Source organism: Hippopotamus amphibius, chromosome 10 (genome assembly GCF_030028045.1).
Source record: "Hippopotamus amphibius kiboko isolate mHipAmp2 chromosome 10, mHipAmp2.hap2, whole genome shotgun sequence".
Lineage (NCBI taxonomy): Eukaryota > Metazoa > Chordata > Mammalia > Artiodactyla > Hippopotamidae > Hippopotamus > Hippopotamus amphibius.
The window spans coordinates 114330351-114401714 of NC_080195.1; the positions used below are offsets into that span (position 1 = coordinate 114330351).

Genomic DNA, 71364 nt, shown 5'->3' on the forward strand with positions numbered 1-71364 from the left:
GTAGAACACAAAAATCAGCGGGCTTAGCAGTGCAGTAATTAAAATAGTGTAGTGTGGACACAAAAATGACCAAATCAAACAAGAAAATAGAGTCAGAAACAGACTAATACATATTCAGTTAAATGACTTATAATAAGTCTCCTACTGCAATTCACTGGGCAAAGGGTGGTCTTTCCAATGAATAGAGATATAGAGATGTCAATGAACTTTTACCCCATCTCCCACCATATACAGAATTAATCAAGTGGACCACAGAGCTAAGTAGGAACCATAAACATGGTAAAGCTCCAAGAAGAAAACATAGCAGACTATCTTCACCAATGCTGGATATATGGAATCTAGAAAAATGGTACTGATGAACCTAGCACAGGGCAGGAATAGAGATGCAGACGTAGAGAACTGACCTGAGGACACAGGGGTGGCGGGGCGGGGGGGGAGGGTGCGATGTAGTGAGAGAGTAGAATTGACATATACACACGACCAAATGTAAAACAGAGAGCTAGTGGGAAGCTGCTGCAGAGCACAGGGAGGTCAACTCCATGCTTGGTGATGACCTAGAGGGGTGGGATAGGGAGGGTGGGAGGGAGGCTCAAGAGGGAGGGGATATGGGGATATATGTATATATATAGCCAATTCACTTTGTTGTACAGCAGAAACGAACACAATATTGTAAAGCAATTATACCCCAATAAAGATGAAAAAATAGTAAAATAAAATAAAAATGAAAAAAAGCAATGATTTCTTAAACAGGATGTAGAAAGTTCTAACCATAAAAGAAAAAGTTGCTAAATTAATTTTTATTCAAACTGAGAACTTTAGTTTCACCTAAAGACATTACTAAGAGACTAAAAAAAGCAAACCGCAGCCTGGAAGAAGTTATTACCTTTAAAGGCATCCAACAAAAGGCTCATCTCTGGAGTTTCCACAAATTGATAAGCCCAAAAAATCCAGTTTAAAAATGGCAGACGACTAGAAGAGGCCCATCCCCAAAGAGGAAACTCAAGTGGCCAATAGCCTGTCTTATGGTGCTCAGTGTCATTGACATTTGGGGAAATGCAAATTAGAACCACAGTGAGATACCACGACACACCCCCAGATTGGCTGAAAGACTGATAACATCAAATGTGGGTGAGGATGTAGAGCAGCAGGAACTTTCATCTGCTGCTGGTGAGGGGCGAGTTGGTACAACCGCTTTATAAAATTGCTTGGCAGTTTCTAATGAAGGATGCACGTGTGCCATGACCCCACTATCCCACCCCTAGACGGGCACCTAACAGAAATGCACGCGTCGGGCATTCAAAGGCACATCCAAGAATGTCTGCAGCAGCAAAACTGAAACCCGCCCAAGTGTACACCAACAGAGAACTGGAGAAGCAAATTACGGTGCATTTCTCGGATAGAACCCTGCACGGCAACACAGTGAACTGTGGCTATACCCAATAACGTGGGTCAATTTCACACTCATGCTTCTGGGCAAGAGGAAGCAGACGTGCAAGAGTACATGCCGTACGGTTCTATTTATGTCAAAGATGAGCAAAATTAACATACAAGCAAGCGCAGCAGCTATGTTTGGGGGGGAGAGAGGAGAAAACGAGGAGGCTGGGGGCATGCGCTGGGGCCCAGGGGGTTCCGAGGTTCTGGTAATGTTCTAGAACAGAGCTTCTCAACCTCGGTGCTGTTGACATCTGGGGCTGGACCGTTCTCTGCTGTCCTGTGTGCTGCAGCATCCCTGGTCTCAACCCACTAGGTACACGCAGCAAACACCCCTCCTCCAGCTGTGACAATTAAAAACATTTCTGGACATTGGCAATGGTCTCTGGGGATGTGGGCCAAAACTCCCCTGGTTGGGGACCTCTGTTTTATTGCTGGTCCTGGAGGATTAGGTGTGAGAGCTCACTTTATGAAAATGCATTGAGCTGTACATGTAGATTTCATTAGTGTTTCTGCATACATATTAAACTAAAAGTTTTTAAAATAAAAAAAAACAATAAATAACTAAAACAGCCAAAAATTTTAGAGCCAGCAGGGACAATAGATACAGTGTCATTTAATGTCTTGTGCAGATAAAGAAGCTAAGATCCCAGAGGCTCAGGGTCCTGCGGCCAGTGGGACCCGGTAGAGAACCCCACCCCGGCTTCTCCTTCCCCGCCCTGCCCCCTCCCCCCCAGGCAGACTCGCTCCCAAATGCAGCCCAAGTCAGAGCCAAGGCCAATCCCATGCAGGGACTCGGCTGGACCTCTGGACCCCAAATCCCATTGTGGAAGGGACTTGGTGGACCCGACACCCACACTCTGCAAAGAGAATTCTGAAAACCAATATCTCATGCAAACAGGATATTAGCTTTTGTCAGAAAGATCAAAAAGGGCTTGAGGTTTTTCTTCTCAGCCTCAGCCTCCCTGCCTCTCCCTCCCGACGTTATCTACTTGCTTCAGTCTCAGGCAGGAAGAGATGGCAGCGGGCGAGACACAGCTCTACGCCAAGGTTTTCAACAAGCTCAAGGGCCGCAGCACCCCCTCGCTCCTGGACCCCCTCCTGGGCATGGGCTTCCCGGCACACACCGCGTGAGTACCGCCCTGCCGGGCCATGTGCCCCGGACCCCAAGCTGACCCCTCTGGGGCCACAAAACTGCAGGCGACTCAGAGCACTTACTTCCTGCTGAGGGGTACACCAGGCAGGGCCAGGGACCGGCTCAAAATGAGGCCTTTTCTGCTTTTATAAATGACATGATCTTTGCCTTTTGCAAACAAACTGCTGGCCGGTGACGGAGGGACCCTGAAATTTGTGACAATTGGAAGCAGGGTTTGGAGGGGCCTGGCTGCACCGCCTCATTGGGCAGCTCGGTGAATCTGAGACGGCTTTTCTGACTCGAATTTGAAAGCCCCAAAGCCGACTGGGTCTCTGATGCTGGGGCTTGTTGAAATACACAAGAACGTATTTCTAACTGTGCAGGAAACCCCTGTCCTCAGGGAAGTCTCTTGAATGTCAGATAATGAAGTGAAATGGTTAAGGAGCTCCTCGAGCAGGGTGGACACGATCCCACTTCTCCAGGGAGAAGGGCCACACAGAGACGACTCCGCCCTGAGAGCTACCCTCCGGGAGCAGGAAGGGTCCCCCAAAACAATGAGCTTTGAGACCAACATTGGGTTGCAGCTTCCACAGTGGTCTTAGATCTGGTCCTCTTCACGTGCTTATTCACGTGGGAAATACATCAGAAGTCCCCTTAGGTAACCTTGGATTCGGGAAGGGGCAAACTTTCCTTAAACAGATAAGAAACCCCTGCCCAACTGCATGGAATGACCCAGGCTGGACCCCTTTCCTCTTCCCCAACCCAAATCAGGACTTGATTGTCGCGTCATGGTCGTAGTAAACTGGGGACTGTGAGACAGGGACAGAAACAGATGTGCACAGGGTGCCTGCCATGGGCCGGACACCGTCCTGGGCACCGTCCATCAGGTGAAGACGGGGACATCGAGGCCAGAGAGGGCAGGTAGTTGGAGGGGCAGGGCTGGGACCACACTCCCGGTGCCTATAAAGCTCACGCTTTATTATGTGACCGAAGCCGCCGTTGGAGGCACACTCAAAACTCCTTCCAATTTAAACGCTGGCCGTGTATTGGAGGAGGAGAAGTGTGTTTTAAATGTCTCCCTTAGGCAGGAGCGCCCAGGTAAAGCTCTGTTAACCCCTCCAGGCAACCTCATCCCTGCCAGGATCCTCTGAAATAGCAGCGCTAGGCACTGGCCATCTCAGGCTCCTGGTCAACTCTGGCTATTTCTGGGCTGAATTCCTGGATAAACTACCTTCACCAAACTCCATTCTGTCCAGTTTGGTCCCCTTCAGCTAAGCTCAATTCAATGTATTATACACTCATCCAAGATTCAAGGATGAGTAAGCCATGGTTAGAACCAGCGAGCTTGCAGTCTGGTCGGGCAGGCAGACAGACTCAAGTCCATTGAGATGAGGGACGTGGTGACCATGTGGGAGGTGGGGAAGCACAGGAGGGCTGCACGGCCACCCTGCTGGGGTGGTTTGGGGAGGGCGTCCTGGAGGAGGAGCTCTGGGCTGAGTCTGAAAGACCCAGTGCCATTAACCTCAGGGCACGTTAGCACCTGGCCACATCTGGGCAGGGAGGCACGTGTGCAAGCCAGGGATGTGGCCCCGCACGGCCAACTTGAAGGTCCGAGAGTGGGTCCACCTGGCTTGGGAGCGGGTGCATGGGGGAGGGATGGGCAGGCGGGATTCAGGCGTGAGTGGACCTCAGGACAGGAGCCCTCGGACTCCGTGCCAGGGACTGGGGGTAGGGGCCAGGGAAGAAAAATGATGGACTGAGATGCAAGCTGTCTGCGTTTCCGAAACCACAGTGGGGACTCCTCTGGTGGCCCAGTGGTTAAGACTCCATGCATCTAATGCAGGAGGCGCGGGTTGGATCCCTGGTCAGGAAACAAAGGTCCCATATGCCGTGCAGCATTGTCAAAAACGTGGAAAAAAAAATTAGCCAAACATTCTACCAAAATTTCTGTTACTCATCTGCTGTTTAAAAGCTCGTGAGTCAGCTTGCTGGAGCGCAGAGGACTTCCCCCAATTCTCTTCCTTCCCTACGTGTGGGTCACGTGCCAGCTTTGTGAGCCTTGATATGGAGTCTGTCTGGGCACTGACTCTGACATCAGGACCACCTGCCTAGTCCTTCTAAGTAACTTATGAAAACAAATCCTCATGACATTTTCATAGGTTTCTGCAACTGTCCATAATCTTCATAAACATATTTTCTTAATCATCGTACTCAGGACTCTTGTACCCGCTTCCTTCCTTACAATCACTTTAAATCATCTTCCTAGATGCCGGAGTCTTACATGTGTGTTTCTTAATAAATTCTATACCATAATTCACTCCAAAAAAAATTAGCTAAAACCACAGTGATGCCATGTGGAGGCCTGGGCACTGCATCCCGCTGTGAGGTCTCCCTGTCCCGCCCCTGCAGGGATCCCCGGAAGATCCCATGTGTTGCAGGGACACCCCTGTCTCTATGACCTTTTCCAAAGAACAGTAGGCAGGTTCTGAGAGCTCCTTGCGTTCTCCCTTCCCACAGGCTCAAGGCGTTGGCAGCAACTGGAAGGAAAACGGCAGAGGAGGCATCAGACTGGTGAGTGGGGCGCCTGCAGGTCTCCGCAGGGTGGGCGTGGGAGGCGCCAGGACACTCCGGGGTGCGGGCACCTCCATGCTGCCCAGCCGGCCCCCAGCGAAGCAGTAAAGAGCCCCGGTTAAAATGGAAAGCAAAAGATAGAGAACTATGAGCAACTCTTTCTTCACTTAGAGTTCTGATTTAATGCAAAAATGACTGTCAATGAGGAAACACATTCATGTGATTTGTTGAGTGAGTGAATAGGGGAGAGCCATTTCTGCTGATAGGAAGTCGAGGCTGCCACTCTCTCCACCTCTGACGGGGCAAGAACTTGCAGCTGGTGGTGAATGCCCCCCAAGGCCTCACACATTGCCAGGTGCCTGGGGGTGGGGGGGAGCCCTGGGTTCCAGACGGCTCCGCCAGCCCCCAGCTCTGCAGCTCTGCCAGCCGCCTGCTGCTATGGGCCTCAGTTTTCTGCCCTGGGAGTCAGAGAGAACACCCCGCTCTCTAAAACCTGGTCCCGCCCATGTGTACCACGATGCCGTCATTGCTGCCCGGAGGTGGGAAGTCCCCTCGTGCTCCGCCCCAGAACAGCTGCAGGGAAAATCACCCAAAAACCCCAGGTCCCACCAGGCTGGGGTCCCCACCCCCCAGAACAAGATGGCAAGCACTGGCGCCGAGTCTCTAAGTGCTCAGCGTGTCCTCGGCGGGGACTCTCTCCTCCTCCAAAAACTCTAGGCCAAGGGCAAAAATGCAACCCCCGTACAGGACAAAGGGAAACACCTGGGACCCTCTGCGCTAGATTAACTCTAAGGTCGATTGCCAAATTGGAATTAAAAACCCAGCCCACTGCCGTGAGGGTCGTGGTTGGTCCCTGCTAGTGGTGACTCAGTCAGAAAGCCCAGCAGACCCACCAAAGAACAGGGAGACAGCAGGTCCCCCGGACTCTGCAAGGCTGGGCCCACCCTCACTTCTGGTTGGGGGCGCGCAAATTAGGAAGCTGTTGACAGCAAAACGCAGCGTCCGGCATTGGTGAGGATGAGGGGAAGGTGGTCTCTTTCTAGCCGGTTGCAACTCGGGGTGAAAACGTGCGCAGCTTCCGCCCAGCAGTTCACATCCAAGTACATTCCCCTGGAGAAGCACAAAGTGCCTGAAAGGACGTGGGCAAAGGTCTTGATCACAGTGCTATGAAATTAAAAAGAAAGCAATTTAAATGTCCACCAGTGGCATGGATGGCTGAAGTATTATACATGCAGGTGGTGGACTGTTACACAGCCCTTAGAAGGTTCTCCCTGACAGACTTAACCAGATGTACATGCAGCACTGTGGAGACACTACGAAAACATAGTGTTGACTAAAATATGCAAGTTGCAGAATAATTTGAACAACTGCTTATGATTTGCATAAAACACACACAAGTGCTACCTATGGATTTGTTACTGAAATGTCGAGAAGAAACAGAGCAGAGTAAGACTTGAGGTTTCCTCTAGAAAAAGGGAAGTGAGCTACGATGAAGGGGGTATAGCTTCCTCTGTTGGTATTTTTTTATTATTAAGGAGAAGGTATTTGTGTGTATCTAATGTTTTCTCCAGTGGTTGTACCCTGATTTCTAAATTTAATATTATATCATAAGCACTTCTCTGAGTATCAAAAATTATTCAAATCCATACTTTCCAAAGACTACATGATAAAGTTATTACCACTTATCTAGTTTTTCTCCTTCTTTCCTATTATAAACAACCATACAATAAATATTTTATACACGCAGTTTTATCTGCACTTTTTGCTTTGGATAAATTTCTGGCAGTAGAATTATTAGTTCAAATGGAATGGGTGTTTTAAGGTTCTTGATACATATTGTCAAGTTGCTTTATATAAAGGTTGCAGAAATTCATCTTTAAGTCTCACCGCACCTTTGACACAATTAGGTATAACTTATCCTCTGAGAGACAGTCTGTTAATTTGACAAGTGAGAAAGGTGGTGTCTGGTGATTGCCTCAAATTTTTTTTTTATTATTATTGGTGAGAATGAACTTGAATTGGGGGCTGTAGGTCATTTTTCCTAGTATTTAAAATAACTTTCTGAGTTGAAAGAAAATATAAGAGCCACGTAAGTTCTGTCTAGTTCTTTGCAGCTTTGATTTTTACGTTTAATTTGAAGTTTGAGATAAAATTAAAATGTGTTTTTTTCCACGACATTTTCAACGCTAAGGAGACGCCTGGCCCACAAAGACCAGTAGAAGACTGGGTTTTGAGTGTTTCTGTCCTCTTTCTCTCCTCTCCTGGGTCTGTGGCCTGGGAATCCGACTGGCCGGGGTCTGAGACCTGGGTGGACTCAGACCGGCTCTGTGGCCACGCCCAGTCCCCCGGGCTCGGCGAGTCCCGCCCCGGTGTGGACACCTCTGCCCCGCCCAGCCCGCTGTTCTGAGTCCCTGTCCCTGCTGTCCTTTGTCCTCCCTGGGGAAAGACCCTTTTTTTTTTTTTTAACTTTATAGTGCTGTTTTTATTTTTTAAACTTTAAGGTTAGGAATGTTTTTCTGATTATAAAAATAATACTTGCTCACTGAAGAGAATATAGAAAAGATTGAAAGATGCAAAGAAGATAAAAACCATCTCTAAGCCCATCAGCCCTAGTGTCTTGAATGAGTCTTTACATAAACAAACTTACGTATATGTTTTACATATATATGTACCATGCTAAATATAGATTTTTTTTTATGATGGTGTGTTTCGCCAATTACAGTTAAAATAAATGTCTCATATTGATCGTTTGCCAGTATACATGTGAATGGTTCAGTGTTCACCAGTGTGCTGGGTAAAACCCCCTGGAGCAGGGCCTTACTACATGGAAGTTATATTGCTGTGACAGACCAATCCCTTCAGTTATAAATGTCTCCTGGTTCCCTTCATGATTTTCTGACCCATAAGTTGATTGGAAAACTAGAAATATGGGGGTTTACAAGCTGTCTGTTGGTTATTTATTTTTAAAAAATATTTATTTGCTATGTTGGGTCTTCGTAGCTGCACGCAGGCTTTCTCTAGTTGTGGTAAGCGGGGATTACTCTTCGTTGTGGTCCATGGGCTTCTCCTTGTGGTGGCTTCTCTAGTTGTGGAGCAGAGGCTCTGGGCAGGCAGACTTCAGTAACTGTGGCACGTGGGCTCAATGGTTTCGGCTTGCGGGCTCAGTTGCTCTGCAGCATGTGGGATCTTCCTCGACCAGGGGTCAAACCCATGTTCCCTGTATTGGGAGGCAGATTCTTAACCAGCCCACTACCAGGGAAGTCCCAGCTATGGATTTTTTTTTTTTCCTTCAGTGTTGAATTTTTTTTTTAAGAAATTTTATTGAGATACAGTTAACATACAAAAAACTGCATATATTTAGAGTGTACTATTTGGTAACCCAATCTCCCAATTCATTCCCCCCCAACCCTCCCCGCTTTCCCCACTTGGTGTCCATATGTTTGTTCTCTATATCTGTATCTCTATTTCTGCCTTGCAAACCGGTTGATTTGTACCGTTTTTCTATAGTCCACATATATGTGTTAATATATAATATTTGTTTTTCTCTTTCTGACTCACTTCACTCTGTATGACAGTCTCTAAGTCCATCCACGTCTCTAAAAATGTCCCAGTTTCATTGCTGTTTACAGCTGAGTAATATTCCATTGTATATATGTACCACATCTTCTTTATCCATTCATCTGTTGATGGACATTTAGGTTGCTGCCATGTCCTGGCTATTGTAAATAGTGCTGCAATGAACATTGGGGTGCATGTGTCTTTTTGAATTATGGTGTTCTCTGGATATATGCCCAGCAGTGGGACTGCTGGGTCATGTGGTAACTCTGTTTTTAGTTTTGCAGGGAACCTCCATACTGTTCTCCACAGTGACTGTATCAATTTACATTCCCACCAACAGTGCAAGAGCATTCCCTTTTCTCCACACCTTCTCCAGCATTTACTGTTTGTAGATTTTCTGATGATGCCCACTCTGACGGGTGTGAGGTGATACCTCCTTGTAGTTTTGATTTGCATTTCTCTAATAATTAGTGATGTTGAGCAGCTTTTCATGTGCCTCTTGGCCATCCGTATGTCGTCTTTGGAGAAATGCCTATGTAGGTCTTCTGCCCATTTTTGGATTGGGCAGAAGACCTAAATAGGCATTGTTTGTTTTTTTGATATTGAGCTGGATGAACTGTTCATATATTTTGGAGATGAATCCTTTGTCTGTTGATTCGTTTGCAAATATTTTCTCCCATTCTGAGGGTTGTCTTTTCGCCTTGCTTATAGTTTCCTTGGCTGTGCAGAACCTTTGAAGTTTCATTAGGTCCCACTTACTTATTTTTGTTTCTATTTTCATTACTCTAGGGGGTGGATCAAAAAAGATCTTGCTGTGATTTACGTTGAAGAGTGTTCTTCCTAGGTTTTCCTCTAGGAGTTTTATAGTGTCGGGACTTACATTTAGGTCTTTAATCCATTTGGAGTTTATTTTTGTGTATGGTGTTAAAGAGTGTTCTAATTTCATTCTTTTACATGTAACTGACCAATTTTCCCAGCACCACTTTTTGAAGAGGCTGCCTTTACTCCATTGTATATCCTTGCCTCCTTTGTCATAGTTCAGTTGACCGTAGTTTATCTCTGGGCTTTCTATCCTGTTGCATTGATCTATGTTTCTATTTCCGTGCCAGTACCATACTGTCTTGATCACTGTAGCCTTGTAGTATAGCCTGAAGTCAGGAAGCCTGATTCCACCAACTCCGTCTTTCCTTCTTAAGATTGCTTTGGCTATTCGGAGTCTTTTGCATTTCCATACAAATCATAAAATTTCTTGTTCTAGTTCTGTAAAAAATGCCATTGGTAATTTGATCGGGATTGAATCTGTAAATTGCTTTGGGTAGTATAGTCATTTTCACAATGTTGATTCTTCCAATCCAAGAACATGGTATGTCCCTCCATCTGTTTGTGTTGTCTTTGATTTCTTTGATTAGCGTCTTATAGTTTTTTGAGTACAGGTCTTTTACCTCCTTGGTTAGGTTTATTCCTAGGTATTTTATTCTTTTTGTTGCAATGGTGAATGGGATTGTTTCCTTAATTTCTCTTTCTGATCTTTCATTGTTAGTGTATAGAAATGCAAGAGATTTCTTTGTGTTAATTTTGTATCCTGCAACTTTACCAAATTCATTGATTAGCTCAAGTAGTTTTCTGGTGGCATCTTTAGGATTTTCTATTTATAGTATCAGGTCATCTGCAAACAGTGACAGTTTAACTTCTTCTTTTCCAAGTTGGATTCCTTTGACTTCTTTTTCTTCCCTGATTGCTGTGGCAAGGACTTCCAAAACTATGTTGAATAGTAGTGGCGAGAGTGGACATCCTTGTCTTGTTCCTGATCTTAGAGGGAATACTTCCAGTTTTTCACCATTGAGAATGATGTTTGCTGTGGGTTTTTCGTATATGGCCTTTATTATGTTGAGGTAGGTTCCCTCTATGCCCACCTTCTGGAGAGTTTTTATCATAAATGGGTGTTGAATTGTGTCAAAAGCTTTTTCTGCATCTATTGAGATGATCATGTGGTTTTTATCTTTCAGTTTGTTAATATGGTGTATCACATTGATTGATTTGTGTATATTGAAGAATCCTTGCATTCCAGGGATAAACCCCACTTCATCATGGTGTATGATCCTTTTAATGTGTTGGATTCTGTTGGCTAGTATTTTGTTGAGGATTTTTGCATCTAAATTCATCAGTGATATTGGTCTGTAATTTTCTTTTTTTGTAGTATCTTTGTCTGGTTTTGGTATCGGGGTGATGGTGGCCTCATAAAATGAGTTTGGGAGTGTTTCTTCCTCTGCAACTTTTTGGAAGAGTTTGAGAAGGGTGAGTGTTAGCTCTTCTCTAAATGTTTGATAGAATTTGCCTGTGAATCCATCTGGCCCTGGGCTTTTGTTTGTTGGGAGATTTTTAATCACTGTCTCAATTTCATTACTTGTGATTGGTCTGTTCATATTTTCTATTTCTTCCTGATTCAGTCTTTGTAGGTTATACCTTTCTAAGAATCTGTCCATTTCATCCAGGTTGTCCATTTTATTGGCATATAGTTGCTTGTAGTAGTCTCTTATGGTGCTTTTTATTTCTGTGGTGTCTGTTGTAACTTCTCCTGTTTCATTTCTAATTTTATTGATTTGAGTCCTCTCCCTCTTTTTCTTGATGAGTCTTGCTAGATGTTTATCAATTTTATTTATCTTCTCAAAGAACCAGTTTCTAGTTTTATTGATTTTTTCTATTGTTTTCTTTGTTTCTATTTCATTTATTTCTGCTCTGATCTTTATGATTTCTCTCCATCTACTAACTTGGGGTTTTGTTTGCTCTTCTTTCTCTAGTTTCTTTAGGTGTAAGGTTAAATTGTTTATTTGGGATTTTTCTTGTTTCTTGAGGTAGGATTATATTGCTATAAACTTCCCTCTTAGCACTGCATTTGCTGTTTCCCATAGGTTTTGGATCGTTGTGTTTTCATTGTCATTTGTCTCAGGTATTTTTTGATTTCCTCTTTGATTTCTTCAGTGATCTCTTGGTTATTTAGTAGTGTACTGTTTAGCCTCCATGTGTTTGTGTTTTTTACAGTTTTTTTCCTGTAATTGATTTCTAATCTCATAGCGTTGTGGTCAGAAAAGATGCTTGATATGATTTCAATTTTCTTGAATTTACCAAGGCTTGATTTATGACCCACAATGTGATCTTTCCTGGAGAATGTTCCATGTGCACTTGAGAAGAATATGTAATCTGCTGTTTTTTGATGTAATGTCTTATAGATATCTATTAAATCAAGCTGATTTATTGTGTCATTTAAAGCTTGTGTTTGCTTATTAATTTTCTGTGTGGATGCTCTGTCCATTGGTGTAAGTGGGGTGTTAAAGTCCCCCACTATGATTGTGTTACTGTCGATTTCCTCTTTCATAGTTGTTAGCATTTGCCTTATGTATTGAGGTGCTCCTATATTGGTTGCATATATATTTATAATTGTTATCTCTTCTTCTTGGATTGACCCCATGATCTTTACATAGTGTACTTTCTCATCTCTTGTAACATTTTTTATTTTAAAGTGTATTTTATCTTATATGAGTATCGCTACTCCAGCTTTCTTTTGATTTCCATTTGCATGGAATATCTTTTTCCATCCCCTCACTTTCAGTCTGTATGTGTCTCTAGGTCTGAAGTGGGTCTCTTGTAGACAGCATATATATGGGTCTTGTTTTTGTATCCATTCAGCCAGTCTGTGTCTTTTGGTTGGTGCATTTCATCCATTTACATTCAAGGTAAATGTTCCTATTACCATTTTCTTAATTGTTTTGTTTTTGTTTTTGTGTGTCCTTTTCTTCTCATATGTTTCCTGCTTAGAGAAGTTCCTTGAGCATTTGTTGTAGGGCTGGTTTGGTGGTGATAAATTCTCTTAGCTGTTGCGTGTCTGTAAAGCTTTTGATTTCTCCATCGAATCGGAATGAGATCCTTGCTGGGTGGAGTATTTTTGGTTGTAGGTTCTTACCTTTCATCACTTTAAATATATCATGCCACTCCCTTCTGGCTTGTAGAGTTTCTGCTGAGAAATCAGCTGTTAACCTTCTGGGGGTTCCCTTGTATGTTATTTGTCATTTTTCCCTTGTTGCTTATAATAACTTTTCTCTGTCTTTAATTTTTGTCAGTTTGACTACTATATGTCTTGACATTTCTCCTTGGGTTTATCCTGCCTGGGACTCTCTGCACTTCCTGGACTTGGGTGGCTATTTCCTTTCCCATGTTAGGGAAGTTTTCAACTATAATCTCTTCCAATATTTTCTCGGGTCCTTTCTCTCTCTCTTCTCCTTCTGGGAGCCCTATAATGCGAATGTTGGTGCATTTAACATTGTCCTAGAGGTCTCTTAGGTTGTCTTCAGTTCTTTTCATTCTTTTTTCTTTATTCTTTTCTGCATCCGTGATTATCACCATTCTGTCTTCCAGGTCACTTATTTGCCCTTTGCCTCAATTAATCTGCTATTGGTTCCTTCTAGTGTATTTTTTGTTTCAGTTATTGTGTTGCATATCTCTGTTTGTTTGTTCTTTAATTCTTCTAGGTCTTTGGTAAACTTTTCTTGCAAATTTTTGATCTTTTCATCAGTCTTTTTTCAAAGTCCTGGATCATCTTCACCATCATTATTCTGAATTCTTTTTCTGGGAGGGTTCCTATCTCCTCTTCATTTAGTTGTTTTTCTGGCATTTTATCTTGTCCCCCCCCAACCCTAACCCTAACCCTAACCCTAACCCTTCATCTAGTACAAAGTCTTCTGCCTTTTCATTTTCTCTATGTTTCTGTGGCTGTGGTTTTCAGTTCCACAAGACAATATACTGCTGATATTGCTTGATACTGCTGTCTGCCCTCTTGTGGAGGTAGCTATCTAGGAGTCTCGTGTGTGCTTCCTGATGGGAGGGACTGATGGTGGGTAGGGCTGAGTGGGCGGAGCTCAGTAAGACTTTAATCTGCTTGTCTGCCAATGGGTGGGGCTGTGTTCCCACCCTGTTGGTCATTTGGCCTGAGGCCACCTAGCACTGGAGTCCCCAGACTCTTTGATGGGTCTAATGGCAGACTCTGGAAGGGCTCACACCCATGAGCACTTCCCAGAGCCCCTGCCACCAGTGCCCCTGTCTCCTCAGTGAAAGCTGCCCCCCACCTCTGCAGGCAACCCTCCAACACCAGCAGGTAGGTCTGGTTTGGTCTCCTATGGAGTCACTGCTCCTTCCCCCTGGGTCCTGGTGAGCACACTTTTTTGTGTGCCCTGCAAGAGTGGAGTCTCCATTTCCCCCAGTTCTGTGGAGGTCCTGCAATCACATCCCACTGGCTTTCAAAGTCTGATTCCCTGGGGGTTCCTCCTCCCATTGCTGGACCCCCAGGTTTGGAAGCCTGATGTGGGGCTCAGAACACTCACTTTAGTAGGTGAACTTCTGTGGTATAACTGTTCTCCAGTTTGTGAGTCACCCACCCAGCATTTATGGGATTTGATTTTAACACGATTGCGCCCCTCCTAACATCTCATTATGGCTTCTCCTTTGTCTCTGGATATGTGGTGGGGTTTTTTTGGTGAGTTCCAGTGTCTTTCTGTTGATGATTGTTCAGCAGTTAGTTGTAATTCCAGTGCTCTTGCAAGAGGGAGTGAGCACCTGTCCTCCTACTCCACCATCTTGATTCCTCCTCAAGACTCTTTTTTTTTTTTTTAATTCTCTTTTTTTAGTCTTTATTGGAGTATAATTGCTTTACAGTATTGTGTCAGTTTCTGCTGTACTATGAAGTGAAAGAGCCATATGCATACATATATTCCCATATCCCCTCCCTCTTGAGCCTCCCTCCTAACCTCCCTATCCCACCCCTTTAAGTCTCCACAAAGCATCAAGCTGGTCTCCCTATGCTCTGTAGCAGCTTCCCACTAGCCATCTATTTTACACTCGGTAGTGTGTATTTGTCAGTGCTGCTCTCTCACTTTGTCCCAGCTTCCCCTCCCCTCGGTGTCCTCAAGTCCATTCTCTACGTCTGCATCTCTATTCCTACCCTGCCACTAGGTTCACCAGTACCATGTTTCTAGATTCCATATGTATGAGTTAGCATGTGGTATTTGCTTTTCTTTTTCTGGCTTACTTCACTCTGTATGACAGACTCTAGGTCTATCCACCTCATTACATATAGCTCCATTTCATTCCTTTTTATGGCTGAGTAATATTCCATTGTATATATGTGCCACGTCTTTATCCATTCATCTGTCAATGGACTTTTAGTTTGCTTCCATGTCCTGCTTATTGTAAATAGTGCTGCAGTGAACATTGTGGTACATGTATCTTTTTGAACTATGGTGTTCTCTGGGTATATGCCCAGTAGTGGGATTACTGGATCATATGGTAACTCTATTTTTAGTTTTTTAAGGAACCTCCATACTGTTCTCCACAGTGGCTGTATCAATTTACATTCCCACCAACAGTGCAGGAAGGTTCCCTTTTCTCCACACCTTCTCCAGCATTTACTGTTTCTAGATTTTTTGATGATGGCTATTCTGACTGGTGTGAAGACTCTTTTGGCCATAACGCCAGGTGAAAGTGTCCTGTCCTCTGTTGCAGGCTGCACTGCCATTGCAATGACCCTTCTCTCGATGACCCCATCCCCCAGGAGTATGCCCTTTTCCTCTGTCCCACGGGGCCCCTGCTGGACAAACTTCAAGAGTTCTGGAGAGAGAGCAGGCGTCAGTGTGCGAAGAACAGAGCCCACGAGGTCTTCCCTCACATAACACTCTGTGACTTCTTCACGGTGAGTCGGCCCAATGTGCATTTAATGCTTGTTAACATGGCGGTGAAATCATTTTCTGCAGTAACTAGGCCGTGATGGGGCAAAACTGAGGGGTTTATTTTCATAGGGTGGTCCTCTATGGTGGTACTGGCTGGAATCTTTGTGTGAGATATCCTTTACATTCCTCCTCATCTTAGTCTGTTCAACTCTTATTCTTCCTTCAGAACCCAACTCATTTAACCCCTCCCCTTTTTAAGTCTTCCCCAGCTCCCCAGGCAGAAGGGGTTGCTGTCCTTTGTGCTCCCACCATCCTCTTCTTTCTACGTCTAGTGACACTTTCCCTGATGCATGGCCATGTGTCTGGTGCAGCTCTGCATCCTTAACTGGATTGAACCCCTCAAGGGAAGGAGGATGCTTCACTCACCATTGCCCCCCAGAGACTAGCACAGTGCCTCAAGCAGAGTGGGTGTTTCACAAGTGTGTGATGAATCAATTGAAGAAAAGCTTGGCCAGTCACAGATGCACGACTTCTCCCTGCGTGGGGGACCAGCCCTCTGAGTCAGAAGATGTTCAGAGACTGAGCTCTATAGTGGTCCTGGGAAAGTGAGAAGGACCTGGGCTGCTCAAAAGACAAGAGGGAGGAGTGAGATTGAGGAAAGGAGAGGCAGACACCACTGTGATCAATCAGAGAAATGCAGAGAGGGCACACCCTGGCCCCACTCTGGCTCTGCAGTCAGCACACTCTAAGGGTGCCATCAGGACCCAAGGAGCCCCTCTGTTCCAGGCTCCTCTGTGCTGCACAGAAAGGGGGATGCACACCTGTGCAGGAAGTTTTCCAGAAGATGCCCGTGAGAAGCAGTACCTTCAGAGCCATTGAGAATCACCCCCATTTGCCAGGGCTGGTGGGGAAGGATTCCCAGGCAAACCAGGGTGAGTTGGTCACCCTACTTGGACATCAGTGGCATTTGTGACAGTCAGGCTCCTTCCTGGCTTGTCCTGGGAGCTCATCAGGGAAAGGAGAGGCAGCAAAGCCAGCAATGAACGTGACCTTAGAAACGGGCATGCCTGGTCATGACGGCCAGGAAGCTGACCCAGCCCTCCGGCTCTTTCTTTCTCCCAGCCTGTTGAGGTATGTGCACCTGTCCATGCATACACACATCTAACTCAGACAGAGACACAGGGACACACACAGCAACTCACACAGACACACCATACACACACCATGTTGCCGCACACACAGATATACACACAGATACACCGAGACAGACACAGCATGACCCTGACACACACACACACACACACACACACACACGCACTTCCCCTCTCTTGAGGTGGCCGCCCCCCCCCTCCACGTCTCGCCCTGCCCTGATGGCTCCGTCCCCCTTCCTGGCAGAAGAGTGTGATGGAGATTCGCTCCTTGCCTTTGATTCTGTAAAATAAGGATGTTCAGCCACCAGAGGGTGGCATCAACTACAGCTCTGGGTGTCACGTGGCTCCATGCTCCCAGATCTCACGAGGTGAGTGCCCTCCAGGCTCCACGTGCTCTCCAAGCCCTGCGAGGCTGCAAGGACACAGCACACAGGGGGGATTTAGTGGCTCCTGGTTAGCAGGGGAGCTGAGAGGGCACGTGAACAACAATGGGACGATTCATAGCTCAGAGACCAAGGAGGGCATGGGACAGCCAGAGGGAGACAGCTGCCGGGAGGGGAGGGAGTGGCCGGCCCCCTGCAGTGGGTCGTTGGGTCAGGGTTCCACGGGGGTCCCATGTGGCCAGGTGGAGTCTTCCTCGCTGAGCAAGGCGCCCGGACCCACGTGGCCAGAGGGCAGGTGTGTGGGTGACAGTGGGGTTGATGGGGACCTGTGAGCCAAGGCCACGTCAGCGGAGACTCTGTCAGGGGCGAGGACAACTTGGTCGGTGGCCGGGTGTGTGGTCTGCCGCCAGGTCTGGAGGTCGGCACGGAGGGGCAGGCTACGGAGCTCCTCTGGAGGGCAGGTCTGAGCCGTGCGCCCCAGGCTGCCTCAGGGGAGCCTGCAGGAAACCTCCAGAAGCCAATGATGCAGCACTGAGAACAGCCATGGCCACGGGAGTGGAGGGGGGGCTCAGGATGTGACGCAGGGTTGGGTCAACGGCGTGGACCGAAGCACGTAGTTAGAGGGACACAGGATTCCTGACCTGGGCACTCAAAGCCTATTCCATTCCAAAAAGAACTTGAGCTGAGCTCTCTAAGAAACTGGGGACCCGCTGCAGAATGCACCCCCTCACCCCAAACACCGGGAACTGGTAAGTTATGTGACAGCGTCATGAACAGAAAAGGGGCTCCGTGGCTGCCTGACTTGTATTAGTTACGGTAACAGGTGACCGTCCTGTCTCTGTCCCTCAGTGCGAGGACCAGAAGGTGGAGTGTCTGTATGAAGCGCTGAAGAGAGCTGGGGACAGGACCCTGGGCGTCTTCCCCTCGCCTGTGCCTCTGGTTCTCCATTCTTCCATCAGCTACCTGGGCTTTTTCGTGAACGACAGCCCCGCAGACATCATCCGGGAATTTGCTGTGATGTTTGCCACAGAAGCCTCCGTCTTAGCAGGTAGGCAGCCCCGGGCAGAAGATGGTTAATAGAAAGGGGTCCCTTTGCCCCTGAAGCTGAGCTCGCCGCACTCGGATGAGATGGGCTGACCCCAGGGCAGCAAGAGTGAGGCTGTTTCCTCCATACAGTGACGGTCAGCCTGCAGGCTGGTCTGGCCGGCCTGGCTGGCCGGGCGCAGGGGGTGCCTGCCCCCTCACTGCACCGGGCCCTTTACAGCCAGCAACTGTGACACAGCCTTAACCTGAGGCTGAACAATTAGCTAGAACCTCTGTAACGGGCCAGGATGTCCTTCAAAAATGTGAGTGAAGTCAGACAGAGAAAGACAAATATCATATGATATCGCTTATATGTGGAATCAAAAAAATGGTAAAATGAACCTATTTACCAAATGAAATAGAATCACAGATGTGGAAAATAAACTTCTAGTTATCAAAGGGGAAAGGCAGGGCAGGGATAAATTGGGAGACTGGGATTGACATATACACATGACTATATATAAAATAGATAACTAACAAGGACCTACTGTACAGCACAGGGAACTTACTCAATACTCTGTAATGACCTATATGGGAAAAGAATCTAAAAAAGACTGGATATATATATATGTTTAACTGAATCACTTTTCTGTACACCGGAAACTAATACAATATTGTAAATCAGCTATACTCCAATAAAAGTTAATTTAAAAGAACAAAAACAAAAAAAGTGAGTGACTAGGAAGACTGAACCAGCAGAGGGCTCTTCTTTCAATGGGAATAGCCTTGTCTGCACTGATACGGTTTTTCAAAACACTCAGTCGTATTCCAGCTGCTGGGAAACTCCCAGGAGGGACGTTGTGTGGACACATGATGACAGGGGATTGTAGGCTGGGGCACCCTCATCCCCATGTCCACCCAGGGCATCCCACCTCACCGGGCCAGTGCTGTGTGTAAAACACAAGTCCTAGCTGATTTATTTTAATTTTTTAGGTATGAGTGTAGTCTCGTCTCCTTGGCCTCTTCGGGGGAAAAATTATCTAGACTCACTTTATGAACCAGCCAATTCTCTTTTCTCAAATACCAGCCCTGGTCTAGAGAGAGAGGTTCTGGCTGGGGTTTAGTGGAAAGAATTCTGGACTTGACATCAGGTGTGAATTTTCCCTCATCTTTGGTTGGTGACGTGACCTGAATCATGTCCTCTGCAAATGGCTGGGGTTTGCCCTGCAAACAGTGCATCCTGTCTGGGGAACGTCCCCACAGTCCTGGCTCACGGAGGGGCTTGGCACTGCTGTGCTTTGCTGAGTTTGAAACTCAGAGGCCACACGATCCTGGCGGGAGGACCCCTCCCTGCCCCTGCAGATGTGTATGAACGTGGATCCCGCCACGTGAATAATTTCGTTAACCCCAGATTTCCATTTGGAGGCTGGCTTGTCAAATCTGGGATCATATTTGCTAAATAATGATAAACTCATCCCGTGTCTGTGAGGAGTGGCCTCCTTTACGTAAACATGAGTTCAGAGCAGGGCTCTTACATCTTCTCTCTCAAAGGACGGCGTGGCTCTTGTCCTGATGCAGTGGGTCAGCTGCTTGTCTCCAAGCCAGCCCAGCACATCACTCACTCTCATGCCCCCAAAAAACTGGCTCTCGGTGGCCAACTCATTTTAAAAATGGAGTGACCGAGGGCTGTGGAGGGTAAAGTGCCTGCCCAAGGTCACTGCCATGGGTTGAAAAATGTCCCCTAAAATTCATGTCCACCAAAACCTCAGAATAGGACCTTATTTTGAAATGGGGTCTTTATAGATGTAGTTGAGGTCCCACTGGAGTAGGACAGGCCCTAAGTCCAGTAACTGGCATCCTTGTACAATGGGAAGACACAGAGGCACAGAGGAGAGGCCATGTGACCACGGAGGCAGGCATTGAAGTGATGCGGCCACAAGCCAGGGAATGCTGGAGCCGCAGGAGCTGGAGGAAGAAAGGAGGGACCCTCCCCGAGAGAACCTTCAGAGGGGCACGGCCCTCTTGGTTTTGGACTTCCAGCCTCTAGAACTGTGAGAACAAATTTCTGTTGTTTTAAACCCCCCAGTGTGTGGCCATTTGTGACAACAGCCCAGGAAACCAACAGAGTCCCCGAGCCAGTAGCTGGTAGAGCTGGCACTGGAGACCAGCCCTGTCCAGCTCCCACACCACCTGGGTCTTGTGCTGACCAGCCCCATGTCCTGGGAGACCAGGCTCTGACCTCAGGAGCATCGCCCAACCCTGAGCAGGCTCCGCCTTGCCTTCCAAGGCCGGTGCCCTGGGCCTGACCCTGACCCTGACCCTGACGGGTTGGGAGGGGCCCGTCACAGCTCCGCCAGCAAGTGTGTCCCTGGCCAGCCCACGGTCCCCAGGGGCATGGGCCACAGAGAGAAGAAAGACAAGCACCCCATTCAGACGTCAGGTGACTCTCCGATGACAACCCGCGGCGGGCCTTTCCCAGGCCACGCTGACTCACCCACGCAAAGCCGTCCTGCCACCGCAGCTGGAACACCCAAGAAGAGGAATTTCCCCGCCGCCCACACTCTCTCTTGCTTCAGGCTCCTCGCCCCCGCAGCCCAGAGCGCGGAGGCCTCGCCGGTTTCTCTTTTGCTCCCAGCGGCTCAGATACAGGATGGGAGACATCAATGGGGCCGCCAAGTCTGGGCTCCAGGAGGTGCATACATCGCTCTTGACGTTTTTCAGGGGAGGGCGGGTCCTGTATGTTGCTGGGTGTTGCCCATGGGAAAGGTAGCAGGTAACTGAGATTTACTGAAAGTCTCCCAGGGACCTTACCGTTGAGGCCAGTTTCCCAGGACAGCTCAGCAGGCAGTGGTCCCATCCTCAAGTTTTTGCTTTCGAAACTGAAACTGAGTCAGATCAACATGCTCCCCAAGGTCACCTGCCAAACGGGGCATATGGGTCTGAAGTCAGATCTATCAGATCCAGAGTCTGTGCAGTTCCATTCAAGGCTGCCTCCCCAGAACAGAGCTGCTTTGTGGCCCGGTTGAAATCAGATCCTGGCTGCTTCGGGGACAAAGCCGCCCACTGCCCTGAGGGCCCTGGGATGAGGACCAGGAGGGCTGGGGCCACTGGAGCAGAGGTCACTCAAAAAGACCAGGGCCCCACCGCTCCAAGGGCTTCACCAAAGTCAGCCGAGTATTAGAGGCCCTGTTGTGTCTGACGGAGTCACCTTACTTAGGGTGTTTTCATCCAGAGACTTTGCAACTGAACAGAAAGCCATTGACTGGAGCTGAGCCCGCCCATCCAGGCCACTGGGTGACATGCACCCCAGGAGATGGAGATTTGAATCAATTGTTAGGGCAACTAGCTTGCAAATTGATGGGCCGCAAACACCTCCTCCCAAAACCTATATCTCTCCACTGTCCTGCTTCCTTGTAACATCTGCAGGTACCCAGCCATCTCCTTAATGAGGTGACTTCTGTGCAATGGCCCATCTGGGCCAAGTCCTTGTCTTGTTGGGGAAGCCCTGCAGGGGGAGAGTGGGCAGAGGCAGAAGGCACCTGTGTAAAGGCGTTTGTACCGCCAACCTGGGCACGTAGCCGCCCTGGCGTACAGTGTGGACGTCTGTGTCAAGGCTCCCTGTTTGCCTGATTTCACAGACTGCACCGTGAAGCCTTGCACCAAGCAGCTGCATCTCACCCTGGCCCACAAGTTCTACCCCCACCACCAGAGGACACTAGAGCAGCTGGCCAGAGCCATCCACCCCGGCCACAGCTGCCAGTGGACGGCCGCACTCTACTCCCGGGACATGCGCTTCGTACACTACCAGGTGAGCAAACCCAGGCAAGTGGCTGGACTGGAACCCCCCCATGGGAACAGGTGGACAGCTGCCCACCTGACAGAGCCCTGACCCCTGGAGCCCTTGGCTGGAGGTATTTCAGTAGAAGGAACAACTTCTATCCCTTCTCTAAAATCATTTTGTTGTCTGCATTTGAAATTAACATTCTCCTGTTTACGAGTTGCAGACACAGAAATGGGGAAGAAAGAAGCACTTCTGGTATTCAAAATGGACTGTTGTAAAGATTTATGAATACATTGTGTTGCTTGTTAATTTGTTTAAATAATGATTTGAGTGAAGCCTCGGGTGAGGACTCCCTCCCCACAGGATTGATTGGTTTAGACAGAAAGCTTGTGATGCTCCTTTCAGACCCATGGAACAAGTATGAGTGACTCCACCGTGTTCCGTGGTAGGTGAGAAGTTGTAAATAACCTCACTCCAAGTGGGGCGGGTGTGAACATCTGGTTATGCTGTGAGGTCTTTAATATAAGAAATAAGTAAACAGAGGTAGATGGGTAGGTAGATAGGTAGATAGAATAGGTAGATAGATGACATAGATGATGACAGATGATAGACGATGATAGATAGATAGATGATAGATAGATAATAGATAAATGATTGATAGGTATAGATAGATATACATAGATGATATATAGACAATAGCGAGAGAGACAGATGATAGATAGATACCAAAATTCATTTCTAAATCTATTCAAAGAAGTCTATGCATCCTTTTGTCATATTATACTGTCATCAGACAAAGGCTTGGATGTGTCTTGGAGACACGGGACCCATCCTTGCTTGAGACATGAAGACACTTGCCTCCTTTCTAGACCCTGAAGGTCCTGTTCCAGTACAAACCCCAGAACGTGGATGAGCTGACGCTCAGTCCCGGCGACTACATCTTCGTGGACCCCACTCAGCAGGAGGAAGCCAGTGAGGGCTGGGTGATTGGGATCTCACATCGGACGGGCTGCCGGGGCTTCCTGCCCGAAAACTACACGGAGCGATCCAGCGAGTGTGACACCTGGGTGAAGCACAGGTGAGTCTGCCTCTGCCCCTGCAGAGTTGGTGTCGGAGACTGTCTGGAAACAGTGATCACGGTGCTTGTATGCTTCTGGACCATTCCATTGTTGGTAAAAGTTGCCTTCTCCATACCGGCAACATTATCCCTGCAGGTATGTGGTAAATATCTTGGTTGATTCCGTTTCCACTGAAAACATTCAGAAAACATTAATTACTCTACAAAATTTATATGAGATCATAATCCCAAAAGGACTACAAAATACCACTTCCTTATTCTGAACATAACAAATTATAGAAGCACAAAGCACTGTAGAAGAGATAATTAAATTAAAACAAGCCAGTGAAATAAATTATGATCCATCCATACAATAGAATACTTGAGGTTTTTAAAAATGACCACATGAAAATATTTGATGTACTGATATAAAAAAATTCAAGATAAGTTGCAGAATAGTGTGTATAGGATAGAACTAATTGTAGGGAACAGATGAATTAACACATTATCATCTGCACTTATATATGCACAGCATGTATTTATATGCATGCTCGTGCCTAAAATTTCCCTGGAAGGGAAAATCTCTAGAAAATTCTAACAGTGGCCACCTGCAGGGTTGAAGGCGGGAGTTGGGAGAATGGAACAGGAACGGGAGGGAGACGTTTCACTCTCTACCACTGCACAATTTTTAAATTTTTGAACCATAGGAATGCATAGCTTATTCAAAATATAAATTAATCGATTTTAAGTGTAAAGAAAAGACTATAAGGAAATTGGGTCAAAGGGAGAGGAGTCAGACACACCCAGGGCCAAGCTTTGTGCACTCTGTGCATGCTGTGGGACCCAGGCTCGGGGCCCTCCCACACCCAGCGTGGAAAGGGACACGGCTTCCGCAAAACAATCACAACCATCCCAGGTGCAGGTAGACCAGTTGTCCCAGAGAAGCACAGTTTTGTGGGTGTGGACATGGCCATGGGTTCAGTGGTCCCAACAAAATCACAGGACATTGGTGCCACAAGGGACTGCAGGGATAATCAGGTACATCATCCTCCCTGAGAGCTGGGAACACTTGGCCCAGGGAGGTGGAGGGGCCAGATGAGATCACACAATTAAGGAAGCACTTGGTTCCTTTTAGAAACAGCGCAGTCTATCACCTGGTCCAATGAACCATTTAAGGAGTAACAGGAGAGAAGATGCTGGTTCCACCCCAACTGACCATCTGAGGTCCAGGCAACGTGGCTCCCGTCTGGCCCCTGTCCTTTATCAAGTCCTCCAATCCTTGCTCAGGACAAGAGAGCATCACTGTCACCAGGCAATCAGCAAACTGGATGTTTCTGGAACTATGCAGTGAAGACTCTGTAGAAAATGAGTCTGTGGCTCTTACATCTCTCACCTCACACTTAACCTATTAGGCACCTGTCACGAGAATAACCATTCCAGCTTTTAAGCTGGACATTGCTGGGACTATTCCTACTAGAAACAAGTTTCCCATAGGAATTAATAAGTATTAACAAGAATGACAGCAAAAGAAGAGAAAACTGAGTACTGGGCTGGGCTGTGGGGCATCTGATGGCCATGTTTTGGAAGCACCCCATCTGTGCTGGGGAAGAAGCAAGACAAACTGTGACTTGTGGTTATGGGTCAGAAGGGCAGAGCACCAGCCCTGCTGCCAGATTCAGCTGTCCAGGCTCAGTCTTTTAAAATAGCCCAAAGTGTACTTTATTAGACATCCAAAGCTTTTTAATCAGAAAATGGTCCTAGAATGTCTGACACATCACTAATCAGTTTAGCAGAAATTCGGTCTGATGACACTCTCCCAGGGTTACGTTAGCTGTAGGCAGACACACCACTGTTGAGACAGTGGATGAATATCTCTGCCAGTGTCAGCACAGAAGTCACACTTGGCACATGCAACCTGAGCAGGAAAAATTATCATCAGTGACTGATCACCAATGCGACAACGCAGCCTTCGTGCCAATAGTTCAGGGTCTCTGGATTTACCTAGCAACGAAAATGGCCCTACAATCCTTGCCCACTACTTTGAAGAAAAAGATCAGAGGTGACCACAGTGATAGTGATGGAGTATATTGTTGAATCACAGCAGTTTTCAACCCCCCACAGAGGAGAACCTATGTAGCAAAATCTCAAACAAGAGCCATGAATGTGAGAGCTTACAGAACACTTTGTCCTCTTCCAGCCAAGATGAGTCCCAACCCTGGAGCAATACATGCTCAGTAACTTTCCAAAACCACGGAGCGAGTTGGTGGCAAGTAGCTCAGATGTCATAAAGGTGTTGTCATGGGCTGCCCTGGGTCCCCACAATTCATACGTTAACGTCCTAAGCCCCCAGCACCTCACAATGTGACTATATTTGGAGATGGATCTTTAAAGAGGTGATTAAGGTAAAATGAGATCAGAGGGTGAACCTGCTCCATCTGACTGGTGTCCTCATAAGAGGAGATTGGGACACAGACACACACACAGAGGGACATCATGTGAGGACACTGGGAGAAGACGGCCGTCTACATGCCAAGGAGAGAGGCCTCGGGAGGATCCAGCCCTGCCCACACCTCAGTCTTGGACTCTCAGCCTCTAGACTGAGCGAGAATAAATATTTGTCACTTAAGCCCCGTCCGTGGTACCTTGCTCTGGCATCCCTAGCAGAGATACTGGGACATCACCCACACAACCGCACAGATGGCAGCTGTGCCCCTTTTAAAAGCCAGGGAGAATTTAAACACATCTATTTCTATGGTGTAAGTAGAAAAACAGAAATCTTCAAATGCTACATTCTTTCCTTTCTCCTCTCATCACCAACCTCCCCATCCTAATCAAGGTGCTATTTCACTTGAAAGAGTAGCAAAAAAAAAATTCAGTTTTTCTCTGCGACTGTAAACTTCACAGATGTTATTTGTAGATAACGAGGCTTCCCTATCTGCCCCGTGGGCCCCACGCTGGGTGCGGGGCCCCACCTCATCCTCAGGAAGGGGAAACCAGTTCGCGTTTCCTGTGTCAGTGTGAGATTCTGCGAGTACTGAGCGCGTGCCCACGTGAAGGGGCAGATGTCAATGGTCTGAAGACGGGGATCGCGTTCTTGTCTACTTATGACCTGCTAATCATGTCATATGTGCGGACGTCCGATGCTGTGAGAATGTGAGCCGTGTAAATCTATGTGACCTGGACCCTGCTGCTATCCGCCAGGGTTCTTGGCCTCCTTAATCAGAAGAAATTGATCAGAGGCCAGACAAGAAATTCAGGCCAGACTTTATTGGGGCCCCTGCTGCAGCGGTGGGGGGGCGGGGAGTGAGAACAAACAACAGGTTCCCTTGCTGGCTCACTGAGGGTGGGGGGGAGCTGGTCCCTTACATGGGGTGAGGGTAGGGGTGTGTCCAGGGGGTGGGGCCGGAGGCGTGGCTCAGGCGGTCTGCCCGCCCCTTAGGCGGTGCTGTGTGCAGGGGGCGTGTGCAGTGCCTTGCTTTGGCTCCGGACACCCTGTTTCTGCTCCAGGCTCTTCAAAAGTGGCAGTTGAGTGTTTTTGGTCTCTTTGTATATTTCGGGTCCAAAATTTGCCCCCACTGCGCATGCACACAGTTATTTTTAGTCCCTTATGGTTTCTTTGTATTTTGTTGCTCCAGGAGGAGATGTTGGTCCAGATACAAGCACTGCAGCAAAGGGTCCCAGGTCCCAGCAAAGGTCCCAGCTCCCGGCCTGTCTCACTGTTATTAGGATTTACCGCTCAGGACAGGACAGGCAACAACATGGGAAGAGAAGGTGCAGCTCGCAGACAATTTCAGAAATGGGTTAACTACATGCAAACACCACGTGGGCCCTGAGGCTCCCGGGCGTACGGTTGTGACAGTGAAAGGCAGGCGGCCTGAGCCTGTGGGGCCCTGAGATGCAGGAGAAAGGACACCGCTTCCAGCTAAGGACCCTGGGAGCCATCAGCTTTACGAGAATTGGGGGGCGGGGGTCCTCTGTGGGAGAGAAAGGGAAACATTTACAAATGGGCCGAATAAGTAGAAACACACCATGCTCATGATGGAGCAGAATGAATCCTCCCACAGTCATTTCCAGGTTTAATGAAATTCCAGGGAAAATCCCAATGGGGTGGTTTGTTGGACCTTCACTGAATGGTTGGAAAGCTTACCTGGGAGAATAAACAGAAGAGAAGAGACAAGAACACTTTGAAAAATAAAAGTGATGAGAGGAGATATTTTGCCTACCAGGTCGTAAAAGCATGTTATAAATCTACAATATGGTACTGGCTTGAGAGAAAGAGAAAAAACAGATTCATGGAACAGAACAGCTAAACGAGCAGGTGACCTGGTATACTAGGAGGTTCCTATCTGATGGCTGCATCAGAAATAGGAAAATAAATGGATAGGAAAATACACGGGGACAAAGTTAATGGTATTCTGTATGACCTCACAGCACCCACCAAAATCAATTCCTGACAGAGTCAAGAGCTAAACAGGAAAAGAAAATCATTTTAAAATGGAAGGCAGTTTAAATGACTGGGGAGAGCTTTGAAAGCAGAGAAGCAGTGGAATGGATCGTAGGGTGAGACTTAACAGATGTGTCTTTAGGAATGTTTATTACATACTTAAAATGTAAGCTTTCTGTATGTTAAAACTCATAAAGAACATTGCAATTTAAAGGGCAAGATGAGAACAGTGCTCTCCCCGCCAGTCACTCACGTGAGCAGACTGTCTGCCCCCTTCTCCTCCGCCATAAACCGAAGGCCCGAGCATCCCTGGACACTGCCCGCCAGCTGACTTGTGCCTGACTTTTTCATTTACCCCAGCGGCCACCTGCCGCATCCCTCACTCCTGTCCACCGCGACAGGTGAACGTCAGGAGAGCGTCCACCAGCTCTGGTCATCTGCAGCCTCTGGGCCCACGTGCCCTTCTCCCCCCCACCACACTGTGATGCTCCGTCCAGACTCCTGGCCAAGGCCACCTGCTCATGCTGTGTTGTATCCCATCCCTCCCGGGTATCCCGTGCCCTCCAAAGGCATCACCTGTCATCCCGAGACCCTCCCCAATGGCTCACACCAGCAAACAAACACGCTGTTACCTTGAAAACAAAATCAGGCACAGGCTCTCTTTTTGTCCCAGTTCCCTCTCCAGCTACTGTCCATTTCCCTTCTCTGAATGTATCTACCTTTTTCACTCAACCTTGTTTGAAACTAGCCCACCTGCTGTAAAGCAGACTACAAGCCCCGTGAGGACAGCTTCAGTGTAACCAGTCCTCCTTTTACGACAACCAGGATGGCTGTTCAGATGCCATGGGAAAGGGAACCAGGGTGACTGTACATTGTTTTTAAGTAGAATTTATAAAGAGGACCTTTCTGTTTATGAAATGAATTTTCCTGGGGAACCTGGCCATCTCTTGCTCTTGGAGGATTTCCGTGGCCATCGGCTCCCGGGTCCTCCTTCTCGCTCCTCCTCGGGCCCCTCCCCTGTCTCCCGCCTCCCCAGCACCACCACCAACTCGCCCTCTGGAGTTCTCACTGCTCTGATGTACCACGACCTTTGCCCTCAGCGGTCCTCCGAGCTCCTGAACGGCTGCCCCGCCCCCGCCGGGCACCTTTCTTGATCCCCTGGACAAGTAGCAGTTTCCTCTCTGGCTGCAGTTGCTCGGGCACCGTGGTCACCCACCCGCCCACCACCGCCTCTGTGCCTTTCCTGTGTGTCTCCTCGGCGCTTAATGTGTCTGTTCTGCCCCTAATCCCTGTACCCCAACCCCGCGCATCTTCACGCCTTTGGCTATTTTAAAAGGTGATTCTAAGAGAATGCTGCACTGGTTTGCTCAGGCCTCATGATAGGGTACCACAGACAGGGTGACTTAAACAGCAGTCTCTTCTCTCACAGTCCTGCAGGCGGGAAGTCCAAGCTTGAGTTGGTCCCTCCCAAGGCCTCTCTCCCGGGTGTGTGGATGGCCGTCTCCTCCCAGTGTCCCCATGTGGTCATTCTTCTGTGTCCTGATCTCATCTCAGAAGGACCTGGTCAGACTGAGTTAGCACCCACCCTGGTGACCTCATGTTACCTTCATCAGCTCTTTAAAGGCCCTACCTCCATTCGGAGGCCCGGGGGGTCAGGACCATACACTCGAGGGCACACAGTTCAGCCCGTAGCAGGTGGTGACAGAGAACATAAACCACCACCGTGGCTCAGGAGTTGCCACGTGGTGGGCACTCAGCCGTCTTGAACCGTCATTTCATTTCATCCTCACGATGACTCAACCCGCCTGTCGTGTCGCGTGAGTACTCTCCATCACGTGACCACCGGGGGCCTCCCGGGGTCCCTGACACGCACCCCTTTCCTCTCTCACAGGACGTACACCTTCAGTGTAGCCCCGGACCCGAGCTCCAGGAAGGACACCGAGGCCGCCAGCAGACGGAATGGGGGGCCTCAGCCGCCGCCCATGTCCCAGAGCGTCAGCAGCCTGCAGTCCCTACAGGTGACGGGGCCCTGGTGTCAAAGGAGCCACGCACGGCCCGCTCTGGGTCAGCCCCGGGCACCCTCGGCCCCTCGGGGACAGCCGTCATTCAGACGCTGCTGCCCTGAGCTCAGACCCCGGTGGGCCAGCAAGGGGCCCATCCCTCCGCTCCCGAGTCCCCCTGCTCCGTCCACCCCACGCAGAGGGGGACGCCCCCCCACACGCACACACCCACATGGCTGTGAGCCTGCCCGGTGCAGCAACGTGCAGCTCGTGTCCGAAGCCCAGCGAGTCATGGGGCCAGGACACGGGGTAGGGACGGGCAGAGACCCAGCCCTCCCGGGAGGCCACGCTATCACCCCAACTCTGCCATCAGCCAGCTGGCTCCTTCCCCCAAGAACCCACCAGCCCCCAGAGGCCGCCTCCAGGTCGGACAGGAGCTGAGTGCAGGGCAGGGGACGCTGGGACAGTGAGGGCATCAGGGTGACCTCTTTAGCCAGGTCTTCAGGGGGAGAGATGCCCCGGGCAGGGGAGCTACTGACTGGGGACCAGAGGCCTGCCAGCCCCAGACAGACGACGACGGGCACTCCCCCAGACGCGCTGGGGAGTAGGAGAGGCGGCCTGGACGGGGGCTGGGGACTCCCTGAGGCCGAGCCCCGCTTTCCAGATTGAATGAGAGGAGGAGCTGCATGGAGAGGCTCAGCGCTGAGCTCGGCCTCTGTCTGAATGTGCTGGTGCTTTAAGTGGACGAGACCCTGGCACCCCTCTCCACGAACGGATCCCTCCCCGGTCTGAGGACACTCCGTCCGGGTAGTGAGAAAGGAAAACTGGCCACAGGTTTGCTAAAAGGGTCGTGTAGTGGGCTGAACAACGGCCCGGAAGAGGTGAGGTCCCAAGTCCTGCCACCTGTTATGAGGAAAAGGGTCTTTGCACGTGGGGCTGAGATAAGGATCTTGATGGAGGGATTATCCTGGACTATCCTGTGGGCCCTAAACCTAATCACAGGAAACGGGCTGTGATGCACACAGACGAGGAGACACAGGCACGCAGGGAGAAGCCACGTGACTGCGGAGGGGGGCAGAGACTGGAGCCAGGCGGCCACGTGCCAAGGATGCTGGGGCCACCAGGAGCTGGAAGAGGCAGGAGGGACCCTCCCCTAGATCCTCCAAGGGGGCCTGGCCCTGCGACACCTGGATTTTGGATTTCCAGCCTTCATAACCAGAGGAGAATAGCTGCTTTTGTTTTCAGCCCCCAACCCCAGCTGGTCCTTTGTTACAGGCGTCCCAGGAAAGGCATCCAGCACCTTCCTTTGAAAGATTCGATACAGCCCTGCTGTTCTGTGGACCAGGGTTAGTCCATGCTGTTCCCCACGGACCTTTCACTTTATCATAATATCCCTGATGCAAAGCTCTGCCTTTCGAAGTGCAACTCCTCTGGGCTCCTGCACAGAAGAAAATGTCCCCAGTCCAAACCCTCGGCCCAAGGCAGTGACGGTGCTCTGAGACTGTCGGTGAGCAGACCCAGGCTGGGAGCACACACATGTCCTACGACCACTGGGAAGAGGGTCCCTGGCAGGGGGACTGGAATAGGAAAGGCGTCCTGGTGTCAGTGCAGGCAATCCCACAGCCGTGCTCCAAAACGCAAGACGGCAAGACGCCCTTCCCCTTGGAGCTGCCCGAGGTGGGTGTTTGCATCCTGAACCGAACATTGGCAGCCCCCATCACAGTACTCACTTCATCTCAACCATGTGCCCATTTTGAAGACTCGGCCCCAAGGCCCTGAGAAACTACTTATGGAGACCTTGAACTTCCCATCGGCTCACAGACACCACGTGTCACGTGCCCATCAGAACATACTCGGGTCCACCGAGAACTGCACTGTGCGTCAAGCAGCTGCAGGTCGTGCGTCCTCCAGGGGGTGGGCCCCGTGAGGTATGGGGAGGGTCTGGCTGGGGCTGCCCGCGGTACCGGACTCAAGAGCGCTTGCAAGGCAGGTGCAGTTTGCCCGAGACCCTGCTTTCTGGTGTCCGCCCTTCTCAGCAATTCCCAACCACTTCCCAGCACACGGGGCCACCGCTGGGTCCGCTTTGTCCTTCTTGATGGACTCAAAGACTTGCTAGGGGAGCAGCTAGAGGTGCAGACCCTCGAGGCCCCACCCCTGTCGTCAGAATCAATTCCCCAGGGCACAGTCAGTAGCACTGGCTACATTTCAAATGAGCGCTGCCCCTCCTGGGGTGTTTACATGTTAAAGATACCTGCATTTTCCGCTCCAGGATTTGGGGGAATCAGAGCGTGATTTGGGGCCTGGTGATGGGGGTTCACACCGAGGAGGGCCAGGTCTCATCACCTCTTTCTTACCCCACTCAGTACCAAAGATACAGGGACTTCCTTGGCGGTCCAGTAGTTAAGACTCCAAGCTTCCAATGCAGGGGCTGCAGATTCCATCCCTGTCTAGGGAACTAAGATCCAACAAGCTGTGCAGAGCGGCCAAAAGGAAAAAATAGCAGATACAAAACCATCAGCTGTCTCATTTTCACTCCAAAGCCCAGTCTCAGAGGAATGTGAGGCCAAAGATGGGGAGGGGAATAAGAGGGTCCACCTGAGGAAAAGGAGCGGTCAGGGCACAGCAGACCTCTGGCTGGAGCTGTCTCCTGTCCAGGTGCCCTCCCCCTCTGACTATCCCTGATGACCTTGGCCTGACCATCCCTGGTGGTCTTAGCCCATCCACCCCTGGTGACCTGGGCTGCAGGCATGACCAAGTCCCACGTCCTCCCTGGAGTCCCCCCAGCCCACCTCCTGTGGCAGGCACTGTCAGCTCTGCTCCCGTCGTCTGCCATCTGTGACTCATCTTTCCGTGTTTGTCCCTCGGCCCCAGTGAGGTGCAAAGGCCCCTACGTGGGGCACCGGTGGACACCTGTGTCCCAGCATCCGGCACGTGCGCTCCCAGGTGCTGATGGTGTGATTCCCGGGAGGCAGTGGGCCTGAGTTGATATGGAGTTTCCCATCCTGCTCCAGGACAGAGCCCCCCAAACAGCCTTGGCCTGGCGCGGTGCACACCCCCACCCCCGCAGCCGGGAGGTGCACGTCAACTAGCTCCATTGTGCCCTCCAGGGTCCCGGCCCAGCCTCAGCGCCTCCCTCGAGAGCCTCTCTGTCATCCCTGGGGCTCCCAGGGGAGGCCGGGGCTCCCCACGGCTGCCCTGGTGGCCTCACATCGGCTCCGGCCTCTGCTTCTGCAGGTCACTCTCACTTCTCTGGCCATCTGTCTCTCACTCCTTCCTTTCTGCAGAAAATAGGCTCAGGCTTCCTCTCAAGGTCAGCCCCTCCCTCCCACACAGCACAGCGAGAAGGGCCAGACCCAGCTCCCCTGAGGACCAACCCACACATAGGAGACCCCTCCTCAAAGGCACCCCGCCTCACCGCCTGGAATGTGACCCGTGGGTTAATTCACCAAAGCACTCACCTCCCCAGGGGCAGAGGTGGCTGTGTACCCCGAAACTGTGAGGCTCAGAGGCTGTCTGAGCCGCTGCCCGAAGTGAAGGGGGAGAGCCCCGCAGAGCTGTGCTCTTCCCACGGCCAGACGCTGCTCACCTCCTGCTGGTGCCTTTCCCTTGCCAAAAATAAATAGAGTAAAATAAAATGCTGTTTTCCCCTAGCACTCAGCCAAACAGAAAACAGCCAGCTATGGGAAAGAAAAACAGCCAGGAAGAACCCAGAAAGGACAGATACAGGGCTTCTTCCCTGGGCGCTCAGAGCCGAACACACACCCTGGCACCAAGCAGAGAACCGCCTTTAACGCACCGGCACCGAGTGGTCCTGGATGGCCCCTCGCAGGGGGAAGAGCACCAGCAACAGAGGAGACTGGGTTGGGTGGATGGGTGGATAGATGGAGGGATGGATGGATGAATGGATGGATGGATGGGTGGGTAGATAGACATAGATAGATGATAGATAGAAATAGATAGATGAATAGGTAGATGATAGATAGATGATAGATAGATAGATGTATGTTATCTATATGTGTGTGTATGTATATATATAATATATATGCACACAAAGATGGTCCCCAATTTACAATGGTTTGACTTACATTTTTTTGACTGTACGACAGAGCAGAAGCAATATGCATTCAGTCGGATTTTGAATACTTGAATTCTGGCTTTTGATCTTTGCCCAGACCAGTGATATGCGGTCCAATCCTCTCTCTGAGGCCGTGCAGCTTCCCATCAGCCCCGTGACCTCAAGGGTGAAAAACGGATACACTGACAACCATGCTGGACCCAGACACCTGTTCAGTTTTTCACTTTCAGTACAGTATTCGGTGAATTACAGGAGACAGTCCACACGATTATAAAATAGGCTTTGTGTCCGATGAGTTTGCCCAGCTGGAGGCTGATGTACGTGTTCTGAACACAGTGAAGGTAGGCTAGGCTAGGCTAGGATGTTTGGTCAAGTTAAGTGTATTAAATATATTTCTGACAATGTATTTTCAACTCATGATAGGTTTATCGGGATGTAACCCCATCATAAGTCAAGAAAGATCTGTATGTATCTATGTATTTTATATACACATCTATTAACATAATATATATTATATAATATAGTTATAGATTATATATAATTATATTTTCTAATGTAGATTATTTTATAGTAGATTATAATTACATATATTATAAAGTAATAAAGTTACATGTTACTATACTTAGATACAGATAATGACCTAAGTCACCGTGGAGGAACAAATATTTGTGCCCTCCCCAGATTCCTATGTGGAAATCCTGTTGGTCAGTGTGATGGTGTTGGGAGGTGGGGTCTTCGGAAGGTGCTTAGGTCATGCGAGTGGAGCCCTCATGAATGGGGTTAGTGACCTTACGAGAAAGACTCCAGAGGGCTCCCTCCCTCTCCACCACGTGAGGACACAGTGAGACGCTGCCCGAAAGAGGGTCCGCACCCAGCTGTGTTGGGGCCTGATCTCTGGCAGGCGGAGACTTCCAGGCCCTGGAACCACGAGAGCCACATTTCCGTTGTTTATAAGCCGCCCAGGGTACCTCGTTACAGCAGCCGGAAGGGACCAAGACGAGGGATAAGACTTGGAAGAGGCAGAAAGTAGACACTTGACGTGCTGGGGGGTGGACCCTCCCACCTTCTTTTCATTTCCTGTGTGTGTTGGAATGCCCAGAAAATTAGAAGTTGTGAGAGATCTCAGAGATCACAATTCCTAGGCCCAGCTCGTCGTATCGGCTCCGGTAAAACGGGCTGTAGCTACTGAGCAAGGAAGGGAGGGGTGCCCTGGATGAGGGAGCGGAGCTGCCGGAACGAGTCCCGTAAGGTGGGTGTTAACTCACGTGCCTTTCCTTCCACCGTCCCAGGCCACCATAGTGAGGAGAAGCGTCCTGGTGGTGCGCCACGGGGAGAGGGTCGACCAAATCTTCGGGAAGTCCTGGCCGCAGCAGTGTTCCACTCCCGACGGTACGTACGGTCCTGGCAGAAGCCAGACCTAGACAGGACTAACACATGAGATCACGTCTAGTTTTCTTAGCCAGAGCCGTGGGGCCTCATCCTTCAGAATGAGCACGCGTAGACTGTATATGTGGGGTGGACACACCCTCCGTCTCTCTCCACAGCCATTACGTGTGCACGTGAGCATGTGTGCATCTGTATCTTAGCTCAAACGCCGGGGGGAAGATGGAGGAATGGTTTTGCGTAGTAACAAGTCTGCAGGACGGACACATGGACAGCCCTGTGCCTCCTAGCGGCACACACGTGGCATGTGGTTAGTGGGTGCGGCGCTGCCCTGAGAGCAAGTCGCTCTGACGGTGGTCTCTGACCCTCAGCTGCTGGCACGTGTCCCGACTTGCAGCCTCACAGCTGTATCCTTCTGCAGGCATCTCCCTTGCGGTGGTCACTTCCGTACGATGTTTGGCTGTGCTGTACTCAACCGAAGGGCTTATTTTTTTTTAACATGTTGGGTCCTTACCCCAACTTCACCCCTCTGCATGCCAAGAACAAGAACAGGGCCTGGCCTGTAAATACAAAATACCTGCAAACAGTTTCTGTACTGATCCACAATTGTATCAACACACGTCCCCCCACTATTTCTAAGCCATGGATGATTACACGGGGTTGGTCAAAAAGTTCATTTGGGTTTTTTGTAATATCGTATGGAAAAACCCGAACACACTTTTTGGCCAACCCAATATAAATGTAAGTACTGAATGAACACAGTGATGAAATCCGTTCACAGTGGCTGGACTTGCTCAGCCCCCTTGGGGATCCCTCCAGGAGCCCAGCGGGTCAAGAAAGAGGGACGTGAGTAGGGAAGAGCATTGGCAGATGACCACACACACAAGAAAATTCCTGAGCAGATTACCTCATGACCACACCTGTCTCCAAGAACCCACAGGACAAATGCTACGCTTGTCCATACAAAACAAGATCAAGTAGAGGCACAAGGGCTCAAGGAAGAAGTCGGTGGCTCTGAGGATGGGCTGGCATTCCAACAAAGAGTTATAAGATACTTTCTTGCAATAAACTGTTATTGAGACTGCAGACTGAAATGACACACGTCAGTGTGTATGTGACGGTGACGGTGGTGTGAGAACCAGACCAAACAACCAACATCAGAAACAGTGACTGGATTTCATAAAAAGAGGGAAACTGTTTGGTCATCTACACAAGAGATCAAGTCACCTATAATGGAAAATATTTTAAAGGCTCTGGAAATTCCCAGCTTAGAGGAAACTGCTCATGCTTTTTACAAGGTAGGGAAACCCTGCTAAAGTGAATTCTGACAGTCTACTTGGTCTGAATTCTGCAAGCTGCAGTGTTTGATCAATTACAATTGGGGGTATTTGGGGGCACTGCTGGCCTCTCCTTGCATTCCAGCATCCCTCCTGGTTTCTGCTCACTTCTGGCCAAAGGGCCCACACCCTCCTATGTCCCCGACTCCCCGGCACTGCTGGTTCCCTATTCACTCAGACTGTACTCCCATCAGAACCTAGCCATCCCCCAGATCCTCAGCTTCTGCTGAGCTCTGCCCTCTGCCTCACAAAGTGACCACAGGTAAAGCATCAATGAGGACGAAAGACCTCAGTGGAGTAGGTTAACATCTGGGGATCACAGATGCCCTTGAAGATGGGATACAAGTGATGGACCTTCGCTTTGAATGAAAAACAAATACCACCTTTCCCTGCAGACACACCTAACACTTTGGCATTTAATAAAGGCCTTTAAAGCTTACAGTTTAAGGTCTCTGCCAGTGGGAAATTCCAGGGAAGCAGCTTCCAGAAAAATCTTGCGTGGAACCTAAGAAAACAGGGCATGCACGATAGCCGCTGCCTCCCTCTGGTTGGTGAATTGCTGGGAGGTTGCTGGGAGGCTGGGGTGGTGTATTCAGGTGCAGGGGACAGGTCAGCCTTGTGACATGTGGCAGGTCTCAGGAGAGGCAGGTTGGCAGCTAGAATCTGTTGTGGCCAGGAGGTTTGGGAGCCACTTGGGAGGCTTGCTGTGCCGTGATGTCCTCCTCAGGGAAAATCGGTAATCTGACGGCGAGCTCAGACCTACCCCTATTGACCGCTTACTCTGGGCCAGACTCTGGGCTCCAGGCATCATCTCACTGATTCGTTCAGACGATTCTATCACAGTTTTCCTTTTTTTACTGGTGAGGGGAATTAGTCAGTCGCCTCTAAGCACACAACCGGTCACTGGTGGTGCCAGGATTTGTACCACGGTTCGATCTTCAAGCTCAAGGTCGAACTCAAAGTGAATCAAGGTGCTCTGAGCCTCTGAATGGGTGGTGGGGTGGGAGAGTCCCAGTGAAGCCCCTGGTGTCCAGTCCCACCTCAAGCAACTGACCAATTATGCACAGCGCAGGACCTTCTCCCCCACCTGTATTCCGTCCCATAGGCAACGTGACAGCTTAAAGCTTTGGGGATGGTTGAATTTCATCGAATTAATTAATGCCAATTTGAGATTCTTATCGAGTCTCAAATTGGCTAAATCAGTCTTGGTTCTTGGTTCTTAATCAGGAAAATTACAGGAGTGAACCTTCAGGAGGGGTTTTAAGAGGACAACGAAGGTCTCGTGGTTCCTGCGGCTGAAACACGTTTTCTGTGTTTGAGGAAATGTGTGCTGAGCAGAGCAGACTTTCCTCCTGGAATCAAATCCACATCACAGAGCACATTCAAGAAAAGACACAGTTAACAGCAACTTAAATAATTGCCATGCTTCAAATGTGGGTCTTGATCTTGAGAGTTTAGTGGGGCAATTACGCACTCACTCAATGGCACTGAACATCTGCTGCTTCCTTATGCCTTAGGGAAATACTACCGTCCAGACCTGAACTTCCCTCGCGGTCTGCCCAGGCGGAGCCATGGTATCAAAGACTTTGAAAACGATCCGCCTTTATCGTCGTGTGGAATTTTCCAGTCCAGAATGGCAGGTATGTGGGTGTGAGGCTCATTCTAGTAGGAACAATGACAACAATTGCAGCCGTGGTCATCACTCACGTGTACTGAGCCCTCGCTACGTGCCCTCTGAGGTCAGTAATAGCACTAGCCTCACTCTGCCGATGAGGACGCTGGGGCACAGAGAGGTTAAGTCTGTTGCCCAAGGTCACACAGCTCGGAAGTCTAAGCACAGAGATTTGACCCAGGAATGGGTAGTCGGGGAAATCAGGAGGAATGAAAGGGATGGAGAAGAACAAGAGAGGGAAGGGGAAAAAAAAAATCAGTGACCACTGAGTGCACTAAGGATGTCATTTAAAAAATTTTTTAAAATAAAATAAACATCTTTTCTTTGATTTTATTTCAAAAATCTGTCCCTTTGGACTTCTGTTTTGTCTGAGGTTCTGGTACCACGTGACTGATCTTTTGGAACAGAGGAGGCCATTGAGTTCATCTGGTCTTCATTTTATGAATTAAGAAACTCAAACCTAGAATCAGGAAGGCTCGGGGGCTTCCCAAGTCACACGTTGGTTAACCAGAGGAGCACGCTACATTCCTCCCCAGGGCTATGTGGTCAGTGTTCGGTCAGCAGCTCTCCGGGCAGGGCGGGGACCTCTGAGTTGTAGCATTTGCTGATGTCAGTGGTGTAAATACCGAGCCCGCCCCGCAGCTGGTTTGCAGCTACGGACACACGGTGCCTGAACCTGGAGGTGGGAAAGATGACACAGCCGGGCTCCCACGGGTGGCTGTGACCTGTCCCCCCAACCCCAGCGCTACCTGGGCTCCTTCCTCCCCAGCACACCGTGGGCTGTGCGCACACGTGTGTCTATGTGTGTCTGTGTGTGTGCACACCCCTTGCAGCTCTGTGTTTCATGTCAAAATCCTCACCCATTTGCACAGCCACCATGGGAGGCTGTGTGAATGTGTACGCATGGGAGTAACACATGCTCATTTCCTGCGGCTGCCGTAACAAAGCTCCACAGATGCAGGGGCTTAATTCACAGAAACGTGTTGTGTCATGTTCTGGAGGCTGGAAGTCAAGGTCTCAGGGCTGCTCCTTCTGAGGTTTGAGGAAGGGTCTATGCCAGGCTCTTCTCCTTGGCTTGTAGATGACTGTCTTCTCCCAGGTCCTCTCTGCATGTCCGTCTCTGTGTCCAGATCTCCCCTTTTCATAAGGACACCAGTCAGATTGGATTAGAGCCACTCTAGTGGCTCACCTTAACTCGATCACCTCTATAAAGACCCTCCGTTCAAAGAAGATCACATTGTGAGGCATGGGGGTTAGGACTCCAGCATATGAATTTAGGGAACAGAAATCAGCCCATCACCATCCACTGGAACCTCACTTGGGTTGGTACTGTGTAGATTTTGTAACAAAGAGATCCCCTTCTTTCACAAAGACCAGGTCCTCTAATGTTGCAAGAGGAAATGTGATTTACAGGCTTGTCCTTCCATGAGCCTCAGGGAGCTTGAGTCTCCACCGCTGCAGAGCAGATGACCATGAACTTGAAACGGCACCCACTTGATGGCTCAGAGTTCTATGGGTCAGAAACACAAACACTGCATCGCTGGGTTCCCTGTTCAGGGTCTCAGCCTTGAAATCAAGGTCCCGGCTGGGTTGAGTTCCCACCTGGAGCCTCCTGAAAGCAGTGCCACACTCATCAGACTGGTAGAAGAATCCTGTTCCTTGTGGTTGTAGGACTGACGTCCTCACTCCCTTGCCTGGTGCCAGCACAGGGCTGGCAGGATTCCTAGAGCCCCATCTTCCTTGCAAAGTGGCCCCTTGGAAGCCAAGAATAGAGAATTTATTGCATTTGAACCCCTCTCCCTTTGGTTTTTAATTTTTTTTTCTTAAAGTATAGTTGATTTACAATATCATGTAAGTTTCAGGTGTACAGCAAAGCGATTCCGTTATACATATATATACATTCTTTACCACATTCTTTTCCCTTATAGGTTATTACAAAATATTGCATATAGTTTCCTGTGCAGTACAGAAGGACCTTGTTGTTTGTCCATTTTATACGTAGCAGTGTGTATATGTTATCTGCCTTCTTTTCTGTGACCAGCCAGAAAAATCTCCGCTTTCAGTGGGCTCACCTGGACGGGTCCAGCCCACCTGCAGTAATGCCCTTTCTGCCATATAACGCAGCCTGGGTACGGGGTGCTAGCTCACCACACTCACAGCTTCCACCCACACACCAGGGGATTACACAGGGTTTGCACACGTGGCAGTGGGGGAGGGGATTCTTGGGGCCACAAGACCCTGCCTGCCACAGGTCAGAAGCCACCCATCGGGGTTGCCCCCATGGGCGGCTGCAGTAGTGAAGAGGGCACGTCTCCGCCTGCTGTTTTCCAGGGGAAGCTCTGCTGGACAGTGGCATCAGGATCACCGCCGTCTTCACCTCCCCGGCCCTCCGCTGTGTGCAGACAGCCAAACACATCCTGGAAGGTCAGTGTCGGAACTGCAGCGAGCTTCTCATGTGGCCTTGACCTCATGACTCTTCTCCAGGGGGAGAGGGCCGTGAGCGGAGGTGAGGCTGGAGTGGGTGGCCGTGAACGGCCACACAAAGTCACAAGACAGTTGTGAGCTGTCGGGAGGCACTGAGCCTGCTAGCATTTCTGGAAGGTCAGAATTGTAATTCACCTTTGGCCTGCTTCTGCCTGTGTTTTTTAAGAAGCTGGGGGCGAGGGTGTTCCTAGGGAGCCAGGAACTGCTGTGGTCTCTTCTAAAGTCCAAAATGCAGGACTCCCCGGGCAGGGGAGTCAGCTCCCGGGAGCTCCAGTGCCATCAAAGGCTGCTGTGTGTTGGGAAGCCAGCGGCAGACCCTCCCGAGCGAGCATCCCTGTACAGGAAGAAGCATGTTCCTGCCAGAGAGGGGCAGCCTGCCCGGGAGAACTCAGTTCCGCCCCTCCCGGTGCGGGGCAGGGAGCACGTGACCTAGGTCAGCAGGCACGCACGGCCGGCCCTCTGCGGTGATGGGAGCGAGGGCAGAGTGCTGGGACACAGTGCAACAGGGGAGCACACGGGGAGAAGGGGCCTCTGCTTTCCCAGAGACACAGGAAGTCAGGTCACCAGGTGAGCGCGGGAAAGGGGAGCATGAAGGTGTGACCAGGACAGGGATGGCAGAGCACAAGATGACCGTCGGGCGGCCCGAAGGCCCCTTGAGGTCCCAGGCACAGCTTTACACTGACACCCATCAGCCGGGCTGGGGCTGAGCCCAGGCGTGGACTGCGAGGAGCCGGGGGAGCGGGGGCTGCCCTCGGGGAGCCTGAGGGCAAAGAATGAGAAAGCACGAGGGGCCGAGGGGGCGCGCGAGACGGCCGTGACTGAGCCGAGGTTTTCAGCTGCGTCGGGGGGGGAGCTGGGGGCCGGAGGAGGCAGACGATGCCAAGGATGAGCTCCTGAAGGGAGATCCCAGGAGGGGGCTGAAGGATTGGAATCAGACATGAGGGAGAGGAGGCTTCAGAGAAAGGAGGCCTGACTGGAGACAGAGAAGAGGGTGGCCCTGAGCTTACAGAGGGGCGCGTCTGCTGGGAATGACCGGATCAAGGTCGGGGGGGAAGGACATCTCTGGAGGAAGGGGACAAGGAGTGGAGAGCCTACTTCTGGGCAAGCCGTCTTGCGGATAAAGGCACTGTGCCTGGAGCGGTGTCGGAGAGAGGGCAGCCTCGAGCAGACCTTCACGGGGGGAGCTGCTGAGACGCTGGGGGGTCCTCCAGCCCAAGCGCCACCCGGGATGTCCTCCAAGCAGATCAGAGGAGCTCTGACAAAGTGCCTTCCCCAGTCCGCCGTGCAGCTGGGAACCCCTCCCGGGGCTGGGCCTGATCCGTGCACGGGCCCCCTGTGGACTCGTGGCCAAGCCAGTCCTCTCCTACCTTCTCATCAACGTGCTGTGTCATGACCAATCGCTAAGTTGTGAGGGTAGACTCATTTCATCACCACCCACCTTCCACACATTTAAAACTCGGAGGCCGTCTCTGCGCCTCAGCAGCCCTACAGACGTCCTCCACTTGTCATGTCTCATCCGAACGTGACGGGGACCCCGGACGCCCCTGCACGGTTTCTCGGGTCCCCGAGACCGAGAAACGGCCGTGGTTGCCCCCACTTTGAGGATCGCACATTCACTGCTTTGCTTCCTAGCAGCTCCGGGCCCTGGACCCACGGAGCCAAGGGCAGGTTAAGGCACAACGTCAGCTGCTGAACAACCTGGGAGGCGCCCAGGACCCGGCCGCATTTACTCTAAGTGCTTCCATTTGATAACTCTTAATATATAGGATGGAAGAAAGCAAAACAGATATGAAGTCATTTTATCCCCAGCTAGCTTAGGATCAATGCATGTGTAATTAATTCAACAGCTGCAGTGATCAGATGTGAAGAGAGCGAGAAACACACTATTACAGGATGAAAGGTGACAGGCTCGTTCCTGAATCTCCCGTGCCCCCCGCCTGCCTTTATACCTGCCATGTAATTGAGCTTATATTTTGTTCTAACCCACCCAAGAGGCTGCTTCGTTTCCACTAACCTAAAAAAGCACGCTAATTTCCACCTGGGGCTGGCGGCCCACAGGTGAGCAGGGGTGACACCTGCAGATGGCCAGGGTCCTGCCAGGCTGGCACGTGGATGTCTCTGACGGTGACTTCCTCCAGATCACCCACCCCCCTTCCCAGTGATGCTGTCAGGCTCTCCCGCCCAGCCTCCCAGCCATGGTCACAACACATGAAAGAAAAGCTAAGGAGCGTTCTTTTGGCCTTAAAGGAATGTGACTTGAGAGCTTCATAAAACATTTCTCATAACTTTATCCCTTTTTGTCTCCATTCATGTTTCCTCATAAAGAACATAGCTGTTCCAGTTTCTCTGACTTCTATTATGTGCGTCTCTTGCATATAACATAAGAAGTTCCCCAGAATGTTTTCTGACAACGATCGTGTCTTTAACACGATGTCTCGTTGACTCTTACTCTATATGCGGGTGAAGAGGAGGAGGAAGTCAGTTGAATGAGTGTAAATCATAAATCCTGTGTTAAGCCAGAGAAGCGGGACCCCCAGCCTTCCCCACACGTCCTCGGACAGGACCACCCTGTTTCCCAGGAAGCTAAACTTTATTTCTGCACAATGTCAGTGAAGGTCCAGATGGACCATTTCCCAAAGTGTGACCCACGGAACAGGAAGAGGGGCCAATGCCATTTGGGACACTCCAAATTCTTTCTCTTTTTTTCATTTTGTAGAGTATTATTTTTTTTTAAAGGGTCTTTTTGGTCATGTAGGGTTTTTTTTGTTTTTTGTTTTTTAAAGGTCCAGTTAACTAATTTACTTATTTACACATTTATTTACTTATTTATTTATTATTATTTTTTGGCTGTGTTGGGTCTTTGTTGCTGCGCTCGGGCTTTCTCTGGTTGTGGCAAGCGGGGGCTACTCTTTGTTGCAGTGTGCGGGCTTCTCATTGCGGTGGCTTCTGTTGTTGCAGAGCATGGGCTCTAGGTGCGTGGGCTTCAGTAGTTGCAGCATGTGGGCTCAGTAGTTGTGGCACACGGGCTTAGTTACTCTGCAGCATGTGGGATCTTCCCAGCTGTGGGATCTTCCCAGCCCAGGGATCGAACCCGTGTCCCCTGCATTGGCGGGCGGATTCTTAACCACTGTGCCACCAGGGAAGCCCTAGAGTATTATTTTTATTTTTTAATTTATTTTTTATTGAAGTGTAGTTGAATTACAATGTTGTATTAATTACTCCTGTACAGCAAAGTGACTCAGTTATACGTATGCATACATTCTTTTTCATATTCTATTCCATCATGGCTTATCACAGGGTATTGAATAGATTTCCCTGTGCTCTGCAGTAGGACCTGGTTGTTTACCCATTCTCTATATAATAGTTTGCGTCTGCTCATCCCAGACTCCCAGTCCTTCCCTCTCCAAACTCTTTCTTCGTGTCACCTATTCCCCGTGGACACAAGCCCCTCACAGGCTACGGGAGAGCCCAGAAGCCCCGTCAACCCAGCTGAACTCTGTTTCCTAAACATGCTTGCAAAGGAACCCATTTCATGGGCCTGAAATACATTTTGGGAATGGATCTTATTGCCAGCATTTGCGTTCAATGTCATTTTCTCCATTTCAAATAAAAACATTAAAGTCTTGTTTTCCCCCACTTGAAAAGAGTTGGCCTTAGTTTAGAGGACTTTTGCTGAAGGTATAAAAAGTCAGTTTATGGGATATATTTTTTCTGTAGCAACCATAGGATGCTATTTTCAGCCAAACAAGTGAAGTATATTTAAATGAAAATCTGACCATATGAAGTTTTTGTCATGGTCCAAGCGCAGGTTGGAAAAGAATTTCCAGACGTAAGGCAGAATGTAAAGAAGATAGGATTTATTAAAGAGAAGGGACATTGCCAGAACAGCGGGTGACTTCCTGGTGGCCGGGGAGAGTCGACCATAAGCTTGGGTCACTTGTCTGTTTTTACAGCCAGGGAACAAAAGGACTTGCATGTCACCTGCTGATTGGGTGGGTCAGCATGATTCCAGCATGCCGAGCGGGAGAAGAGTGGGATGAATGCCTTTCCTTATACGGGACAGGAAAGGAGCAAGACACGCCCTCGGGAGGGCTCAGAGATGTCGAAATGGTTCTGAGTGACAGAGTGATAAGGATTCAGTAACTATTCCGTGTTGTTGGCCCTTGGAGTTTATCTAATTCTTTGTCCTTGGAGCACACCACAGCTTTACCCAAAGCAACTCTGCCAGTTAGAGTTCAATGAATTCATGACTTCCATTTCCAGTTTTTTTAATTTACAATAGAAAGTGGAGGTTTTTTCTCATTAAAAAGAAAAAATCCTAGGGAAGGGAGCGTTGGGAACGTTAGAATGTTCCGGAAGATGACTCCCATCCACCCTCCGCTTTGGCTAAGTCTGGGGTAAGGGTTTACCAAGATGGCGCTTCCGTATGACTAACAATCTCCACGATTGGCCATCTTTTCCTCGGATCATTGGACCAGCCAAGTCTTCATAAGTGCGCGCTCCTTCTTGACCGAGGAGGAGCCCGGATGGCGTGAGCTGGGGCTGCATCGGGCAATCAGGATGAGCACCCAGGGGTGGGGGTGGGGGGCTGCTGACAGTGGCGCCTCTCAGATCCTAGGAGACTCTGGCCCTTCCTGATGGGCAGAGGGTCATCACCCCTCTGATACCCCCCAACTACCTGGGGGCTTTTGTCTGAGAAAAAGCACATCTGTGCGTAATCACAGGACAATATTCATGAAGCCAAAAAAAGAAAACTCACATTTTTTTCAAAGGTTTGATTTAGACCTAGGAAGAGACATTTACAGAAAGCCAACATAGACGCTGGAGATGATAAACGCTTGTATTCTGTTGAAACCAGAGCTCAAGCTGGAGAAGAAAATTAAGATAAGAGTAGAACCCGGAATCTTTGAATGGACCAAGTGGGAGGCCGGCAAAACCACTCCGACCCTCATGACCCTGGAAGAGCTGAAAGAGGCGAATTTCAACATCAGCATGGATTACAGGTGAGCCGCCGCTCTGTGTCTGCTGCTGGGGTTCCCTCGTTCTCGTTAAAGAAAGGTTATTCCCTTGTTAAAGATGGTGAGGAAGATGGAACGCTGCAGTGGGGTTGCAGAAGGGGGACAGATCAGATTCCTCTCCGAACACAAGGCCAAGTGGGGCTTTTTCACCCAGGAGCAGGGTAGGGGATGGGAAATTCCTATGAGAAGAGGGTGATTCTTGCTAAACCGACCCACAAGGATCCTTTTAGGGACCAGGGGATCAGACACCTCCCCTAGGGGTGGAGGGAAAGCGGAGTTTGCTCAGATATCCAGGGTGGTCAGATACGGGGCAGGAGGGGAGGAGGGGGGCAGATTCTGGTTAAACTGAGTCCACAAGGTTGGACGTGAAGCCCACGGGTCAGGCCGGTCGAGGAGAGGGTCAGGGAGTCTGGCTAGCGTTCGTCAGCCGAGAACCTGCGTCCCCCTCTGCCCGTGGCTGGCTCCGCCGTCACAAGCCCTGTGTGCCGGGTGCTCAGCAGGAAAGCAGACTGGAGGCGCGGCGCCGGCTCTTTGCTGGTTTTGAGCACACAACTGGGGGCTCGCTGCTGACCGCGAGCCCCGGCCGGAGACAGAGCCCCCTCGCTCCTTCTGCTCCCCTCCCCTCCTCCAGGCCCGCCTTCCCCCTCGCCTCCCTCCTGCCGGCCGAAAGCTACAATGACTACGTGCACAGGTGTGCGGTGAGCGTGGAGCAGATCCTCAGCACCTGCCCGCAGGACGGTACGTGCCCCTGTCGTCCTTGGGTACCAGCAGCCTCGGGGGTTGGGGTCTCACCTCTGGGATGGAAATGGCTGATTTTTGAACCTAGGGATGCCCCAATCTCCCCCGCCCCATTTCCCCGCCACTGAGTGCCACATCACTGCCTCTGCAGAGACACACGCCCCCCCACCCATGCCCTGGGGCTCCCGATTCTGGAACTGGGACCCAATGGGACCCAGGACAGCAGGGGCAACACAGACCACCCTGCCCACCTCCCAGGAAACGAAAGAAACTAAGAACCAACAACCATACGCTGGGTCACGTTTAAATGACAGTGCGGACAAAACATCTCTTTAAGTTGATGGTTGAGACCATTGAGAAATTCGAACATGGCATTTAAGTATGGAATCTGAATATGGAAATATTGAGGAAATGTTGTTAATTTTGGCATGGTGGTTGTGTAAGAATGAAAAGGCCTCGTTCAGCAATGCAAGCCGAGGTATAAGCTAGGAGATGGCGTGACATTTGGGATATGCTTTAAAGTACTTCATTAAGCGTCCATCAACCGATGAACGGATTAAGAAGATGTGGCACATACATACAGGGGAATATTACACGGCCATAAAAAGGAATGTAATTTTGACATTTGCAGCCATGTGGATGGACTTGGAGGGCATTATGCCCACTGAAATGAGTCAGATACAAACACTTCACTTACGTGTGGAATCAAAAAAACACAACAAACTAGTGCACATAGCAAAAAAGAGCCAGACTCGCAGATACAGAGAACAAACAAGTGGTTACCAGCGGGGAGAGGGAAGGGGGAGGGGCACTGTAGGGGGAGGGGGGCAACAGGTCCAAATTATTAGGTATAAAATAAGCTACAAGGCTATATTATTGTACAGCATGGGGAATATAGCCAATATGTCTTAGCCAATATTTTATAACTATAAATGGAGTATAACCTTTAAAAATTGTGGATCATTATATCGTGCACCTTATATAATACTGTAACTTATACAGTATAATATTGTACATCAACTATACTTCAGTAAAAATAAAATAAATAAAAATGCTTCATGGAGAAGGGGGTGGGGTAGCAGACAGATGATACAAGATGGGCAAAATGTCAACAGCTGTAGGAGTTCCCTGATGGGAACACGGGGATTCATCAGACCCGCTTTTGGGGTATATACTAAAGTGTCCACAGTAAAACATGAAAAACGAATGCTATCAGATGTAAGTTAGCAGGTGTGTATTGAACATCAGCGATGTGTCAGGCACCAAATAAAACATCATGGGAGGGGCTTCCTAGGTGGCGCAGTGGTTGAGAATCCGCCTGCCCATGCAGGGGACACAGGTTCAATCCCTGCTCCAGGAAGATCCCACATGCCATGGAGCAACTAAGCCCGTGCGCCACAACTATTGAGGCTGTGCTTTAGAGCCCATGAGCCACAACTATTGAGCCCATGTGCTGCAACTACTGAAGCCCACGTGCCTAGAGCCCGTGCTCCGCAACAAGAGAAGCCACGGCAATGAGGAGCCCGTGCACCACACGAAGAGGAGCCCCCACTCATCGCAACTAAAGAAAGCCCGCGCACAGCAAAAAAGACCCAACACAGCCAATAAAATAAATAAATAAATAAACAAATAAACAAATTTATAAAAAAAAATAAATCATGGGAAAAGTTCAGAAAAGAAGGCACACTCTCTACCCTGCAAAGGGTTTGACTATTGTTGGAGGGAAGAGGTGCAAACGTCTGGGATACTAGGAATAGTAACATGAAGAAGCGCTCAGGCGGAGTCGGTAAGAGACCACCCGGCCCACTTGCCCCACCTGCCTTCTTTCCCTCCCTCGTCCCAGGAAGCCTGGGGCACCGAGGACCCTGACGACCAGAGCCTCAGGAAGAGCTGAGCCCCCGGCCTCCCCCCAGCGTCCCCAGCGCACTGGGGGGCACACGCTCCGAGACCCCAAACCTTGCCGTGTCCAGCACCCCACACACCTGGCCACGAGGCTGGTCTACGTTACCTGTTTTAACGGGTGGGCACCCTGGGGAAGGTGCTAGTGAAAACCGCACCTTAGTGGCATTTTTATCAAACTCACGCTGTTCACAGATATTGCCACAGGCCATCAGGGCACAGGATGAAATTAGAGCCTGTCCTGCACCAGGCCCTCCCCCGCTTCCCGGCCTGCCCGTCTCCACCTGCCCAGGCTGGAATTCAGTGTCCACAGGTGACACCTCCCCACGGGCTTGAGGGCTTCTGGACGGGGACACAGAGCTGCTGCTTCGTTGCCTCTGGTGGCTCCTGCCCCCGCCTGTGAGCTGCTCGCTGCAGGGAGGCAGGCCTACCTGCCTGAGGCTGTGGCACGTGGCCGAGGTGCGCAGGAGGCAGCACCTGAGCGGTAGAATGAGTAGAATTTGGAAGGGAACGTTTGGCCCAGGAGGAGGCAGCGGGCGTGAGCAGGGCAGGAAGGCGAGGGGCGTGTGGATCAGCGGACGGAGCAGCGAGAAGCCCCGTGGGGCTGCAGGGAGGCTCACACCTGCCCATCACCTGGCGCGGGGAGAGGGGGCCCTTCACAGACCTCACCTGCTAGGTCCTCCCCCTCCCGTGCGGTCTGGAGTATCACCTCCATTGACACCACGTAACTTGGAAGCTCAGAGGGGCTGGAGGGCCTCCGTGTCCAGGTGTCCCTCTGGAGAGCACAGGCCAGGGGTCAAACCTGAGTGTCTAGCAACCACACAGTGACTTTGGCAGCCAAAGAAATGAGCGTGAAATTACCAGGCGGGGGCTCGGCTCTGGTGTCACACTGGAGAATTTATGGCCACGTCAGGGGCAGCGTGAACAGATCGCTCTGTGAGCCATGACATTCCAGGAAGCCGGGGTTCTGGTTTCCTCCTCAGGAGGATCGCTGGGTCCGGCCTCTGGGCCTCCTGGCTCCCCTGAGGGTCTAGCTCCCAGGCTTGCTTTGTCCCGGCCTTGGCTGTCACGACTGTCACCTCCAGGAGACTCGCTGGGCCCTGGACTCTGGAGGTCCTTCTGTAAAGTGGTGGCCCCTTTGTGATCAGCCAGCCAATCACTCTCAAGTTCACGGACGAGGCCTGGAGGGAGCCGCTCAGCGCCCGGCACCATCCCATCCCTGAAGCTCAAGGGCCAGTACAGCCACCCCAGCCCTCCACGAGGATGTGATGGGCTCGGAAGAGTTTATACACCAACGAGATGGGCGTCCCTGGTGGCTCAGTGGTTCAGAATCCGCCTGCCAATGCAGGAGACACGAGTTCGATCCCTGCTCCAGGAAGATCCCACATGCTGAGGAAGAACTAAGCCCGTGCACCACAACGACTGAGCCTGTGCTCTAGAGCCCGTGAGCCACAACTACTGAGCACATGTGCCACAACTACTGAAACCCACATGCCTAGAGCCTGTGCTCTGCTACAAGAGAAGCCACTGCACCGAGAAGCCAGTGCACCACAAACGAAGAGTAGCCCCCACTCGCCGCTACTAGAGAAAGCCCCCACCACAACAAAGACCCAACATAGCCAAAAATAAATAAATAAATAAATATTAAAAGAAAAAAAAACAAGAGGCCAACTGCCAGTGTTATTCAGCTATTACCAACCACGCCTCCCTCCTACCCAGGTCCCTCAAGGCCTCGGGCCCCACGAGGTCGCCCCACCCGACAACCTGGGGCGCCCCTCTGATCAGAGGGGTTCTCTGGGCCTGCCCTGACCTCGGGTGTCCTTCCTCCCACAGCGGGCGTCATCCTGGTGGTGGGCCACGGCTCGGCGCTGGACGCCTGCACCCGCCCGCTCCTTGGGCTGCCGCCCCGGGACTGCGCAGACTTCGCCCAGCTCGTGAGGAAGGTACGCGCCCCCTCTTTCCTCTTTGGGCCACAGAATCAGGCAGCCCAAGGACGCGGGGTCAGCCCGTGCCCTTCTCAGAATGGAGACGCGTGTCCTGGCCACCCAGGCACTGGGGAGCCCCTGTCCCCTGAGAATGTGCCCACCTGCTCTGATGCAAAGGGCAGCCTTGGGCAGGGAGTGACAGGGGGGCTTCGTCATCTTTATTATGATGGCGACTTTGGCCATTTGCCACCAAGAAAACATAAAAACAAGACCAAGGACTTTTGTAATCAGGTCACGTGATAATTCCTTGCCACTCCAGTAGCTGAGCACATGGTCCGGTGGAGGGTGAGTGATTGGATAAGAGAAAGGGCGGTTGCTGGGCTGGCATGCTCTGGGGACTGGGTGGCTGAGGGACAGAAAGGAGCCCCTCCCTTGCCTGTAGAGTCCTCCAGCCATGGGATCATGAGCTGGTCGACGCTGCCAGAGTGTGTGATGCTGGGCTGGGAACACATTAACACATACTGGAAAAGCAAGCAGGTGACAGGTGTGTACAGAAGGATAATGGGTACTTTGGACCAACCCGTGAGCATCACCTGGCAAAGCAGAGGTGGCTTTTATCCAGACGGCGAGATGCATGGAGGCGGGAAACCCAGGACTCAGACACTGCCCCCCACCCCACTCTCAAAATCTACTCAGAGTCAGACTTGCCCTCTGCCCTTGTCCTGCTCATCAAATTAATCAGTCAACTGATCAGTGGCCTTGAGGCTGGGAGTGCAGCGGTGCGGACAACACCTTTGATGGGAGATGGGCCCCCGACCTGGTCATGGTACCACGGCCGGCCACACCTTGTTTGCTGCAGGTGTGGGCCGCAAGGTGTCACTGAGCCCCAGAGGGGCCTGGGGGCTGCAGAGGAGCAGACCCCTGGCCCGGAATGGCCCAGCCCAGCCCAGCCCACACCAGCTCCGTGCTGTGCAAAGTACTCTGAGCCCCTCCCCGCCCTGCCAGAAAAAGCACCGTGCCCCCTCACCCTGGGTGCATGAGAACCAAAGGGCTTCCACACGTGAAATATCAGGCATCAGACCCCTCACTCTTCTTCCTGTTTCCTCCGGACCTGAGTGGAAACGTGTGCCCCCTGAAGTGTCTCCAAGGTGGTGTTTCCAGTGATGACCCGGACATCCCTGAGCCCTCCGGGTTCCTGGGCCACCGGTTGACCATTGTCCAAACACATGGCTGGAGCCACCCCAGGCCACACTGGGAGATATCCAGATAGATTTTTCAGGGGGGGGATTTTCCTGCTCGGCCCCAGTGCCACCTGCTACCTAAGTGTTCTTCTTACCAAACGCAAGTTCACGTGCGTGACTCACAGTGAGGCCAAATAATACGAAAACGTCAGAGTTTGGAGCAGAGAAAGTTTCTAGCAGGGCCGAGCAAGGAGTCAGGTGGCTCAGGCCCCAAACCCCGAGCTTCCCGAAAGGGCTTCAGCAAAGCGTTTTTACAGGCCAGTGAAGCAGGGGGTCGCAGGGTGTGTGATCAGCTCGTGCGCGATTCTCTGATTGGCTGATGACGAGGTAGCAGGGAGGAGTCACAGGGGTTCACAGGATCAGTCCTCAGGCGCCAGTAGGTCTGGGGGCTGCAGGGTCAGGGCCATCAAGTAGTTAACATCTTCCATTTGGTGGTAGTTTTTCAGCATCTGAAAAGCTCAGGGAATGTGCATCAGATACTGTTATCTGGGTACTTGAGAGAGGAGACACGGCAGAGGGTATGGTGGGGGGGGGCGGGGATCTGTCCCAGGGAGGGCCCATAGGGTCCTGCTCTGTTACATTCTCTCGCTCCTGCAGACGACACCATGTTTCCTGCCGGATACAGCCGCTGCTTCTGTTCCTGCATCCCTTCCCACCCCGGGCTCCCCTGGGGGTCCTCGTCACCCACGCGGATGCACACGACAAACACTGACTGATTGCACGTCAGCTACAGGTTGACAGTGTTCCAGAAACCCATGAGTCTTTGTGGCCAAATTCCCTCCCACTCCCCTGACCCTTGGCCTCCCCTCTCAAGAGGCCAGCCTTGAACTTCCAAACTCCTGTCGCTTTCTTATGCTGAGGATTTGGTGTCCACTGCCCCCCCCCCATGCCCACGTAAGCTGGACTTGCCCGCGCGTACCAGAAGTTCACCAGGGGCTTTGCCAGTGATGGGCCTTCAAGTCAGGGGCAGCTGAAAACGAACATTCAGGAGCCCGCCCCCATCACACCCACCCCTGGGCCCTCCCCCCAGTCTCTATAAACAGAAGGAGAGAGTGTCCTTGAGTCAACACCAGCCCACACTTGGACTCTGCCCCCCAGGTTGGAATTTTTGCACATTTGATCTAACAAAAGAATTTCCAGACACTGAAAAGAGAGGGGAAAAAAGGAAAACAGAAATGTGAACAAACAAAGCCTTAAAAACAAAGATCTCCTCCAAACCATTCATTTTACAGGGAATAGAGGTCTAAAGTCTCACTCTGACCTCTTTTCTCGGGTTTGAACGTAATACCTGTATCTTGTTGTGATGCTGAGTTTGAGAATGGAAGCTACTCTTCAAGCAGCAGGGCAGACAGAAGGGTTCTCGGCCTCAGCACGACTGACATCTGGGCAGGAGGATGCTGGGGGAGCTGTGCTGTGCACCATGGGATGTTGAGCAGCATGCCTGGCCTCTCCCCTGAGATGCCGCCGCACCCCCACTTGTGACAAAGAGTAAGGACAGACATTTCCCACTGCCTGCTGGAGGGCTGGGAGTCCCCACTGAGGGCTGCCGTGTGGGATGTCGGTGTCGTGCTCAAGGCAGTGGTGCCCACATGGGTACGTCATGCTTCCTCTGAGGTATAGCGGGCTTTAGACTAAGTCTAAAATCAACGGACCTGGTGCAAAATATTAATAACTGATTTTACTCCCTCTAGATCCCTTCTCTGGGTATGTGCTTCTGCGAAGAAAACAAAGAGGAAGGGAAATGGGAGTTGGTGAACCCTCCCGTGAAGACGCTGACTCATGGCTCAAACTCAGCGTTTAACTGGAGGAACTGGATTCAGGGCAGCTGAAGCCACCTCTGCGTTCGCATAACGTACGATGAAGAGGCAAAACTCCATAGAGGCTGTAAGATACTGTTATTCTGCAGGGAACTTAGTCGCCCCTAATGTGATTTGTAGAAGCACAAAAGGCACTTTTAGACACAGCGTGTTTGCCAAGCAGACCGTCATCGCAGGAACTTGGCTGTGGGGACACCCCCTTGTACCATGTGCATCAGCCTTGTGGCTGGGAGAGGAATGAGGAACCATGACACCCACCCCGTGGAAAATTCCACTTTATATTTTTTATTCATCAAGTTCCCAATCGTTTTTTCTTTTTCTGTTTCAATCACTCTTTGGCTATGTCCACACAGGCCAAAAGAGGTGGAATGTTGAATAGAATGGTACCAGAAAACCACCTACCAGATCAAAACCAGGAAACAGGCTTGGTGTCCACAGACCAGGTATTAGTTTCCTGCTGCTGCTGTAACAAGTAACCACACAGCGGTGATTAGAGACACAGCTTTTTAAACACACATATCTTTACTCTGTTACAGTCCCACAGGTCAGCAGTTCTGAAACAGGCCAGTGGGTTTCCTTCTGTCCGCTGCCCTGGGGAGGGTCCTCTGCCCTGGGGAGGGTCTGCAGCCCTGGGGAGAGTCCACTTCCCTGCATTACCAGCCTTTAGGGGCACCTGCATTCCTTGGCTCAGGGCACCTTCCTCTTTCCTCAAAGGCAGTGGTGGTGCCTCTTCAAATCTCCCTGTTCCTCTACACAGTCACACTGCCATCTGCTTCTGACCTTCGTGTCTCCCTTTTGTAAATTCCCTTGGGATTACACTGAACCCACCCAATACTCTGGGAATACCTCCCCATCTCAAGACCCTTAACTTAATCCCACCTGCAAAGTCCCCTTTGCCATGTGACATAACAGTCACAGGTCCAGGGATTAGGAAGTGCACATCTCTGCGGCCACTCTTCCGCCCACCCCACCCCAATCCTCCCAAACACATGGGGCTGCTTGCACAGAGGCTGGCATAAGTATTTATGAAACCTCCCCCTTGACGCAGGTCTACCAGCTTCTCTTTTTCTCCCTTTTGATCAAATGGAGGGAGGAGGGGTTTGCAAAAGGAGGGAGTGGGTCCTGCCCTCACTAACAGGAAAGAGAAAGCAGAGAGGACCCCCTCCCCAACCCCACACCAAGCACGGTGAGGTCTCCAGGGATAGTGTATCCATGGTGCTCCGACTTTGAAGAAGCTGGTCCAGGCAGTTGATGGGGGGTTGGGAGGTGCGGCCCAGCAGTGTCCTCTCACCCCATCCCAACTGAAGAAAAGGAAAAAGCCCTCCAAGGGCTCAGAGGGAGGGCACAGTCATGGTCGGACATGCTGCCCACCCCCCCCCCAATCCCTCTGTGTCCTCTCCTGGATACCCCAGGGCCAACCGACCCTTCCTAATCATGAGGGTGAATAAAAACTTCACAAATCAAGCAAATGGGATTTACATAGTGGTCCCTTCTTTGGGGTGGTCCACAAGACATCCGGGTTCACCCTCTCGGGGGTGAGGGGGTCTCACGCCCCCGGGTAATGAAGGAAGCAGACAGTGACCTCCTCCTGGCTGGGCTGGTGATGGGGTCTACACGGGACAACGAGATGGGCTTGAATCTCAGAGCTGGAGGGCAGATGTGCAAGAAACACCATTATCTTTACATTCTATAATCCTGGTTCTGACTAGACCTCCTTCGCTGCAATGATTGATAGAAAAGCCCACTTCTGTCGTTCTCGGTTCCAGGATGACCCTCACTGTGCGGGGCGTCCTCGCGCACAGAGCTGTGCTGGGCAGGGATGGAGGGGCCTCAAGAAGCTTTTCTTTACGTGGTGTAAGTTTTCAACTCCATGAACTAATAAGAAACCGAAAAAGAAGGGAAGAAAGATTTCTGAGCACTCTCCTCTTTCCTCGCCCCTTTGGCCCTGCTGGTCCTCCAGGGTTTACAAGCATAGTCTGACCCCTGCTGACATCATCTGGAAGTAGATGTCCTGTGCCCACCGAGCGCCCACCTCCCACCCCCACCCACATCATCTCTTTGATTTCCTCACCTGTGGGCTCCAGAAAACAAATCTGGAAAGGAGCCCTCCCCCATGTTCTGCTTGCATCCCCCAACAAGGTGAAGGTTAATCTTGTTTGAGAACTTTGTGGCACAATGACTGGGATTTCTCCTGGCCCGGTACTTGGCTCTTTTGGAAGATGGGAGGGGCTGAAAGGGGAGCAGGAGCTGGCCTCGGGCTGGGCTGTAAAGGAATTGAGGAGCCTGAGCTTGTGCCTCTGTCGCAGAAGCCTTCAGCCACAGGTCCGGGACCACCCATCTCTGCAAACACTCTGCTATGTTTATCTGAGAAGAAAGAGCCATCATCATTTTCCATGGAAGCAAGTCTTACTGTAGAACCAAATTTGAGGAGCTTTAGCTATGCGTCATGTTGGTGAATTTCATGGGCTGAATCGTGTCCCCCCAAAATTCATAAGTTGAAGTCCTAACCCCTAGCACTTCAGAATGTGACTTTTTTTGGAGATAGGGCCTTTAAAGAGGTGATAAAGTAAAATGAGGTCATCTGGGGGGCCCTATTCCAAGATGACTGATGTCCTTATAAGAAGAGGAGATCAGGACACACACATCCACAGAGGCACATCCATGTGAGGACACAGGGAGAAGACGGCTGTCTACACGCCCAGGAGAGAGACCTCAGAGGGACCGGCCCTGCCCACAGCTCGATCTTGGACTTGCAACCTCTAGAGTGTAAGACTAAAATAAGCAACTATTTTGTGAGCTGCCCAGCCTGTGGCACTTTGTCAAGGCAGCCCCAGGACACTAATACAGAGCATGAAATCACTGATACAAACACCAAAAATGGATACTTCTGAAGGGCTGGACACTGGCCAGGGCATGCATCTCAGCACATGGCACATAATAAATGTCACCATCAACCACCCAGATCCATGCACCACCCATCCTGATGTTTTCTGTGCCTGTTTTCAAACAGTAAACATAAAAATCTGACTCCCTGTGGGCAGGCCTTGTGAGGAGTCAAGGCTAGAACCCAGGTTACCCCAAGGTCCTCTCGCCCCAGCCTTGGGGAAGAACAAGGTCCATGGATGTTTGTGCTGACCCCTGATCTCCTCTTTTCCCACCCTAGTTATTTCCAGGAGCCCCCAGGGGAGCACGGATGCTCGGGAAGGGGCCTGTGGAACACTGCCCTTCTCAGCCCCCAAGGTCAAGAGCCTCTGGTGGCTTTGCCAACCTGCCATCTGAAGGAAGGCCAGGCACCCACCTGCCAGCGCTCCCAGGACCTCCTTATACAGATCCAGGCTGGGGGTCTTCTCCTCTCTGAGCCCTTTTGTCACCTGGTCTTGGGAGCTCACAAAGGCCTACAAACAGCCCTGACTGCTCCTCCCACTCCATCCAACCCCCAAATCAGTCCAAGGAGCTATAGAGGATGAAGGGGGAATGGAGGCATCCCCCCCCACCCATGCACAGAGTCCCCACTCCCTCTGGCCACACAAGGAAAGCCAATTGTCAGTATTTGCAGATGCTGGGACCTAAGCCTGGAACCCCAAGAAATGGACTAAAATCCTCATACCCCAAGAAGAGAATTCAGCAGCGTGGCTGGGATCAAGGGTAAGTTCAGACATCAATAGCTTTTGTTTATTGCCACATCCTTAGGAGATACAATGCAGACAATATCCCCTTTGCATGGCTGTGACAACAAAATATAAAATGCCTAGGAACACACTTACAGGACTGATGAGAACTTACCATACCACGGAGGGGCACAGAAGAAGGCTGGAATGGTTGGAAAGGCACACCATGTTCCCCCATGGAAAGCAAGACTCAACATCACAAAGGTGCCAACTCCTGAATTAATCCAGAGTGATCACAATCAAACTCAAATCTTGAAAATGACTTTTGAGGGAGAGATGAGTGGATTCTGAAGTTCATGAGGAAAAACAAACTTCCAGGAGGAATAACTGACAAAATCCAAAAGGGAGTGTTGGGAGAAAGAGGGGGAGTAACCCCAACAGATATTAAACCCATTATAAAGCTACTGTAGTTAAAACAGTGTGGTAGAAGAGCTGGATTTTAGGCAGGGAGATCAGCGGTGTAAATAGAAAGACAGGAAAAAGCCCTAAAATATAGGGGTTTATGTATGTTAAAGTGGGTGATGGAATGACTGGCGGAGGTAGGGGGAGGGGCAGTAAATGATTAAGTCAGTGATGGGACAATAGGTTCATCATCTGGGAAAAGGGAAGTTGGAGTCATTCATTCCTCACTCATTGAAAAAAAAATCAAAGATTTAAATGTAAAAAGTGAAATTGTAAAATTTCTAGAAGATACCATGTGAGAAGTTTTTTTAAAGTATCTCAGAGTGGGTGAGGAAGGCCTCTGTAACCATGACACAGAAATCTGGAACTATAAAAGGAAAAAAGATAAATTCAACTAAAACATTTTTCAAATCTGCTTTAAAAAGCACCTTAAAGTTTAAAAGTACAAGCTGGGAAAGTACAAAATTTAAAAGTACTACAAGCTGTAACTCTACCCCCAGCCCGCCCAGCCTCCCTCTGCACCCCAGAGACCCCGTGCCGTTAGCCACACTGTGCCCTGCTGTGTTTGCTGTCACCCTTCTGTGTAGACATTGCTTACTTCAAAGGGTGCATTGGTGACCACATCCAAGTTCACTGCAAGCCCAGGACCTGGGCACGGAGTAGCACCCACTCACCTCTGCAACAGTGATTCACCTGCAAACCTGCTCCATTCACGTGGTCCAGGATTTCCCAACCTCGGCACTATTGACACTGGGGAAGGATAATTGTTTGTTGTGAGGGCTGTCCTGTGCACTGTGGGACATTTAGCAGCATCCTTGGTCTGGACCCAGTAAGATGCCAGAAGCACAAATCCTTCCTGTTATGATAAACAAAAATCTCTCTGGACATCACCAAATGTGCCCGGGCAAAATCATCCCAGTTGAGAACCACTCATGTATTCCCTTCACAGAGATGTGGGGAGCCCCATTTCCGGGGGGTGACGTGTCAAGGTACGCAGGCTCCCCAGGTCCCTTCTTGAGCTGAGCAGCTTGTGATGGTCTGAAGGTCAGGGCTCTGTGAATTAGAGGACAGAGGAAGCCCAGGGGTGCCTGTGAACAGATGTGGAGCCTGGGAGGTGGGGGCTGCACTGAGGGGATGGACAAGACCAGCACAGACAAGTTCTGTTGAATGGGCCTTTCTGTCCTGGGGGCCGAGTCCTGGTGACGGCTAGCCCAGCCTTGTTTCTAGTCTTTTAGTCCCTTGGGCCGAGTCCCCCAACCAAATTCTAGAACTTGAAAGTCTTTACTTTTAATTTTTATTTTATTTTGGAGCGTAGTTGACTTGCAATGTTGTGTTCGTTGCAGGTGTACAGCAAAGTGATTCAGGTATAAATATACATGTATCTATTCTTCTTCAGATTCTATTCCCATATAGCTAATTACAGAGTCCTGAGTTCCCTGTGCTACACAGGAGGACCTTGTTGATTATCTATTTCATACGTAGTAGTGTGTATATGTCAGCCCCAGTCTACGAATTTATTCCTCCCCTCACCGTCCCCCTTTGGTAACCATAAGTGTGTTTTCTAAATCTGTTTGTTTTGTAACTAAGTTCATTTGTATCGTGTTTTTAGAGTCCACACACAAGTGATATCGTGTGAAGGTCTGCCATGAACACCCCATGGCTGTGCAGCCCTGGGACCCAGTGCGTGACCCCAAAGCAGAGTAATCTTCTCCTCGGTCCCTACCCGGTACACCCCCCCTCCCCCGGGGCCCCAAGGGCCAGCAGACAGTAATGCACAGAAATTAACAGAATTGCAAGAAATAGTTTCCAAAAATGGAGACATGAATTATTCAATGAACATCACCACCAGCATTGTTCAAAGGAATTAAATTGGGTTCGGGAGACCTGAGTCTGAGCTCCAGCTCTGTCCTTTACTCATGTGACCTCGGGAACGATCTCCGTGTGTTTTGGGTTCACCACCGTGACACGGCGGTGCTGGGTCACAGCATCCCGCCCTCTGTTCCGGAGGAAGCAGCATCTCAGCAGTGAGCAGTGGGGGGCTGAGCTGGAGAGTCGGGGGCATTTGCCAGTTTCCGTGGTGCCATGCCCCCCCCCCCGCCCCCCGGCGTTTTAACAGTTGATTTACAAAATGCCTGAGAATTTCAAATCCGCTCTCTTAGGCAGGTGTGAGCCCGCTCCAGCCCACCTCTGCTCTGTGGGGGGAGGTCAGGTTTAGTGAGAGGGGCTTCGACTGGCCTGTGGGCACCAGGGCACCATCAGAGCACGTGCTTCGGGCGGGTGCCCACTTCCTGCTGAAGAAACAAGGCTCTTTCCCAAAGAGGGGACGGGCAGGAAGAGGGGCCAGACCAGGAGAGCGAGGGGACCATGGCCGCGGGCTGGGAGGACAGACTCGTCTGAAGAGCGGGGTCAGGGGGTACCGGACTGTGTGTGCTGGACTCTGGACAGACGTGTGGCTCCTAGGATCCCTCCAAAGCTGCGTCTCCTCTGGGTTCCCGGTCCAGCCAGCGACACGGGTGCCTGGACCCTGCCTGGAGGGAGCCCCACCCCCTGCCCATACCCAGCCTCCCTGCTTCCAACCCACCCTGACCCGCTGCCTCCCCAACACGAGGAAACCCCACGCTTCCTCCAAGGCAAGACAAAGCCGGCACGCTCCACACACTGAGTAAAGTCTGGGAGGCGGAGGTGGCAAACTACCAAGCTGAACTTGACTTTTAGAGACGTGGCAGATTTTACAGGCTGCTGCATCACAGAAGGAAATAGGAAGCCAGCTGTGCAGAAGCTCTGCAAGGCTCCGCAGGCGAGGTCCGGATTCCTTAGCTTCCCGTCCCTGTTTGGTTCCAAGTAAATGCCACTTCCAGCTGTTGAATACCATTTACTTCTGAGACTGAAGCCCACAAAAAAAGCTAAGAATCACACACACACACACACAATCTTCTCCGTGAAGCGAAGATGTTCTTGAAGAAATCATTCCAAAAATGAATGCTCTGGAAACATCAGAGTTCTCCTCCCTCCACAAGTGCATTTCTTTCAACCGGTAACTCATTCTCTCTCATTCCGTCCTGTTCGCAACGAGGAGAATCTGTTCGTGCAATAAACCAAAGTACTTTCCAAAGAAGCTACAGCACAGAAGCAACGTAAATCCCCAAAGAGAAACGCTCTGAGTGAGCCGCAGGTAGGCTCTCCCCCAAAACCCCTCCCCGAAAGGCAGCCCAGCTTATTTAGCGGTTGATTCTGGAACGCACACATTTTACTGCCTTCAGTGATCCTTGTACCATTTTGCTCTCCTTACTCTGGGTGCTGACGGAAGGGCGGACGCTGTGCCCTGGCTCACTTCGATGTTATTAAAAAACCAAGGGTCCCAGAGCTTATTATCTGGGGAGACACAGTCAGCCTTTTGGGAAAAGCAAGGAACCCCGAATAAACCATCGGCCATCTTGTTTCCCAGACGTGCGGTCAGATGGGCATCACCTGGGCGCTTGCTAGAAATGCAGAGTCTCAGGCCCCTGCCCCACCTGCTGGGTCAGAAGCTGCATTTTGGCTCAGTCCCCAGCGGGTGTGCACGTAATGAACACGAAGAGGTGCTGTCTGCCTTGGTGTAAATATGTGACGTCACAGGCCATGGGAAGATGGAGAGGGACACAGCAGAGAAGGGAACCAGCGATGGTGACACAGTGTTCGTGATAGAAATCTGCCGCCGTCCCCACGTCCTGGCCCTCCGAGGTCGTAATCGATGACGCTAACGTCTTCCTACCTCCTCCTCCTCCTTTGTTTATTCCTTAAGATGAGTGAACCCAAAGAAGTATGGTGTATATATCTGGTGTATATATACATAAGATATATGTGTATATATATGGTGGAATGCTACTCCGCCATGAAAAAGAATGAAATCATGCCATTTGCCGCAACATGGATGGACCTAGAGATGATCACACTAAGTGAAGTAAGTCAGACAGAGAAAGGCAAACATCATATGATGTCACTGATATGTGGAATCTAAGAAATGTGATACAAATGAACTTATTTACAAAACAGAAACAGACTCATAGACATAGAAGACGAACTTATTATGGTTCCCAAAGGGGGAGGGGAGGGCAAGAGGGATAAATTAGGGATTAACAGATACAAACTATTCTTCATAAAATAAACAACAAGGACCTACCATACAGAACAGAGAACTATATTCAATATCATGTAATAATCTATAATGGAAAAGAACCTGTGTGTGTGTTTAACTGAATCACTTGCTGTACAACTGAAACTAATGCAACTTTGTACATCAACTAAACTTCAATTGAAAGAGAAGTGAACCCGTATTTTTGCCACTAGAGGAGAGCTTTCTCCTGCCCTGAAGACCTCCTCAGAAGCCCCAGAGTTTGTGTGAGATGAACTGGGCATCGTCTACATGGGCAGCTGGAGGCCCTGGAGACAGAACGTTAGACTCGAGCCCCGCCTGCCAGGAGCTCTCGCCATGAGTGAGCGAGCCATGGGACGTTATCAGGGCGCACGGGTGTCTGGGGAGCCCCAAGGACACCGCCTCATCCGATCAAGCCTGCCTTCGTCTCCAGCGCCCATTCACCATTAAATAAACGTCCACCCATCGTGTCCTCTGGCTCCGCGGCCCAGTCCCCCTGAGGAGGCCTGAGCAGCTGCGGGAAGGTAACCAACCATGAGGTCAAGAGAAAACACTGGTCACTTCATGTGAGCCAGTGATCAAATGAAGCTCAAAAAGATAATCAGAGAACTTCCCTGGTTGCTCAGTGGTTAAGACTCTGCACTCCCAATGCAGGGAGCCTGGGCCCAATTCCTGATAAGGGAACTAGATCCCATATGCACTCCGCAACTAAGAGTTCACATGCCGCAACCAAAAAAATAAAGAATCCCACATGCCACAACTAAAGACCCAGCACAGCCAAACAAATAAATAAATATTTAAAAAAAAAAGAAAGAAAGAAAGAAAAAAAAAGACAGTCGGCCCCCAAACTGAACCCGGTGAACTGAGTACAGCCGTCCATCCTGGGGGTTATAAAGAAAGAAAAATGCACCAACCACTCCTTGTTCAGACCAGACCATCCTCAGCTCAGGATGTAAACCCAGCCTGGTCCTGGTCCTGCGCCTGCTGGGTGGGGGGACTGCGGGGGCGGGGCATGATGCCTGACAGTGGCCTGTGGAGGCTCGGGGGGAAGGGCACGCTGGAATCTGTGGTTTGGTGGGTGCATGAGCTGAGCCAGGCCCACTGCGGGGCAGAAGTGCTCACCCCAGGCTCTCACCTCGAGACGATCCAGGCCACCAGCCACTCTGCCCGTAGGCCGAGGGGACGAGGGAGAGAAGTGGAGATGTGGCCCGGCCAGGACCTCCTCTGGTGAGGATGTAAGTCGTCTTGCCATCTCTACGCTCCTTGATTTCCCCGTTCCATCTGGCTTGTACAGAGCGTGGAGCAGGGCACTGGAGCTGCGGCTCCCCTGTGGGCTGTTTGCAGCCGTGATTGGGGTGGTGACATCAGAGCAGGGGAAGTGGCCCAACCTGGGCACCAGGTCATTGTGGTGTAGAGGAGCTAAAAAGAGTACACATTTCAAGTCAGAAAACTCTGAGTTCAGCCCAGACTTGACACTCACCTACTCTGTGACCTGGAGTCAGTTGTTTAATTCTCTAAACCTCTATTTTCTCACCTAAAAAATGGACACATGTTAGCAACTCCTTCATAGGATTGTGGTAAGGTGACACTAACCAACATTCTTTATGTGAAACATTTAGCATAATGCCTAGAACACACTGATCTCAGTGTAGCTTGGAAGCTCTACTATTTTTCTTTTTTTTTTTTTTTAGAACTTTTATTGAGATACAGTTAACATACAATAAACTGCATATATTTAGAGTGTACAATTTGGTATCCCAATCTCCCAATTCATTCTCCTCCAACCCTCCCCGCTTTGCCCACTTGGTGTCCATATGTTTATTCTCTGCATCTGTGTCTCTATTTCTGCCTTGCAAACCAGTTGATTTGTGCCATTTTTCTATAGTCTGCATATGTGTGTTAATATACAGTATTTGTTTTTCTCTTTCTGACTCACTTCACTCTGTATGACAGTCTCCAAGTCCATCCATGTCTCTGCAAATGTCCCAGTTTCATTGCTTTTTACAGCTGAGTAATATTCCATTGTATATATGTACCACATCTTCTTTATCCATTCATCTGTTGATGGACATTTAGGTTGCTTCCATGTCCTGGCTATTGTAAATAGTGCTGCAGTGAACATTGGAGTGTATGTGTCTTTTTGAATTATGGTGTTCTCTGGATATATGCCCAGCAGTGGGATTGCTGGGTCATATGGTAACTCTATTTTCAGTTTTGCAAGGAACCTCCATACTGTTCTCCACAGTGACTGTATCAATTTACATTCCTACCACAGTGCAAGAGCATTCCCTTTTCTCCACACCCTCTCCAGCATTTGCTGTTTGTCGATTTTCTGATGATGCCCATTCTGACCGGTGTGAGGTGATACCTCCTTGTAGTTTTGATTTGCATTTCTCTAATAATTAGTGATGTTGAGCACCTTCTCATGTGCCTCTTGGCCATCCGTATGTCGTCTTTGGAGAAATGCCTATGTAGGTCTTCTGCACATTTTTTTGATTGGGTTGCTTGTTTTTTTGATATTGAGCTGGATGAGCTGTTTATATATTTTGGAGATTAGTCCTTTTTCTGTTGACTCATTTGCAAATATTTTCTCCCATTCTGAGGGCTGTCTTTTCATCTTGCTTATAGTTTCCTTTGTTGTGCAGAAGCTTTGAAGTTTTATTAGGTCCCACTTATTTATTTTTGTTTTTATTTCCATTACTCTAGGGGGTGGATCAAAAAAGATCTTGCTGTTATTTATGTCGAAGAGTGTTCTTCCTATGTTTTCCTCTAGCAGTTTTATAGTGTCTGGCCTTACATTTAGGTCTTTAATCCATTTGGAGTTTATTTTTGTGTATGGTGTTAGGGAGTGTTCTAATCTCATTCTTTTACATGTAGCTGTCCAGTTTTCCCAGCACCACTTATTGAAGAGGCTGCCTTTTCTCCATTGTATATCCTTGCCTCCTTTATCATAGATTAGTTGACCATAGTTTATCTCTGGGCTTTCTATCCTGTTGCATTGATCTATATTTCTGTTTTTGTGCCAGTACCATACTGTCTTGATCACTGTAGCCTTGTAGTATAGCCTGAAGTCAGGAAGCCTGATTCCACCAACTCTGTCTTTCCTTCTCAAGATTGCTTTGGCTATTCGGGGTCTTTTGCGTTTCCATAGAAATCATGAAATTTCTTGTTCTAGTTCTGTGAAAAATGCTATTGGTAATTTGATCGAGATTGCATTGAATCTGTAAATTGCTTTGGGTAGTACAGTCATTTTCACAATGTTGATTCTTCCAATCCAAGAACATGGTATGTCCCTCCATCTGTTTGTGTCGTCTTTGATTTCTTTCATTAGCGTCTCATAGTTTTCTGAGTACGGGTCTTTTACCTCCTTGGTTAGGTTTATTCCTAGGTATTTTATTCTTTTTGTTGCAATGGTGAATGGGATTGTTTCCTTAATTTCTCTTTCTGATCTTTCATTGTTAATGTATAGAAATGCAAGAGATTTCTGTGTGTTAATTTTGTATCCTGTAACTTTACTAAATTCATTGATTAGCTCAGGTAGTTTTCTGGTGGCATCTTTAGGATTTTCTATGTATAATATCATGTCGTCTGAGAACAGTGACAGTTTTACTTCTTCTTTTCCAATTTGGATTCCTTTTATTTCTTTCTCTTCCCTGATTGCTGTGGCAAGGACTTCCAAAGCTATGTTGAATAGTAGTGGTGAGAGTGGACATCCTTGTCTTGTTCTTGATCTTAGAGGGAATGCTTTCAGTTTTTCACCATTGAGAATGATGTTTGCTGTGGGTTTGTCATATATGGCCTTTATTATGTTGAGGTAGGTTCCCTCTATGCCCACCTTCTGGAGAGTTTTTATCATAAATGGGTGTTGAATTGTGTCAAAAGCTTTTCTTGCATCTATTGAGATGATCATGTGGTTTTTATCCTTCAGTTTGTTAATATGGTGTATCACATTGATTGATTTGTGTATATTGTAGCTTGGATTACCAAGAAAACCATTCAAGCTTCTTCCAGATTCTCTCCTCCACTCTGGCCCTTGTGAGCACAGATGTGAAATGTTTAGTGAATATCTACACAGGGTATTGTGAAAGGAGAAGGCAGCAGGGACTGGAACTTGAGAAAACTGATTTAAATCCATTTTTCTCTATGCACTTGGATTTAAAAGAATTATACACAAAATGTAAACTAGTAATTTGTTGTAACCAGAGAGTCAGAGCTTTTAGAAGAGAAAAGCAGTTCAAAAGTGGCTCCTGAAAAGAGCCAGATGCCAAATAACAGCAGCTTCTCCAGAATGATTTTTTTATTTCCTTGAATCATTTTCCATTGTTCCAGTTTATGCTTTTAAAACTTTATAAGAAGAGCAAGTAATCCCATCTCAGTATAAGAAATGGAGGAAGTGAAAGGATGTGACTTCTCAAGTCACATACCTTGTAAGTGATGCAGCCCAGGTGGCAAGAGATGGGTGTGGGTTTAGGAACCTTTAGATCCAGTATCGAAAGTGAAACTGGGTCCTGGAAGTAACTGTTATGGGACTTGCCTTCTCACCATGAACAATTAGAAAGCGTGTCAAAAATACATGAAACAGGTTTTTTTCAGATGTTGAACAACAGGCAGTGCAAGTCTGTGATGCTGAAAAGGAAAAAAAAATGAAATGAGCCCTAATATCATTGCAGCTTTCTAGCTAGAAGAAATATAAACAGAATCTGGAGATCTTCCGGGGCTGAGGAGATAAAAGTTGAAGTTTGGCGAGGACGAGGCAGACAGAAACTGTAGGACAGGGAACCCAAGAGGAGGGAGTCACAGAGAAAGAGGTCTAGAAACTGCATGAGAGTTTCCCTTGAGTGTCCGGCTGAGTTCCAATCTGCGCAAGAGTAGAGTGAAATCCCACCAGGCCAGGCAGTGAATGACCACAGAACTGCAAGCAGAACACTCCCCAGAGCTTTACACATGTATGAAATGTTTAAGTTCCCACCAGCCAGAGTGCAGAGACCTCACTGAATACATAAAGCATTCAATAGAGGCCAATAAAATCTTACGTGTGTGAGATGTATAATGTAAAATCTTACATTGTGTCCACTTGGGAGACACAAACCACCCAGTAATTTGAACAAGAAAGTTTAATATGAAGAATTATTAACTGTAATAGGGGAGTAACTATAAAGATGAAAAGAGAACGCTAAAGAACACCTTAAGGCCGAGGGAGAGTACCCAAGAGAGGACAACCTTGGGAGGAGGGCTTCCTCCCTGTGGCTGAGGCTCAGACCTCATCGGAGACAGCATTTGCAGGTCACTGGATGGCAAAGAACTTTGCAGGATTGTGCGAACCAGAGCTGGGTCACAGCAACCAGGGAAAAAGAAAACACCCTCCAGGGGCAGGCAGGCCAAGGCTGGTGAGCCAGTGTGCAGAGAGGGTTGGGGCATTGGAAGCCTACTTGCCTACAGGGTGGCATGAAACCCAGAGACCATGCCTGGAGAGCCACACCCAGGTGGTGATCAGACTGGAGCAGGGCACCACTGCCAGTGTTCAGCATAAGGAAAAAAAAAAAAGACAGCATGACAGAACCAGAAAAAGAAGCTCCTTCCTCCTGAAATTTCCCTCCAGCACCCTCTGCTGACAAAGCTAATATTGTGCTCACTGATGAGGAGAAATGCGTAAAGCTTCATTATTGCAGCACAGGAGAACCATGGTGGAGCAGGAGCTGAGAGGCAAAAAATGGACAAATGGCAGGAGTCGCATCTTAGTTGTGGTGGGACAGAAACATCCCTAGGGTAAAAGGATACCTTCGACCTTCCACAGCCAACTGTAAGACTAAAAAAAAAAAGTCAAGCTGATTTTCAAATATCCTAACTGTGAGATAGAAAAAACTATCAGTTTTTCACAGTTAGGATAACTATATTTAAAGAAAGACAACAAAACCCAGAGCTCAATATCAAATTGATGATGTCAGACATATAGTCAAAAACTACTGGACAGGAATTCAGCCTTTGGGCAAGATGGAATTACAGGGATTGGTTTTCCTTCCTGCCAGAAATGGAAAAAATTTATAACGTAATGGTTTTCAAGATCTTTCATCCCAGGCAACAGAGGACAGTGAACCTTAAGGGAGAGAAACAAACAAGGTAAGCCCTACAATTGCCCACCTTACTGCCTGGAGAGAGGGTTTCCAGGTCACAGTACTGAGTGGGAGAACATAGGTAAGCCCAGTAGACTGCCTGACTAGAGGAGGTGGGGTGAGAATTCATAGAGACAAGGCAGCAGGAATTCACCAGCACCTGATAAGAGAGTTGCGCAGAGAGAACTCCCAAATTTCTTGAGATGAAAACGACAATGTCTGAAACGTAAAAACACACTGGATAGAAGTTATGGTCAATTAGACATTACAGAAGAAAAGATTGGTGCATATGAGCACATAGCAATAAAAACTAACCGAACTGAAACAGAGAGAAAAATGACTGACAATAAAATTAACAAAACATCAGTGAGAAGAGGGCAGACAGCAGTATCAGCAGTATTTCATCTTGTGGAACTGAAAACCACAGCCACAGAAAGATAGAGAAGATGAAAAAGCAGAAGACTTTGTACCAGATGGAGGGACAGGATAAAACCCCAGAAAAACAACTAAATGAAGAGGAGGTAGGCACCCTTCCAGAAAAAGAATTCAGAATAATGATGGTGAAGATGATTCAGGACTTTGAAAATAGACTGGATGCAAAGATTGAAAAGTTTACCAAAGACCTAGAAGAATTAAAGAACAAACAAACAGAGATATGCAACCGCAATCACTGAAATGAAAAATACACTAGAAGGAACCAATAGCAGATTAACTGAGGCAGAAGGACGAATTAGTGAGCTGGAAGACAGAATGGTGATAATCACTGATGCAGAAAAGAATAAAGAAAAAACAGTGAAAAGAACAGAAGACAGCCTAAGAGACCTCTGAGACAATGTTAAATGCACCAACATTCACATTATAGGGGTCCCAGAAGGAGAGGAGAGAGAGAAAGGACCCAAGAAAACATTGGAAGAGATTATAGTTGAAAACTTCCCTAACATGTGGGAAAGGAAATAGCTACCCAAGTCCAGGAAGTGCAGAGAGTCCCAGGCAGGATAAACCCAAGGAGAAACACACCAAGACATATAGTAGTCAAACTGACAAAAATTAAAGACAGAGAAATGTTATTATAAGCAACAAGGGAAAAATGACAAATAACATACAAGGGAACCCCCATAAGGTTAACAGATGATTTCTCAGCAGAAACTCCACAAGCCAGAAGGGAGTGGCATGATATATTTAAAGGGATGAAAGGGAAGAAACTACAACCAAAAATACTCTACACAGCAAGGATCTCATTCAGATTCGACGGAGAAATCAAAAGCTTTACAGACAAGCAACAGCTAAGAGAATTCCGCACCACCAAACCAGCCTTACAACAAATGCTAAAGGAACTTCTCTAAGCAGGAAACATAAGAGAAGAAAAGGACCTACAGAAACAAAAACAAAACAATTAAGAAAATGGTAATAGGAACATACATATTGATAATTACCTTGTATGTAAATGGACTAAATGCACCAACCAAAAGATACAGACTGGCTGAATGGGTACAAAAACAAGACCCATATATATGCTGTCTACAGGAGACCCACTTCAGACCTAGGGACACATACAGACTGAAAGTGAGGGGATGGAAAAAGATAATCCATGCAAATGGAAATCAAAAGAAAGCTGGAGTAGCAATACTCATATCAGATAAAATAGACTTGAAAATAAAAAATGTTACAAGAGACAAGAAAGGACATTACATAGAGATCAAGGGATCCATCCAAGAAGAGGAGATAACAATTACAAATATATATGCACCCAATATAGGGGCACCTCAATACACAAGGCAAATGCTAACAACTATGAGAGAGGAAATGTGAGGCAGAAATAGAGACACAGGTGTAGAGAGCAAACACATGGACACCAAGTGGGGAAAGCAGGGAGGGTTGGGGGGGAATGAATTGGGAGATTGGGACACCAAATTGTACACTCTAAATACATGCTGTTTATTGTCTGTTAACTGTATCTCAATAAAAGTTCTTAAAAAAAAAATCAGTGAGTTGCAGGGAAATATTAAGCAGGCTGGTACATGAAGAGCTGGAGTTCCTGAAAGGGAAGGGGGAAGAAAATATATTTTTGAAAAGCAATAGTCAAAATGTTGTTAAATCTGATGAAAACTCACACCCACAGCCAAGAATCTCAATAACCTCCAAGCACAGGAAATACAATGAAAATTACAAGAGAAAAAAATAAAATCAGATTGTTCAAAACCAGGAATTAGGAGAAGTCTTAAAAGCAGAGAGAGTAAAATCATACAGAACACATAGAGACACAAGTTAGGAGTAACAGCAGATTTTGTCAGAAACAATACAAGCAGTGTGGAGCAACACTTAAGGAAAAGACTGTCCACATGAAGTTCCATACCCAGGGAAAAAGTGCACCAAAAATAAAAGTGAAGTAAAACCTTTTTCAAATATAAAAATCTAAAGAAATTTATCACCAGCAACCCCACATTACAAGAAATATTAAGAAAAGTCTGCATCAGAAGGAAAATGATGCCAGATAGAAATCTGAATGTACACAAAGGAATAAAAATATCTACAATGTAACTGCATGGATAAGTATATAATATTTATTCTTATTGTTATTTTTAAGAGACCATGGGATATATAAACAAAAATAATAACAATGTAGGATGTGGTTTGTAATTTCTGTAGAATTAAAATATAGAACAACAGGGCTTTCCAGGTGGCACAGTGGTTAAGAATCTGCCTGCTAATGCAGGCTCCACATGCCACGGAGCAACTAAGCCTGTGTGCCACAAATATTAAACCTGCACTTTAGAGCCCATGAGCCACAACTATTGAGCCTGTGTGCCACAACTACTGAAGCCCATGCATCTAGAGCCCATGCTCCACAACAAGAGAAGTCACAGCAATGAGGAGCCTGTGCACCACAATGAAGAGTAGCCCCTGCTCTCCGCAACTAGAGAAAGCCCATGTGAAGCAACAAAGACCCAACACAGCCAATAAATAAATAAATAAATTTTAAAACATATACATATGTATATAGAAAAACAATAGCCTGGTAACAGAGAAATAGAAGGATTATATTGTAGGGTTCTTATATTACACAAGAACTGGTATACTACCACTTGCAGGCAGACTGTGAATAACTAAACATGTGTACTCTAGACCCTGAAACAATTACTAAAAAATAAGACAAAGATTTGTGTCTAATAATCCAAGAACAGAGATAAAGGAAACGATAAAAATAATTGAAAAGAAGACAAAAAAGGATGGAAAGGATAATAAAGTAATGGTTGATATTTAAACCTAATCATATCAATAATACCATTAAATATCAATAGTCTAAACATACCAATTAAAAAGCATAGAGCAACAGATAAGATAAATAATTAAGACCTAACTGTATGCTACCCACATGAAACCTCTTTTGCCTATTTTTTTTTAATTATTAGGAGTGAAACAATGGAGAAAGATATACCCTGCTAACTCTATTCAGAATAAAGCTGGAATGGCTATATTAATATTAAACACTTCAGAACAAAGACTATTGCCAGAGATAAATAAGCCATTTCATAATAATAATTAATAAGTCAACTTATCCAAAGAATACAGCAACTTCAAACATTTATGCTCCAAATAATAGAGCTTCAAAAAGCATGAAGCAAAAACTGATAGAACTGCAACTGTAGAAAAATCCACAATTCTAGTCATGGATTTCAATCTCTCTCTCAATAATTGATAAAAACAAGTGGACAGAAAATAAGTAAGTAGATAGAAGCTGGACAACACTACCAACCAACTTGACCTAATCAATATTTAGAGAACACTCCACCAAGCAACCGTAGAATTCACACTTTTTTTCAAGAGCACATGGGCCAGTTACTAAGATAGACCATATTCTAGGCGAAAAATTGAGCCTTGATAAATTTAGAAGTACTTAAGTCATTAAATGCATGTTTTCTGACCAAAAGGGAATTAAATAGAAATTGATAACAGGGAAATATCTAGAATATTTGGAATCTAAATAACATATCTCTAAATAATGCATGGATTAAAGATGAAATCAAAAGGGTAATTGGAAGGTTTTGAACTGAGTTAAAATGAGACTACAACATATCAGAACTTGTTAGTGGCTATTAAAGCACAATTTGGAAATAAATTTATAGCACATTAAATGCCATTATTAGAAGATAAGTAGAGTCTAAAATCTATGAGCTTAGCTTCCACATTAAAAACTAGAAATATAAGAGCAAATTAA

General features: G+C 48.9%; 1 protein-coding gene and 1 non-coding gene across 3 annotated transcripts; one reads left to right on the forward strand and one right to left on the reverse strand.

The window, feature by feature from the left end:
* Positions 1-2173: 2173 nt before the first annotated feature.
* Positions 2174-54255, forward strand: UBASH3A (ubiquitin associated and SH3 domain containing A). 2 transcript variants are annotated; one of them, XM_057697276.1, is made up of 14 exons: positions 2174-2561; positions 5084-5137; positions 15245-15431; positions 17792-17990; positions 21604-21773; positions 22616-22824; positions 29139-29265; positions 34612-34711; positions 37560-37682; positions 40046-40138; positions 45057-45201; positions 45848-45954; positions 49687-49796; positions 52711-54255. In XM_057697276.1, the coding sequence occupies exons 1-14, from the start codon at positions 2449-2451 to the stop codon at positions 52846-52848; spliced, it is 1875 nt and encodes a 624-aa protein (XP_057553259.1). In that variant the 5' UTR covers positions 2174-2448; the 3' UTR covers positions 52849-54255. The 2 variants fall into 2 exon arrangements, with proteins under 2 accessions (XP_057553259.1, XP_057553260.1); XM_057697277.1 differs by lacking the exons at positions 45848-45954; positions 49687-49796 and having other exon boundaries at positions 2449-2561; positions 52711-52774.
* On the reverse strand, positions 27980-28110 carry LOC130830663 (small nucleolar RNA SNORA61). Its single transcript, XR_009047835.1, has one exon. It is a non-coding gene; the product is annotated as a small nucleolar RNA SNORA61 (small nucleolar RNA).
* Positions 54256-71364: the final 17109 nt, after the last annotated feature.

Coding starts and splice junctions, on each gene's coding strand:
- UBASH3A (XM_057697276.1), top strand. CDS start 2,449: ATGGCAGCGGGCGAGACACAGCTCTACGCCAAGGTTTTCAACAAGCTC. Junction 21,774..22,615: donor TGCGCTTCGTACACTACCAG/GTGAGCAAACCC, acceptor CCTCCTTTCTAG/ACCCTGAAGGTCCTGTTCCA. Junction 45,202..45,847: donor AACATCAGCATGGATTACAG/GTGAGCCGCCGC, acceptor CCCCTCCTCCAG/GCCCGCCTTCCCCCTCGCCT.